The 70,111-nt window shown below is 39.2% G+C and overlaps 6 protein-coding genes, 1 long non-coding RNA gene and 1 pseudogene across 10 annotated transcripts in view; 2 read left to right on the top strand and 6 right to left on the bottom strand.

The window, feature by feature from the left end:
• Window positions 1–824: 824 nt before the first annotated feature.
• LOC128604926 (myotubularin-like) lies at window positions 825–1,333 on the bottom strand. The gene is made up of 2 exons (XM_053620052.1): window positions 1,141–1,333; window positions 825–1,050 (listed from the first exon to the last, which is right to left on the bottom strand). The coding sequence occupies exons 1-2, from the start codon at window positions 1,288–1,290 to the stop codon at window positions 946–948; spliced, it is 255 nt and encodes an 84-aa protein (XP_053476027.1). The 5' UTR covers window positions 1,291–1,333; the 3' UTR covers window positions 825–945.
• A 27,734-nt stretch (window positions 1,334–29,067) lies between these two features.
• LOC128604915 (general transcription factor II-I repeat domain-containing protein 2-like) lies at window positions 29,068–35,256 on the top strand. Of its 3 annotated transcripts, none has more exons than XR_008385353.1 (4): window positions 29,068–29,082; window positions 33,006–33,036; window positions 33,215–33,473; window positions 34,062–34,718. XR_008385353.1 is itself a non-coding variant. In XM_053620034.1 (4 exons), exons 2-4 carry the CDS (start codon window positions 33,431–33,433, stop codon window positions 35,070–35,072), a joined length of 408 nt encoding a protein of 135 aa, XP_053476009.1. In that variant the 5' UTR covers window positions 32,863–33,036; window positions 33,215–33,430; the 3' UTR covers window positions 35,073–35,256. The 3 variants fall into 3 exon arrangements, 2 of the variants coding, with proteins under 2 accessions (XP_053476009.1, XP_053476011.1); XM_053620034.1 differs by lacking the exon at window positions 29,068–29,082 and adding an exon at window positions 35,000–35,256 and having other exon boundaries at window positions 32,863–33,036; window positions 34,062–34,353; XM_053620036.1 differs by lacking the exons at window positions 29,068–29,082; window positions 33,215–33,473 and adding an exon at window positions 35,000–35,256 and having other exon boundaries at window positions 32,863–33,036; window positions 34,062–34,353.
• On the bottom strand, window positions 29,371–30,202 carry LOC128604911 (histone H3). Its single transcript, XM_053620029.1, has one exon. It carries the CDS (start codon window positions 29,796–29,798, stop codon window positions 29,388–29,390), a length of 411 nt encoding a protein of 136 aa, XP_053476004.1. The 5' UTR covers window positions 29,799–30,202; the 3' UTR covers window positions 29,371–29,387.
• LOC128604917 (histone H2A) lies at window positions 30,336–30,999 on the bottom strand. The gene has a single exon (XM_053620040.1). The coding sequence runs from the start codon at window positions 30,839–30,841 to the stop codon at window positions 30,455–30,457; it is 387 nt and encodes a 128-aa protein (XP_053476015.1). The 5' UTR covers window positions 30,842–30,999; the 3' UTR covers window positions 30,336–30,454.
• On the bottom strand, window positions 31,085–32,121 carry LOC128604905 (histone H1-like). The gene has a single exon (XM_053620018.1). It carries the CDS (start codon window positions 32,038–32,040, stop codon window positions 31,435–31,437), a length of 606 nt encoding a protein of 201 aa, XP_053475993.1. The 5' UTR covers window positions 32,041–32,121; the 3' UTR covers window positions 31,085–31,434.
• Window positions 35,244–35,816, bottom strand: LOC128604923 (histone H2B-like). The gene has a single exon (XM_053620047.1). The coding sequence runs from the start codon at window positions 35,653–35,655 to the stop codon at window positions 35,281–35,283; it is 375 nt and encodes a 124-aa protein (XP_053476022.1). The 5' UTR covers window positions 35,656–35,816; the 3' UTR covers window positions 35,244–35,280.
• Window positions 35,817–53,668: 17,852 nt separating this feature from the next.
• On the top strand, window positions 53,669–55,145 carry LOC128604883 (general transcription factor II-I repeat domain-containing protein 2-like; annotated as a pseudogene).
• A 14,080-nt stretch (window positions 55,146–69,225) lies between these two features.
• Window positions 69,226–70,111, bottom strand: part of LOC128604929 (uncharacterized) — a 7,330-nt gene continuing 6,444 nt past the window's right edge. For both annotated transcript variants that reach the window (XR_008385375.1, XR_008385376.1), the window contains one exon: window positions 69,226–70,111. This exon is cut by the window's right edge and continues 1,291 nt beyond it. This is a non-coding gene — a long non-coding RNA (uncharacterized LOC128604929).

Raw genomic sequence — 70,111 nt, 5'->3', positions numbered from 1 at the left:
CCACAGCATAGTCTCTGTAGGTGCGGTTTTGCTTTTCTCGTTGAAAATAGACCAATCTTCCTTTTGCCACAATTAAATATTCATGTCTATTTGCGCTATCTTAAATTTGTGGAAACATGTGCAGTTAGTTGTTTTTCTTGAAAAGGTTTCATGAGGACAAGGTTTCTTTTACAAAAAAGGTTTGTGTGTCTTGACCTTGACTCCCTTCTTAGGCCTCAATGAGCATCTGTCTGTCTCTATCGGTTGTCCCCGCTGATATCTACCTCCTTTCCCGAGGCCCTCTCCTAACTCCCTAATTTGTATCTGCCTCAAAGTTATTTACTCACGCATGCGAATATCTACTGCCAATTTTTATTGCTGTGGAGACAGGAGACAGCTAATACAGAAAAACAGTTGTTGTGCACTGAAACACAGAGTTCATTCAACTCAAATCCACACAGAATATAACCTGATCAAACATTGTTCTATGGATTTAGATTATGCTTCTAACTGTTGATTATACATATAGATTATGTTTTTTAACCAATAACATGGGGCATAGCCAATACAACAATTTGGAATGTCCTGGAAAAGGGAGTTAGTTCTCATTATGATCTCTTATTTTATAACATAAAATAAAACAATAGTTCCCTCACAACCTCTCTTCCCCCCCCCCCCCCCCCAAAACTCTTGAAATTAAGAAGACTTGCAATGTTACTGAGAAACTGGAAAGTGAAATGTCCTTTAAGTAAACATGTTTTAATATGTTTACGATTAAGCTTAGACTATGTATTGCGTACACCATACTAGACCCTGTCAATGAGCTGTTACTATAGAAACACGAACATCACTATAAAGCTGTAATTTCCCTTGCAGCTGGAATCAGAATCTTGCTGTTACAGAAATGTCGCCAACACCTTCTGACCAATTAGATTGGAGAATTCAACAGTGTTGTGGTGTAAAGCATCAGTAGCTGACCTGTCTCATCATCTGCCACACACAGTCGATGAACTGCACAAAGAGAGGGGATCGTTCCGAGTTGGCGTGATTCTCATCTCCAAGGCCGACACGCTGAGAAACACAGAGAGAGAGAAAGATGGGGTAAAATATACATGCGTTCACACGCCCACACACAACCACGCCCTCACTGCTCATACGCACCGAGGCCAGCTTGTGTCCGAAGCTGATCCACTCCTTCTCGATCAGTACCTGGAAGCCCCTGAGTGTGCGGTAGTGCGAGTCCAGCATCAGCATGGCCAGAGAGGTGAGCTGAGCCGTACCGTCCCAGCCGTCACTGCAGCGCACCACCATCGAGCTCTTACTACATTCAACCTTATCTGCTATACCATTATATACGCACTGCACCTGCTAATAACAGCTACACACACACACACACACACACACACACACACACAGTCAGGTCAAACAACCATCACTTCACTGACTGAGTAAAAAACACAACACACAAGGGTTCACAAACAAGGTATCACAAATAGTTGTCTAGAACAACATGTAGACATTAATGAATTAAATAAGTACTTAACAATTAAAATGTAATAATTATTCGCAATGTATGTTCAGGGCATAATATCTAACTACAAAACAAAACAGATGCTCTGCGTTCTTATGTTCTTCTGTTTCCTGTTTTGTGAAATGTCTTCGATTAGGAGAGGAGCTGTTTAAATAAGGCTAGACATTGCTGCTCTCTACATGCATACCTGTTCAAACAATTACTGAGTAATAAGTATATCAATGCTTAGTTATGCAGTTATCCAATCAGCCAATCATGTGACAGCAGCACAATGCATACAATGCTCACATCAAACATCAGAATGGGGGGAAATGTGATCTCTGTGGTTTGGTTTGATGTGTTGTGCATGCTGAGATGCTTTTCTGCTAACCACGCTTATAAAGAGTGATTATATGAGTTACTACAGTATATCCTTCCTGGCAGCTCTGACCAATCTGGTCACTTTCCTCTGATCTCTCTTATCAACAAGATGTTTCCACCCACAGAACTGTCTCTCACTCAGTGTTTTTATGGGTTTTTCCTGACACCATGCTGTGTAAAATTCTAGAGACTACTGTGTGAAATTCCCAGCAGTTTCTGAAATACTTGAACCAGCCCATCTGGCTCCAACAACTATGCTATGGTTAAAGTCACTGACATCACATTCCTTCCCATTCTGATGTTTGATGTGAACTTTAACTGAAACTCTTGACCTGTATTTGCATGATTTTATGCATTGTGCTGCTGCCACATGATTAGCTGATAACTGTATAAATGAGCAGGTGTTCCTATTTAAGTGCACGGTGAGTGGATGTTGTGACTTTTATGTGTTTTGTAACTGATTTTTATATTAAATTATGGTGAATGATCTGTATTTTACACTTTATTACCCCATACAGAAGCAAAACAGATTCTATAAGGCGGCAGAGTGCCAGTGAAGTTCTTCTGTGGTGGGGTAGACCACCTCCTTCAGCTTGCACAGAGACTCCCGCATCACATGGATGTTGGGAATCTCCAGGAAATTCAGTTCCGCATTGGGATAGAAAATTTCGCTCTCATAGCCACCATCTTTAGCCTGGAGGGGAAAAGAGAGGAGAGAAGAGAATGTGATGCTCGAATAAACTCACCACTACAACATGTCACATTACTATACATAAATCCCGTGCTAACTCTATACATGCACAAACCCCAAAACAGCTGATATTTGTTAATCCCTAATTATTTTATTGCTGGGTTTGTTGGGCTACTCGTTGGTGGTATGAGGCTTGAATCAACTGAGATAATGACATCAATGCATCATCACCTCATGTTATCATTGTAGCCCTTCTTACAGATACAGTCACATGTTTTCAGTATGTCTTTCTTACACTGCAGTGGATAAGGTGCCACTTTTTGTTTTTCAGATGGAGGTTCGGACATCTGTGAGTCATTAGAACGTAAATGGCGTCAAACCAAACTGGTGATATTTCAAACAGCATGGAAGGAGAGCCTACTGAAATATAGGAAATCTCTTGGCAATGCTAGAAAAATCTATTTCTCCACCTTAATAGGAGACAACAAAAACAATTCTAGATTCCTTTTCAACACAGTAGCAAAATTAACTAGGAATAAAACCACTACAGAGAGAAACACTCAATCATTACATAGCAGTGAAGATCTCATGAAATTTTTCATCGATAAGGTTGAAAATATTAGACGTGAAATACAGGCCATTAAATTAAAACCGGACAGTACTGTAACAAACCCATTACATGACAATGTAGCAATATCAGATCAATGTTTAGAGTATTTTGCTTCGCTTAGAGAGACCGAACTAGCTACATTAATCTCTTCAGCCAATTCATCAACTTGCATACTAGATCCCGTACCTACATGTTTGTTTAAACAGATTTGTCCAGGAGTAATTGAACCACTTCTAAATATAATCAATTCTTCCCTAAGCACTGGCTATGTACCTAAATCACTTAAATTAGCAGTTATTAAACCCCTGATTAAAAAACCTGACCTTGACCCGTCTCAATTGTCCAGCTATAGACCAATATCAAATCTCCCCTTCATCTCTAAGATTTTAGAAAAGGTTGTAGCAAAGCAGTTATGCTCGTACTTAGATAGGAATAACATTCATGAAATGTATGAGTCAGGGTTTAGATCTCATCATAGCACAGAGACAGCATTAGTTAAAGTAGTAAATGACCTTCTACTGACCTACGATCAGGGTTGTATCTCTCTGCTTGTGTTACTCGACCTTAGTGCAGCTTTTGATACTATAGATCACACTATTCTCCTTGATAGATTAGAAAATGTTGTTGGTATTAAGGGAACAGTCCTCTCCTGGCTCAGGTCTTATCTGACCGATCGTTATCAGTTCGTAGATGTAAATGGTGAATTCTCCATGCGTACTGAGGTTACTTTTGGAGTTCCACAGGGTTCTGTTTTAGGCCCACTGCTCTTTACTTTATATATGCTACCCCTAGGTCAAATTATTCGTAAACATGGAATTATCTTCCACTGTTATGCTGATGATACACAGTTGTATGTTTCAGCGAAGCCAGAGGACAGACAGAAGCTTAGTAAAGCTGAGGATTGTGTAAAGGACATTAGACATTGGATGTTAACTAACTTCCTTCTACTTAATTCTGATAAAACAGAAATACTTTTATTAGCCCCACGTGTAGCTAGAAGTAATCTTTCTGATCACATGGTTACTCTGGATGGTCTTTCTGTTTCATCATGTGCAGCAGTTAAAGACCTTGGAGTGATTATTGACTCCAGCCTATCATTTGATGCTCATGTAGATAATATTACTAGGATAGCCTTCTTTCATCTCAGAAATATTTCTAAAATAAGTAACATATTGTCACTACATGATGCGGAAATACTAGTTCATGCATTCGTCACCTCTAGATTACTGTAATGCCTTACTGTCTGGATGTTCCAGTAGGCATATAAATAAGCTCCAGTTAGTCCAGAATGCAGCTGCTAGAGTCCTAACTAGAACTAGAAGGTACGACCATATCACACCGATATTATCAATACTGCATTGGCTCCCAGTAAAATCTCGCATTAACTATAAAATACTTTTATTAACCTATAAAGCACTAAATGGTCTCGCGCCACAATATCTAAGCGACCTTTTGGTTTTATATAATCCGCCACGCCTACTTAGATCAAAAGATGCAGGCTATTTGACGGTACCTCGAATAGTGAAGGCTACAGCAGGGGGAAGAGCTTTCTCTTATAGAGCCCCATAGTTATGGAACAGTCTTCCTATTAGTGTTCGGGACTCAGACACAGTCTCAGTGTTTAAGTCTAGGCTTAAAACGTATTTGTTTACTCAAGCCTACCCTGACTAGATTCTGTTCTACTACTTCGCAGTCATAATAATCTTTTTTCTCCCTCTCTCCTTTCGCCGAGCCCCACATGAATTTATGGAGATACTAGAGATCCAGATCCTTTCTGCCTCTGGATGGAGCTCAAATCTTCTCTAATTCCAGACTGCTGGGACTACGGCTGCTCCTAAGGCCATACAGACTTCATATAAATCCATAATGAACTTTTTCACACTATCTGTTGTTACCCAGATGAGGATGGGTTCCCTTCTGAGTCGGGTTTCTCTCAAGGTTTCTTCCTCTTAAAACATCTTAGGGAGTTTTTCCTTGCCACCATCGCCACTCAGTGGCTTGCTCAGTTGGGATAAATTCGCACCTTTAATATCTGTATACCATGTTGATATTTCTGTAAAGCTGCTTTGAGACAATGTCTATTGTAAAAAGCGCTATACAAATAAATAAATAAAATTGAATTGAATTCTGTGAGGATGGGAGTTCACATGTAGATGGTGAGTAGTGTTTTTATTTTGTGAGTGCTTTTAATGAAGGCTCATTGCATAGTGGGGTTTTGGTAGTCAGATTTCACTGTTAGCACTTCAGTACACATGCACTACGTTTACATGGACAGCAGTAATCTAATTATTGACCTTATTCTGAATAAGATAACACTGTGATTAAGGTGTTTACATGAGTCGCTTTTAGAATACTCCTCTCATGTACCCGTTTTACATGTTATAGATCATAGATGGATTAACGGCACACGTCATTACGTCACCGCGCCACGCCGTCCGACGTCCCTCCAGAATTTCACGTATCAACATACAGTTGGTCTTCGTTATGGTACCGTATACAGTTTGGGGTGTTTTTATCTTAAATTTTTACGAAAGCTTCAAGTGCAGTTAATTATTTGTCATGCTGTACGTGCAAATAGACGACTGCTTGAAGCCACTAGCTAGATAGCTACTAACCCGTGTAACCTCGCTTGTCATTTCTTTTCCCACATATAGCCCTCTTTTTTTAATCTTCCCATATTAGTGAAAACAAAGTATTTTTATTGGTCTAGCCTAATGAAGTTCCTCAGCTGTAGGTGTTTTAATCAGCGGAAATAGTGACACATCTCTGCTGAAATCCATCACAGAAATTCTAATGGATTCCACTACAAATACCATTACAAACCTTAAAAACCATTACCAAATTTCAAAGGTGTTCTATTGGTCCTTAATGGTACCCCCTAGACATAACATGCCACCAATAAACGGCAGCAAATTACCATTAGAGGTCCTAAGGGACCATTATAGATTCCATTAAAACCAATGCAATTCCCATTAAAACCATTACCAAATTCTATAAGGGTTTCTGTTGTCAAAACAAAGCATTTTTTATCAGTCTAGATTTCCAGACAAAAAGCTGCCACTTGAGTGCATACAATTTCCTTGTGGATGGTGCTCTAGCATTTAACATGGTCTCAGTTGTGAGAATAGAATCTATGAGTTGGGGCCCCTCAGGGGCCAGACCCACAGTTTCCATAGTTCTGGCCAAGGGTAATAAATCAGCCCTCCGGCTTGAGACAGTAGATCCACTCTAAGAGCTCAAATGGGGCACCTGACAGACCTTCCAGGACCACAGAAAGGTCCCAGGAAGGTATGCGCGGCCTGCAGATCGGCCTCAGCCGCCTGACACAACGCATGAACCTCGAAGTTAGAAGATGTTGCCCCACAGAGGCTCCATCAACAGGGGCATGACTGGCCAAAATGGTGGCCACATAAACCCTGATTGTAGAAGGAGCCAACCCGCTGAGAAACGTTATTGTAAGAACTCCAGGACTGTAGCTATTGTGCATTTCACTGGGTCTAGCTGAAGTTCCTCACACCACAAGACAAAAAGCTGCCACTTGAGTGTATGGAAAATATCTATGAAGTGCAAACAATATGTGTAACTGACATTTGGATATATTAATGAAGTGAATTCATTATGTAACCAACATTTAGAATTATTACTCGAGCATTATCGTATAATCAATATTGGTTAAAAAAAAACATCATCTATATGTATAATCAACAGTTAGAAGCATAATCTAAATCCATAGAACAATGTTTGATCAGGTTCTATTCTGAGTGGATTTGAGTTGAATGAACTCTGTGTTTCAGTGCACAACAATTGTTCTTCTGTATTAGCTGGCTCCTGTCTCCACAGCAATAAAAATTGGCAGTAGATATCCGCTTGCGTGAGTAAATAACTTTGAGGCAGATACAAATTAGGGAGTTAGGAGAGGGCCTCGGGAAAGGAGGTAGATATCAGCGGGGACAACCAATAGAGACAGACAGATGCTCATTGAGGCCTAAGAAGGGAGTCAAGGTCAAGACACACAAGCCTGTGTGAAACCTTTTTTGTAAAAAGAAACCTTGTCCTCATGAAACCTTTTCAAGAAAAACAACTAACTGCGCATGCTCCACAAATTTAAGATAACGAATAGACATGAATATTTAATTGTGGCAAAAGAAGATTGGTCTATTTCAACGAGGAAAAGCAAAACCCCACCTACAGAGACTATGCTGTGGAGATAGGTATATAAAGACATGTTTGTGTATGCATAATTCAGACACTCTGCAGACTGTCACACTTTATTGATTTTCAATAAAGTTTATTTACTTTTTGACATCTACTAAACTCTCTGTCTCTGAAGTTTTTGACCTAGGCTAAAAGGTTGATTTTATTCACGACACTCGCAGGCCACAATGGGTTCTCAAATTTGACAGAGGGGCCGGGCCAGGAACAGATGGATGGAGTGTTTGTGTGAACTAATATAAATGACATGTAAAAGCCATTACATGAAAGGATTTGGCCTTTAACAGGTAGCAAAGCATGAATATGCAAGGCTCACTGTACCAATTGTTTTCCAAATGCATTAATTTGATAACACAGTAGAGAAACTTGCGTCCAGTTTCAGTGGGAACAGTGTTGTTGATCTCCCTTTTTTGCCAGTGCATCAAACTCTGGAGTTAGTTTTGTTGTGGCAATTCTCAGGAGAGATCCGAGGTGTTGGTCAGTTAACCTGGATCTGTGAGGGGCTTTGTTGATGTTCATGACGCTGAATGTCTGCTCACATATGTAGGTCGAGCCAAACCATGTCAGCATCTTCTGTGCCGTCCTCCGGAGGTTTGGAAACGTCTCTTCATTAAGTGAAGCATAAAAGTCATTCAGTTTAAGAGAGTTGAACTTCTCCTTTAAGACGGAGTCAGACTGAAGATCGATCAGGTCCAATTGCAGCTCCTGTGGTGCTGTTTCAGGGTCTTGTGACGGCGGACAGGACACCAGCTGAACCGACGGCAGAATTCTCTGTGCAGGTCGCCCAGTGATCTGTATTTCTTCACGTTTTGGGACGCCTCGTTCTGCATGGCCAGTGTGGGGAATGAGAGAGAGATTTGTTTGAAATTTGACTGGAGAATAAAGTCAGTTTGGATTTGAAGGCTCTAACATTTGTGTACATGTCGTGCACAAACTGATCTTTCCCCTGTAGCTTGACGTTCAGCTCATTCATGTGTGAAAATATGTCCACAGCAAACGCAAAGTCACAAAGCCAGTTGTTGTCGCTTAACTCACGAAATTCGTCGGATTTCCCCATTAACTCCAAAAATGCGATAATTTCCTCTTTGAGCTCCCACACTCGTTGAAACACTTTGCCCAAACTTAACCAGCGTATAAAGTTAACAAGTTTTACGACCGGATTCACGACATGATTAAGCTGCAATATAGACTTACACAGAGATTCCTGATGAATGATGCAGTGAAGGAAAATAACATCCTGCTCAGGGTTTTCCTCCTTCACTTTGTCCTGGATTCTTTTCAACAGCCCAGTGTTTTTTCCAGTTAAATTTGGCGATCCATCCGTGGTGACATTGGCAAGTTTACTCCAAGCTATCTTCATTCTCTCGATGACAGCAGACACCTGGTTATACAAGTCCTCTCCCCGAGTTTTTCCTTTCAGGGACTCCATGGTCAAAAACTCCTCCGTTATCTCAAAACTGTCGTTAATCCCTCGGATAAAATTAGGAGCTGAGCAGTGTCTTTTATGTCGTTACTTTCATCCAGTGCTAGTGAATATAACTTAAAGGACTCCGCCTTTTTGTTTAATTCGCTGGCGATATCTTCGTCAATTAGTTCCACACGGCGAGTCACAGTCCTGTGTGATGAACTGATTTTTTCAAAATTGCCTTTGCTCTCTGGACACAGGAGACCTGCTGTCTCTACCATGCATTCTTTCAAAAACTCGCCTTCGGAGAAAGGCTTGCTAGCCTTTGGTAATTTGAATGCCAGCAAAAAACTTGCCTTGGTACTTGACTCTTGAATCGCAGTTTGTCGCTGAAAATTTTTTTGTTGAGTCTGTAAATTAGCCGTCAACCTCTGAGCCGTAGCCGCCCGTTCTTGCGTTGACTGCTTGCTAGCGTAGTTGGCATGCTTCGTGGAAAAGTGACGGCTGATATTGTATTCTTTGAAAACCGCAACAGTTTCTTGGCATATCAGGCATACAACCGTTGATAGGACTTCAGTGGAAAAATATTTTGTTGTCCACTCCTTATTAAACACTCGGCACTCACTGTCCACTTTTCTTTTCTTTGGTCCACTCATTTTTACAGAAGGGCTCAAAGGGCAAAGCGAAAAAGTGAAGTAGAGAGTAAACACCACACTGAGGTTTAATAATATAATTTGGACAAGTTCGGATTAAAGCCGGATTAAAAAGCACAACGGGCCGTATATGGCCCTCAGGCCGTAGTTTGCCCATGCCTGTCTAAACATACATGCATCGACAGCTCCGTGTCAATAACACGATTTCCTACCACAAAAACGTGAGCGACTGCAAGCAAATAAGCAACCTACTTATACTGCAAGCAAATATGACTCATTTGATCTACAGCTACTGTGCGGCTAGAAAGTTTAACGTTTACAGTTTTCTGTATTTCTCCATATATTTGACATGAAACCTGATCAGATCTTCATCCAAGTCCTTAAATTTGGTAAAAGAGAACCCGGTTAACAACAGATGCAAAAAACCAGTAGTTTTTTACAGTTATTTATTAAGCAAAAATGATCCAGCGTTAAATATCTTTGTAGGAAAAGGTATGTGAAGTCTAGGAGTACGAGTTCATTTAAATGGGGCTGATTGAAGTCAGGCGTTTCAATCAAGGGAATGGCAATTAGGCCCGCCCATGTTTCAAGAACATTAACTTGGGTCTTCACCATCAAAGTCTGGTCTTCACCACACAGGTTTATGGAAGTTTGCCCTGCCTCGATCAAAGGACATTCCTGAGGACCTCAGAAAAAGAGAGTTGTCAATGCTCACCGGCTTGGAAAGGGTTACAGAGCCATTTCTAAAGAGTTTGGCTTCCACCAATCCACTGTGAGGTAAATGACATACAGATGGAGGAAATTCAGCACCACTGTTACTCTCCCAAGGAGTGGGCGTCCAGCAAAAAGACCACTCCAAGGGTGTGGTGAATAATATCACAGTAAGTCATAAAGAACCCCAGGGTAACATCTGAGAACCTACAGGCCACTACTTTCCATAAAAGAACACTGCTGCCTGTCTGAAGTTTGCTCAAATCCATGTGGAAATGCCAGGAGCCTATTGGAAGAATGCTCTGTGGACAGATGAGTCCAGAATAGAACTTCTTGCTTTAATTGAAAATCATTGTTTGATGCAAACTGAAAATAGCATCCCAACATAAGAACTTCATCCCAACCGTGAAGCATGGGGGTGGCAGCATTATGGTTTGGGGCTGCTTTGGGTCCGAACCAGCTTGCCATTATTGATGGACCTATGAATCCTAGATTGTACCAGGAGAATGTCAGGGTATCTGTCTGTGAACTCAAGCTTAACTGTAAGTGGGCCTTGCAGCAGAGACAACGACCTTAAGCACACAAGTACATCTACAGAGAAATGGTTAAAGCAGAAGAAATTGAACATTTTGGAATGGCCAAGTCAGACCTTAACCCAATAGAAATGTTGTGAAAGGACCTAAAAAGAGCAGTTCATGCAAAGAAGCCTGCCAGCATCATTGAGTTGAAGCAGGAGAAGTGAGCCAAAATTCCTCAAACCCATTGTGCAGGATTGATTGAGTCATCGGAAATGTTTGCTTCAAGTTATTGCTGCTCGAAGGTCTCACACCGGTTACTGAAATCAAAAGTTTACATACTTTTTTCAGCAAAGGTGTTTAATGTTGGGTAATTGTGCTCAGTGAATAAATGTGAAAACTATAATGCATTTGTTTAATTGGGTTCTCTTTATCTAGTTTTAGGGCTTGGATGGAAGTTCTGTTCACATTTCAGGTCAAATGAATTTAATTGTATACTTGTTTGTATTCTTTTTTGATTTTGGCTATAAAATCGTTATATTTTTATCTGTCATATATTTTCTGGATTGTTCTGGTAAAGTCTTGAAATTGCTGCTCCTGAAATCAAAACTGGTGTTTCGAGATGTTTTTGTATCTGTTATGGCCTCCAATACCATAGTTTTAAAAAAAAAGAATTTAAAAAGTCACTTCTGGGGAAAAATGATACAATTTTAATGCTTCAACATGCACTAGACTTGTGTTCGTCCAATTAAATGCTCTCTAGAATGTGTAGGAATGTGTGGGTCTTGAGGCGGGTCTTGCTCAACAGTAACAGCTCATTAGCATCAATGTTCTTCAGAGCTGGGCGTATCCCAAACACTGTTAGCTGTTGTGTAACACTTCAACATGCCACCTCTTATTTCCTGTTTCAAAAGAATACGTTCGTCATACAGAATCAATCGCAGCTCTCAAAGTTGTTTTGTGGGCTGTAAAGTAAAAAAATGAGCGCATTGTTCATCTTCCTTTAAAGTTGCAATAGTTTTTATTTATTATTTTATTTTCGACAGTTGTAACAAATACTGGGAGATATGTAAACCTGATAAATAATGGATTAAGTTGTGGCCTTAGCAAAAGTGCATCAAGTCACTTAGAAAACCTGTTTAAAAAAAAGACTTCTGGTCTGGAAGTTGTTTGTGTTTGGATGTGCTCCTTCAATCATTTTAGAGACACTCTATGGGCACCATAGGTCTGGGCTGGAGCTTTGTGAACATGAGCGGGAAACATTCAATGTCAAGTTACTATTCCATCAGCTCTGCATGACGTGCATCAATTAAATGTGCTAGAGCTCTGCTTCTCTGCACTTCTCCTTACAGTTTAGTCATTATGATGTGTTCAACGCTACAAAAGGTTTGAGCAAACAGTAATGCCTTTCCTCAAACTGGGTTGCCTTGCAGAATGTTGTCAAGTTGCCTGGTAACTTGTAGATTAGATATCCGTGCAGTTAAAAGGACGTTAAACGGTTTTGTCCCTGTGAGCCTTTACTCTTTCACTTTTGACTCCAGCATGAGCCAGTCTAGTGTTTCTGACAACAGCTGAGTACCAGTAACAAGTAACAATAGTCTTTACAACACTGACACTGCAAATCTGCAGTTTGACCAAGCATGTGGCCTGAACGGCTGCGAGTTCAAATCCTGTTTGTTTCCCGAAGATCCATAATCACTAATATCCCTCCAGCTATGTGCTAAATGTTCATCACCTGTCAGTTACTTTGAAACAAAAAGTTTCTGCTGAATATATGGTTTGTACGGTATGTAAGATGTACCTTTTTATAAGTCTTGGAGTTATTAACCCACAAAAGAAGGAACCGATTCTCAAGAGCTGAAACAAGTCGTTAGTAATTCCAGACTTACTTCCTGTACTAACCTACGTAGGTTTGTAATAAAAATCCCTGGATCTGGTCTTCATCGGCTGCTCGGGAACAGACTGAGCTGAAACTCGTTATGGTAGTGGGCGTTTCCTTTTCGACACGCTGACAGCGGTAGACCAATCACAACAGACTGGGACACCTGACCAATCAGAGCAGCGTATGCTCTCTGAAAGGAGGAGTTTAGAGTGAATCTTTTAGAATGGATCATTTAACGAGTCGTTTTTGACACTGGGTGGAAAAAAGGTAATGTTGCAATTTAAATTATGAGCACATTAAACCCTCACCCTTTTTTTTTATTTTATTTTTTTACCTTGAATGCATATAAATCTATTGTACGAGACCTTTAAAACAAAATTAGCCACGTTTCAAAGCCATAATGGGTGCGCTTTAATTTTCTATAAGATCAACTCATACAGTAATGATGACTTGAAGGGATTGCAGGTTTATATTCACAGGCTCATAAAAAAGTATGATGTATTGTTCTTTAATTATTGTACGGCTGCAACTAACGATTATTTTGATAATTGATTAATCGGACGATTATTTTTTTCTGATTAATCTGACTTTTTTTTAAAAAACTAAACTTTTTTTTCAATTAGATTTTGTTCATTATAATAAAATAAACCCCCAATACCCTCAGGGTATTTGTGCGTGGACTTTTAAAAAAAAAATACAAAAGGCACATACAGTTTTACTAATATAATCTTTCATTTTTACATTTAAACCTTTCAAGACGTTGGTCATTTGTCTACAGTTTGTCCAGTTTTAAGCAGCAAAACTTTAAATAATACCCAAAATATAAATAATCAAAACAAAGCTAAAATTTAGTTTTAGTGCATTGGGGGGATTTCTCCTCCGAACAAATTCACTCATGGAGAGCTGTTTCTTTCTGAAATAATTTAATAAATAAAAAACAGCAATTGAGTATGCAAGAAGCAATTTATAATGTAAATTAATATTTTCATTGTTTATAATGATAATTGCTGATGGCAACCATGATTTAATATTAAGAAATCTAAATAATATATAATTAATACAATTTTTGTTAAATTTCTTTTACACAGACATGCTGTACTTCAGATGTGACAATATAAACCAAAAATATCTCACATATATAATTCATTCTGTTATGTATATAACATAGTAGAGCCGCAGTAGATGGCATTTGAAAAACAGATCAAAGTTAACTGTAGCAGAACACAGAGAAACGCAGCAAGCTAACAGGCTTGTTTAAAGGAACAGGAAAATTATACACTAACACATAAGCATTCGATGAAAACCACTACAGTGACTAAAAATCTTTTACTGCTGCTGTTATCACCTGCTTTAGATTTACTGCTATGACTTTGTTCACACCGTGTTTAATTTAACCTGTTCTGTGGTAGCGCTATTTTAATCCATCAATATGCTGCACCAACCTGATGCCTCGATGACAAATACATCTAGTGTGACTGTCCCGAAGTTATAAACAAAGCTTTTTACACAATAGCATGGAATTAAACTAGACTATACCATTTCACATCTTCATATAATGTGGATATACTCAGGTTTTTGCTTACCGTGCTGATGTTCCACCTTCGTCCGTGACACCAACGTGTTTTCGTTTCATGTGCTCGTGCGTCACTGTGGTACTCCCGTGTCACACAACTCCACTTTTGCAAGAACATGCACGTTACCATCTTCTTTGCTGCATTTAATGTAAATGCTCCCATGCCTTAGATGACTTGGACGCACACTTTTTTTTACCGCCGGGTTATCTGTTTGCACCTGTGTTTTCATGAAAGCGACGTCATACGTAAACGCCACCCGTGACGTCAGCAGACCAACTAATCGATAATGACGATTTTCGTAATTGATTATTATCGATTAGTTGTTGAAGCCGTAAATTATTGTAATCGTAATCACTCAGTACATCGTCTATTTGCACGTATAGCATGACAAATAATTAACCGTGAAGCGTTCATCCATCCATTCCATCTTCTATACTTCTTATCCTCTTCCAGGGTCACAGGGAACCTGGAGCCTATCCCAGGGAGCATCGGGCACAAGGAGGGGTACACCCTGGACAGGGTGCCAGTCCATTACAGGGCACAATCACACACACACTCACACACCCATTTATACACTACGGACACTTTAGACACGCCAATCAGCCTACCATGCATGTGTTTGGACTGGGGGAGGAAACCGGAGTACCCGGAGGAAACCCCCGCAGCACGGGGAGAACATGCAAACTCCACACACACAGAGCCACGGTGGTAATCGTACGCCTGACCCTGGAGGTGTGAGGTGAACGTGCTAACCAACTAAGCCACAGTGCAATCAAAAAATTTTTTGAAGCGTTCGTAAAAATTTTAAATAAAATCACCCAAAACTGTATACGGTACGTCTTCATTATTGAAGATGAACTGTATGTCGATACGTGAAATTCTGGAGGGACGTCGGACGGCGTGGTGCGGGGAATGTAATGACGTGTGCTGTTAATCGAACTATGTTCTATAGCAGGGGTGCACAATACGTCGATCGTGATCTACCGGTCGATCGCAAAGGTAGTGTGGGTAGATCGCATGACGTTAAAAAAAATCACTTCAGCCCATCATCCGTCCTCGGTATAAAATGTGTCACTTGATTGACATACAGGGCAGCCAGTCATCGCCGCACATGCACATACAACGGCGCTAAGTGCTGCAAAACTCTAGCAAGCTTGCGAGTTGCCCAGTTAACCTCCAGTTTATTTCTTTTGAACTTGAGAAAGGGTTTAAAAATGAGTAAAGAAGCTGGACCAAGTAAGAAGCCTAAAACTTACCATTTCCATATGGAGTGGGAGGAGGACTTTTTTTCACTATGTCATTTTCGAAGTGCGTTTGCCTCATCTGCCAGTCTACCATCGCTATACCTAAGAAAGGGAAATACCTCCAAAAAGCGAGCTGAGAAGGAGAAAGGTGAAAGAACTAAAATCCCAGTGGTCCGGACAGCAGTCATTTTTCTCACAGCTAACTACAAAAGCGAAGGCAGCCACCGAAGCGTCATCCCGGGTGAGTCACCTCATCGTTAAGAACAAGAAGTCCTTCCGAGATGGAGAGATGGTGAAAGAGGCGTTTGTTGAAGCAGCTGACTCGCTGTTCCGAGACTTTAAAAACAAATCAGAAATACTGTTTTCGATCAAAGCTCTCCAGCTATCAAGAACCACAATTACGCGGCGCAGGGAGGTCATGGCCGAGGATTTGACCCAGCAACTTTGGAAGGACATCGCAGATTGCGAGTGTTTCTCACTGCAGTTGGACGAGTCTACAGACGTGAGTGACACAGCCCAGATGTGCATTTTTATTCGGATGGTGTTTACCGATATGACTGCGAAAGAGGAGCTGTTAACTGTACTGCCCATGAGAGAACATACACGAGGAGAAGACATATTTCAGTCTTGCAAAAACTTTATCGAGAAAACCCAGCTCCCATTGTGCAAATTGGTGTCCATCACCACAGACGGAGCTCCCGCCATGGTTGGTCGCTTGAATGGATTTATTGCCAAGTGCAGGGAGGACGATGATTTTCCGGACTTCCTCAGTTACCACTGCATAATACACCAACAAGCGTTATGCTCAAAAATGCTAAACATGAAGAGATAATGGATGTGGCAACGAAGATCGCCTGTTCTATTCGCCCCAGATCTCTTCAAAGACGGCTATTCCGCGCGCATCTGGAGAAGGCTGACTGCGACCACTCTGACTTGTTATTACACACTGACGTGAGGTGGCTTAGTCGAGGTAAATTCCTGCAACGATTTCGAGAGCTCTGTCCGGAGATAAAGGAGTTTTTCCGTGTAGCTAAACATGCAGAGTACAACCAACTAAATGACGATCAGTGGCTGCTAGATTTGGCATTTTTAACCGATCTGACCAACATGTTGAATGACCTTAATCTAGAGCTGCAAGGAAAAGAAAATACCGTGATCAATATGATCAGCTCAATTAATGCATCCAAACGAAAAATGCAACATCTCTCCTCAAAGCTGCAGGGCCATAATTTGGCAAACTTCCAGAACCTCGTGTCAGAGCTGGAGACGCAAGGGAAGTCATGTGTGCAGCTTGACAGTGCACGCTACATAGAGCAGATTGACATTTGTCTGTCAGAGTTTGACAAACGCTTTCAAGACTTTGCTTTAATCGAGCCAATCGCTACATTCATGTGCGATCCATTTCGGGAAGATGCTGAAGTTGTTTCACTCGCATCAAAAATTGCAACACTGTTTCACCTGAACTCTTCTGGAGTGGAGGATGAGATTTTGACACCACAAGCCAACATTGAGCTGAAGTCCAGAGCTCATGGACAGTTCTGTAACTTATTCACAGAGGAAAAGTACCCCAACATGAGGAAATGTGCCACCTCCTCGACTGCATTATTCGGCTCCACTTATTTATGTGAGTCAGCTTTTTCACACGTGAAGATCATACCGTTCCACCATGACTGATGATCATTTGGAAGTTTGCTTGAGGCTGGCTATCAGCAACTACTGTCTGGACCATGCATCCCTGACTGATTCCATTCAGTGCAAGTCATCAGAGTAAGGTAGGCTAATGACAAAAATGTACACAGTTGTATTGTGCAATATGGGTTCATGCAGTTATTCAAGGTACACCAGCATACATTGTACACATAAAGAATTGTCAATGTATTTATAAATAAATATATGTCTTGCATTTTTATAGTAGGTAGATCAAATTGACTTAGTCATTAGATAAGTAGCTCGCCTGCTGAAAAAGTGTGTGCACCCCTGTTCTAGTGTGTGGATTTTAGAAAGGTAATATCATCTTAAATGGAACACTAGCGCTTTTTACTAACCGGAAAGTATAAGCCGCTTCTTAGTCGACGGCGCATGATGTCATACGGACATAATGCGACGCCGCTAGCTTTAGCCTAATACCCAGAGTCACCGACACTGACTTTCTTCAGCTTACTGTTTATCAACGTTACCTTTTATTCCCAACATGACCTCAGTCTCCATCAGTCAGAGCCGAAATCGTCACGAGACTGAGGAAGAAAGTCCTCTAAGGCAGGGGGGCATTTTATATTAAACACCGCGGAGATCAAACAGTGCTGCACGAGCACAAACTTATGTTTATATCCAGAATACTCCACTGTGTGTAAGGGGCAGGGGAAACTGGTGCACGCTGCTTAAAAGGTTTAGATTAAATTAAGTTTATTGTCATTATATGTTGTATCAGCGCGCTTACAGTGTAACTTCTGTCATTTATTATAATGGAAGTGACGTGTTAGTAACGAGGCCGCGTTGCTCCATACAGTAAGATCTGTAATGTTTAATTAAAACATTATGAATAAAAGTAAACACAAGTAAAATAATGTCTAAAGGCAGTGAGGAACAGAAACCACAAGGTGCAGTGAAAGTGAGTTTTTATTATTCATTTAGGACTGTGGTTTAATTCAGTGCTTTTTGTGCATCCATAAAAAATAATTCATAAATACTTATATTATTTGTTTATTATGTTTTATTTATTTATTAAATATTTAAATGTATGCATGTGTAATTATTTATATATATATATATATATATATATATATATATATATATATGTATGTATATATATATATATTTATTTACTTTAGTTTATATTATATATGTTATTTATTTTATTAAATATTTAAATTTATTATATATTTTATTTATTTATTTATTTTAGTTTATATTATGTATGTTTTATTTATAATACATATTTATAATGAAATTCTTTTCAGTCTTATATAATTGGACTAACAGTTTAGTTTTAGTCTGAAGTTTATATTTGTAACACTCAGTTTGTGGATATTATTTTAAATAAACTACAAAAGGGGTACTGAAAGTTTGGCTCCGCATCCGATTAATCCGAAAAAATAACTACTAATTGATTATGAAAATAATCGTTAGTTGCAGCCCTACTTTATATGTTTATACAATTCAGATACTAGCCATACAAAGATGACCTTGCTCTGGGGGCCAATGTTTATCTGTTAGTAAGTCCTGTCATAGAAATAAACTCATCACTGGGACCGTTCCCAACAACACTGCGGGTCCGGGGCTAGACCCTTAAGCTGGAAAGATTATTGTGTGGAAGACCTAATGATCAATCACACCAATCACATCATTGCAGCAGAAAGAGTGCATGACGCACACACTTTCACCCAAATTTGGTATTTAGCTGATCGTGGTGACGGGACTAAGTGCCTAAGGCGACGTGATTTCTTTAGATCCCACATGAGCCCATGAAGTTCTCTAGTAGACTATTGCTGCAGATTGGACGACAATTAGTAGTTAAAAGCCCGTATGCCAGGATATTGGCCAAAGACAAAATAGTAAAAAGCACATTTTGACTATTTAATTTATGCAATGGTGAAAAAAATTGCAAAATAAATGGAAAAAAACGTGTTCGGTTTGGCCTTCGGCCAAGTTTTTCATCATATTCGGTTTTGGCTTCGGCCAAGGATTTTCATTTCGGTGCATCCCTACTAATGACCAAACGCTGATGTTGACAAAGACTGATTACGATCCCTATGATGACCAACCTGACTTGTATCTTAAACCTGACTGGGAATCAGATTCTGCCAGTGACACTAACTATGACGACCCATTGACCTCCATTTCACACCTATTGTAAATTTTCCTTTGACCAGGACGATTCTCATTTCACCCTGAAATGAGCTTGCTTGACGACAGGATACTTTATATCAGCAAAAACAGCCTTAGCGCCTTCATTATGTCTGTTTCCTGATGAATTCAGTTGAACCGTGAAAGGAGTCTGAAGTTCTGATGTATTTACAGCATTGTAATTTCTCTGTTAATTTTAGTTATATTTTATAATGATAAAAGGGGGAATGTGAGGGAAATTATTCATTTCTACTTTGTAATAAGTTTGTTCTTGTTCTGTTTCATTCTCATGTGAGGATAACGACTCAGAAGGCCATGTGATGTCACTGAGATCAGTACAGAATGTTTATCTGCTTACAGAGACACAAACATGTTCTTCTGTTCTAGGCTCGTCTAAACATCTTCTAAGATCCTGAAACAAAGCCTGTTTGAACTGCCTCAAACTGCTTCTTATCGGTACACAGAATGATGTCATGCTCTGAGTTTCATATATATAGTAGTGGTTTAGTACAAGCACTTCAGAGCGCTCTCATTAAGAGCGCTCTATTCTATTCTGCTTTATTCTATCCTGTATTAACCATCTTTCTGTAATAAACCTTTTTACCTTCAGAGGACGAGTCTGCGAATGTTGTCTAATTTCCACGATAGGTCAGAGGTCACATCAAGTACTCGGCGCAAACCTGTTAAATCTGTTAAGCGTTTATTTTAGAAACAAGCTTTTATACACATAATCAGAAGCTGTGTAACTATGAAACAGTGTGACTTCCTGTTACACAACCATCACAGATGTGTGTGTGTGTGAGTGTGTGTGCGTGTGTGTGTGTGCGTGTGCGTGTGTCTGTGTGTGTGTGTGTAAAATCTCAGTGTGTCTCATCGGTGAGGAGGTCGGACCTCTTTCTCCTGGCTCCTCCCTCTGATCCGTCCTTCTCTGGGCTTCTGGGTCCGGGACTCGAACACACACACATTCCGAGTTTTAAATGAAAGTTTTTAAGTTTAATTGAAATCACAACGCATTCGTATTGTCTGCATTTTACACTCACTCAGGAACGTCAGCACAATTCCACATCATTTCACAAAATACACTGACAAATCTAAAGAAATTATTTTTATTTTATTTATTTTTTTAAATACACTCCGACTTCTTCCCCCTTACATCTTGTCCAAAGTCGAATGCCTCTCAGTTGACATTTTATGCAATATATGCACTTGTCACAGGTGTAATCAGTGTTTTTACTATAAATAATTCAGTGAAACAATGCTGTGATCAGTTTTTGGGTCAAAAAAACCCAAAAAGCACCGAATTAAACTATAGTCCTAAATTAATAATATATATTCTGGTGTGTGTGTGTGTGTGTGTGTGTGTGTGTGTGTGTGTTGGGTTCTTTTCTGTTTTGTACAAACAGTTGTGTAATGTTTTACTGTGAAGTTTATATTTGTTACACTCAGTCTGTGGACTTTATTTTAAATAAACAAAAACAAATGGTACTGAAAGTTCGCTCCACCCCATCCGATTAATCAAAAAAATTATTGGCCAACTAATTGATTATGAAAATAATCGTTAGTTGCATCCCTAATAATAATAATAATAATAATAATAATAATAATAATACTGTTAAACAGTTCAGAAGCTCCGTGTATTGTCCTTGATACGTGAAAACTAGACAATGCACAGTAATAACACTGATGAGCTTATTATTATTATTATTATTATTATTCTACGAGAAATAAGCTCATAGCAACACTGATGAAATACACATACAGTACAAAAAAACCACACACACAAATAGAGAATGTGTTTAGCATTTTTTACATCTGCACATAATTTAGTCTGCACATAGTTTAGCAGCTGTTTTAGAATTAAAAATGTCATGTATAAATCTTTATTGGTCACATATTCAATAGAGCACAGTGAAATTGTTTTCTTCACATACCCCAACATGTCAGGAAGCTGGGGTCAGAGCACAGGGTCATGATATGGTGACCTGACCTTCTGATCAGTAAACCAGAGCCTTAACCACTAAGCCACCTCTGCCCCAGTGGTGAAAGAGACATGAATTTTCATAGCATCTAATACTTCTTACCCCACTATTTGCTAAGTACTACAAATATAGACTTCTAAACACCGCCCTTAAAAGCTTAATAACAGAATACTGCAATTTTTGGGAAATTGCCGTTCCCGAGTTTGGCCACACGAGGGCAGTCATGTTCCATCCAGCACGACACACGACGCCGCCTAAAACAGAAGGTAGGTTGTAGGTATTTTACTATTACTACTACTACTTCTAATAATGACCTCAATCGAAGTAATTAAATACGTAATGAAAATTGTCTATATAGCTGACCTCATTTTTCTACACAGTGAGTTAAAGGTGCACAACTATCAGAATCCCAGTTCATAATTGTATTTGATTGGCCAAGTAGATTAAAGTGTGCGAGGAATCCGACTCTTTTTGAGCTTATTGGACATTACACAATGCTGTAACTATCCCATTGGCACTACTTAATTGCTCATAGTTTATTTGACGAATGCAACTGCTGCGACATATTTTGCCAATCTTAAGCTCAGCTGTCATTCTGGAGGCACAGTTTTGGTTGATGCATGACATTTAGGTTCAAACACAGTGCGTACATTGACTGTAACACAGATAGTGAAAATGGAAATGGGAAAAGAGAAGGCCAGTGATTAGACAGTGCGAAGGCTGACTTTGTTTTCCTACTTGTGTGTGATGTGTGTTATGTTAGTTTCTCTTGCACAACTGTCGAAGTGCATATGCTTTCCTTGTGAGTGACACTTTTTAAGAATGAGATGAGGGTTTGAGACAATGTAGCTAATTTCGACCTTCGAGAGTCCATTATATCGTGCATTTGCGAGAGCTGATAAAGCAAGGCCTGAGCGCTGCTCTCCCACGAATGTTCAGGCTTTTGGGTAATTCTAGCAGTCTGCTAAATGCAGAGATGAGTAAATCTCAACAGGGTTGTAGCACGGTTTCTCGGGGTTGTATAATCTGAGCAATGCAAAATGGGGCTTTAGCAGCACAAAGTTATTCGTATTAAGATTGTAGCAACAGGAAGTAACTGAAAATGGTATTCTAGTAGCATGTAGAAATTCGAACTAAGGTTCTAGAAGCACATAAAAATTCTAAATACTTTTGTAGTAGCATGTAGTCATTCAAAACAGTGTTCCAGCAGCACAAAGTCATTCAAAAGAATGTTCTAGCAGCATGGAATACAACACACACACACACACACAAGGCAATAACGGAGCTGGGATAAAGGGCATTAGGGTGACTGTGCTCATTAGGGTCAGGGAGGAATCGGACCGAGCTAAAGAGGAGGATGGGCTGGCTGGTGCTAACTAGGCGCACCTGTTTGGCCCGGGACTACAAGAGCAGAGCGCCGCGCCGCGTACGAGGAGCGCCAGCCCGAGTGGCGAAGCCCGGACGCTGGCAAAGACAGAGGGAGTCTTCTGACCTACACCTATAATCACATTTTCTTGTTGGACATGCTTTCTCCCCTACAACTAACAATGTCTTACTCTTGTCTTTGCTGCTCTGTTCAGCTCTTCCTACTTTCCTACTGACTGTTTCCCACCCACCTAGTCAACTTTTATTCAGCATTTGTTCTTTTTATCTAGACTTTAAATTTATTTACTCTTCACCATCTATTCATATACTTTCAGTTTGAATGAAAGTGAGCACATGTGATTTCTAGCATGCTAGCCGTGTTAATGAATGATAGCTACCATGCAAAGTTTGCTCCAGTCGAAGAATAGCTTGTTTCTCTATGAATGTGACTGTTGTGTAAACTTCTCCTTTGAAACTGCTTTATCCTCTTTACTCTGAAGCTAAAATTTAGTCTATATGATTAATGTGTGGGATTTTAGCTTGTTCTTATGAAATGGGGGTTTGACTCCTGCACTTATGTTGCTTTTTTCTAAAGCCTACAAACATTTGCAGTATCTGCCACAAGCTCTCCCATTTTCTCCAAACTACTGAATTTGTGATGCAACAAACTTTTTTTGGACAAACAGTTTTGAGCCTTTGCTTTTATTTCTTTTAACTATATGCTTTGAGAACTAATAATTTTCCCCCAATATCTGATTTTAACTATTGTGCTGATAGGTCATTAAGGCTTGAACCTTATGAAAACTTCATTAAGACTGATTTGCTAGCCTAAGCTCAATCGGTTTTGTCCGATCTAATCCACAAACTGAGCAGGAGTCACACCCGACTCCACCTGTTTAATCGGTCGATCTTGACTTTCAATAGACTCGGGTGTGGCTTCTGCTTGGTCAGAATGAAAACCTGCACCTGAGTTCTGAGTCCTGAGTTCCTGAATACTAGATGTTCATACTAAATTACTACAGTCTTTCACTTATCCCAGTATTTTTAGATAGTTTATTAGGGGACAGTGCATTTTCCCAGATGTTTTTTCCCCAGCAAGTTCTTTAGTGTCATGTTTTGCATTCCAATTCACATCTCTAGCTCAGTTCTCTCCTCCTGATATCTTTTGCAGTCTAACAGAATGTGTTTTACCGTCTCTTGTGTATTGCAGTGTGTGCAGAGTCCAGTGGGGTGTTTTCCTATTCTGTGTAACGTTAGATTTAAGCCAGCATGAACTATTCTAAGACACATAATTATCATCTCTTCCTTTGGGTTCCTGCTTTGCCTCATACATATGTCCCGGTATTCCTGCCGTATTTTATGTGTCCCTTTATAATGGTTTTAACATCTGCTCTACTTAATGGTACTTGTATATCAACTGTTTCATGCTTTATCAATCTTTTTGCCAGTACATCCACAGTTTCATTTTCTTCCACCCCTACATGTGCAGGAACCCAAAAGAAGGAAACATTCAGCTCCCTACCATGGAGTATGAGGAGCAGATAAAATATTTGTTAACCAATGTCTTGTCTACATGATGTTTTCCCAGACTGTATATTTGATAGTGCAGATAGACTGTCAGAAGCTATAGCGACATCTTAGTTCTGATTATTTTTTTCCGACCGCTGCAGTGACAATAGGACTCCTGATAGTTCTACGGTGTACTGATAAATGATCGGTCGCTCATTTTTTGACTGCTACTTCACGAGGAATGAACAAAGCCACACCGGTGTGGCCAGTCTTGAGCCATCTGTATATGCAAGTCATTTATCCTGATAATGGTCCATATATTTTTGAAGTATTATCCACTGTGGTGCTATTTTAGATTCCTCTTTTAATATTTGTTGTAATCTTGTATCTACAGATGGTTTTATGAATTTCCAGGGTGGTACAGTTCACCTCAATGGGGCTTTCTTGTAGCTGGCTGAGGCCTGCATTTTGTGCCTTTACATTTCTTACCCATCCCAAACTCTTAAAGAAGTTAGTCCTATAAAACTCTGAGCATTCTTGGGGTACACCCTGCTATGCCCTCATAGATTTATCCAATATAAATCACAGCATCTCTCCTGTCTCGACCTGTAACGCAGTCACTGGTGATGATTTAAATGCTCTAGTACAGATCCAGAGTTCTTGCGCCTGTTCCACGTCAAGCTTTTTAAGATTTTTAAGATACATTAGGCGACCGTAATCAAAGACAACTCTTGTAAGAGCCTGATAGATATTTATGAGCGATGCCCTACTTGCTCCCCGGTCTCAGAACATTATTCATCTTTTTACATTTGTTCTGAATTTTATCAATATGCTGACACCAGGTAAACTTCTCATCAAAAAGCTCTCCTAAAAATCTCACAGCCTTGACCTGTTCAAGATCTTGCCTGTACAGTTTCAGTGGTGCTGTTTTATGACGTTTAGAAAAACATATACCTTGTGATTTTGAAATTGATAGTTTAAAACCCTATTCATTTGCCCACTGTTCTACTTTCCCTATTGCTTGTTGCATTTTCTTTCTTACATATTCTATATCCCGACCCCTAACCTCGTCAGCTGCATAAAGCGACTTACCTATATTTTCTCCGACCTGATCAAATGTCTTTAATCATAATATTAAACAGTATTGGGCTACATACACTGCCTTGTGGGGTAAAATTTTCCACTGCATACCTATTTGAGTACTCTGCACCTACTCTAACTTCTATTGGCCTTCTGTTCAGGAAGTCTAATACCCAATTATATATATATCTTTCCGTTTATTCCTAATTCGTCAATTTTAATAAGAAGTCCATCCTTCCCAAGGGTATCGTACATCTTTTCGACATTGAAAAATACAGAGATGACACTTTCTTTGTTAGTTCGAGCTTTCCTAACTTCTGGCTCTAGGCATAAAATGGATTCTACCATTCTCCCCCTCCCTTTACGAAATCCTGACTGATACGGTGAGAGAAGAACTTTACTTTCTATATAGTGATCTAATCTATCTGTTATCATCCTCTCTGTAGTTTTCCCTGTGACGTTAACACTGTGGGTCTGTAACTTGACGGATCTGACTGTATTTGCCGGGTTTGAGTATTGGAACCGTTTCCGTGTTAGTGGCATTTTTCCTGTATTCCATACCATATTGAACAGTCTTAATAATACATCAAGCGTGATGTCTCTCATGTGGCCTAACATGCTATAGCATGTACTGTACTTCCCTGATGTCGTTTGCCGTGCATTTGATATAACTCTTTTGAACTCAAATAGAGTAAATGGCAAGTCCTTCTTTCTACTATCCCTGGATTTTGGGCAAGTGTCTGATCTCTACACTGCTTGGCTGTTGAGGATAGGTTTTCAGTACTGTGGAGCTTCACAAAGGTTTTTACCAAAAGTTCTGTTTTTTTCTGCATTGCTGATTGCATTTTTATTGTTGCTATTTAACACTGGTATTTACACACTGTTTCTTATTCCACTCATTTTCCTAATTGTTCTCCATATGTCCGATAGCTGGGTTTCTCTTCCAATTTTACTACAGAATTGTCTCCAATATACACGTTTGGCTGATCTGATTGTTTTCTTACCTACTGCTTGCGCCATTTTATAGTTAATCAAAGTTTCCAGTGTACGGTGAGCTTCGAGTTTCCTAAAAGCTTTATTTCTCTTTTTAATTGCTACAGTACAGCTCTCATCCCACCGTGGCACGCTCTTTCTTCGTTTACTTCCTATCTTTTTTGGCATTGTTTCTTCATCTGGTCGTATAATGGCCGTGGTCACTTTTCCGTTCGTTTCTTCGACATCTGTTATATCCTTATTCGCTAATCCCACACGTTTCATTTCGCTCTACGTTTGGAACATCTGCTGGTCGGCTTTCTCTAACTTCCACCTTGGCGTTCTCGCTACCTACTGTCGAATGGTCTAAACCCTCCCGGGTGTTGATTCCTGCAATTTCAGTTGACGTTATTGTCAGATCGATAGCGCTTTCTGCATTATGTGAACTACAATACCACGTGTCCTTCCCGTCATTAACACATACCAAATTTTTATCGTGTATAAATTCCTCGATCACTGATTCATTTATATCTGTATTCTTACTCCCCTGTATTGTGCTGTGTGTGTGTGTGTGTGTTAAAATCCCCACACCGTACTAATTTCCCTCACGTCAACCCACATACTGCATTTGGTGTATCGGTGCTCTGTCTATTACGGGGATTGTAAAAGTTGAATATCGTTATACTGTCTTTTCCTGTCCGTATTTTGACTACCACAGATTCGTGTTCTTTCCCTTTATTGATTAGATTATATCTCACATCATTTCTTACAAAAGTTGCTACCCCTCCACCTTTACCCTTTTCCCAATCATTTCTGATTGTACACAGCAAATTTTAAAGTGTTATTTTTACACTCACAGTGTTAAAATTAACACTTATCAAGAGTTTATATAGGTCCACACTAAATAGAGTTCAATTTACACTTTCAGTATTGTTTTTTTTTCTACACTCTCATAGTGTTGAACAAGCACTGTAAGTGTTCACTGTTAGCACCATTGGTGTAGTTTTTTTACTCCTCACAGGCTCCATTTACACTAAGAAAGTGTTGAATCTACAGTAAATGTGTCAATAGCTCAACCTAATGGAGTTATTTTCAACACTAGTGTAATTAAATGTGATCTACACCCTGTCTGCCTAAAAATGCAGACCTTTAAAATGTGTGTACTCGTCAATAAAAGAACAGCTAACACATCAGTTGCTGTATAAGGTTGAACTTTTATTTTCAACACAGTATCTTAGATGTAACAAACCAGCATGAATTGAGGTGCAATATATTCACCTCATAGTGAATATATTCATCTGACCCATTTGGACCCTGTAGATCAAAAGGCATGTAGAACTTCAAACTCCGGGCTTTTACAAGTTCACCCAAGTCACATACTGTCGGCTACAGCCACGCTGAGCACATAATAACTTAACTTAACTTAAATAACTTCAAGTTCACCCAAGTCACATATATGTACTTTAAATGCATGGTGATGCTCTGAGAAATGTTCTGTGAAAAGTTTGTCCACAAAACTGTCGGCTACAGCCACGCTGCGCACATAATAACTTAAACTTTAACGAAGGATAGAAACTGTGCGTGACTCTCGTGGCTTTGCATGCAGACTTTGACAACAGAAACACTAACATTTAACCTAGTTCAAAAGCTTTGCACGCAATTCCTTTACTCTGGGAGACTCACTGGTAATACCAACATCAATGTTGTAGATCGTAGTCTGCAGGAAGGTAAAGATGTTGACAAGGGCTTCCTCATATGACAGGTTGAACACATAGTGGACTTTGAAGAGTTCATCTATCGCACTCAAGGAGCTGGTTCCTGTGCAAGGGATGAGGTGCTTATCCACTACCACGTAGAATTTGTCAGTCCTGCCCTTGATCCTTCCTAATGCCAGTAGAGACGGCTGGAGGCCCTCCCTGGCACTGAGATGGCCTTCAATACTGGTGGATGACTAGAAAAAAAACCCAGCAACGATAAAAACTAGATTAAAAATACAAAATACACCAATTACGATGTGCAATGACGAAATCCCTGAAATGTGGTCCTTGACACATTCAGACATTGTGATGAAAAATGTGCTATAATCATAACTAGGAAACACAACAAACCTTAATTCAATATGTGCAAAATAACGCCAGTTCGTATCATTCTTTATGTATTACTGCAACAGGACAACTTCATCAAAGGAATATTTCAACCAAAAAAGAAAGTTCTTATGTGACTTTCTTTCTTCATCTGAACACAAAGAATTTTCAAAGGAAATTCGAGTTCTGTAAGTCAATAGAATGCACATGAATGGGTGCCATCTTTTTGAGAGTCCAAAATGTACATTTAGACAGTGTCACAGTAATAAAAGAACAGTTATTCAAAGAGCTCACAAGCTGTACACTCACTACTTTACACTGTAGCAAAGTGTCATTTCTTCAGTGTTGTCACATGAAAAGGTATAATCAAATATTTCCAAAAATGCGAGGGGTGTACTCACTTTTGTGAGATACTGTATATATATATATATATATATATATATATATATATATATATATATATATATATATATATATATATATATAATGTGTGTGTATGAGAGAGAGAAATATAGAAGTATGTTTCTACTAAAACCGTCTTCTAACTCGTTTTAAACAAACACATTAAATAATATTTAGTACAGTGCACATACATTATATATATATATATATATATATATATATATATATATATATATAGACACAGAGAGAGAGAGAGAATATCCAAAAATAGGGAAGAAGATTTCAAAGATAAGGTCATGTCTACAATTATTAAATTACAAAAACAATTATCATGGACGGGACAAAAGGGATGATGGATGAAATGTATGTATGATGTAATAGCTCTTGCCCAGAAATCCGCTTCTAGAAAACTGCCGTTCCCGAGTTTGGACACACGGGGGCAGTCAAGCTCCATCCAGCACAACGCCGCCCGAAACAGAAGGTAGGTTTGGGCTATTTTACAGACACAGTTCATTACTGTGCATTGTATTGTTCGGACATAACCACAATTAACGGCTCATCTATAAAAACAAACATTATGTAATACTCATAGGACTATATTTATCATGAAAATGCAAAATAAATAACCAACCTTTTTCTAATGTCGATAGTATTATTATTATTGTTCCTTCTCCCTCTGTACCACGTTCTAATACTTAAACTGCCCAAGAAAGAAAGTTTGCTGTTTTCTGAGACGATGAAGTGGCTCTTAAAAGAGCCTTTGTGGGTGTTAGACGGAGATGTGGTTTAAGCGCGTTCTCCGCGAATACGGCGGGCCAGCTGAATATCCTTGGGCATGATAGTCACTCTCTTGGCGTGGATAGCGCACAGGTTGGTGTCCTCGAACAGACCGACCAGGTATGCCTCGCTCGCCTCCTGCAGGGCCATGACGGCCGAGCTCTGGAAACGCAAGTCGGTCTTGAAGTCCTGAGCGATTTCTCTCACCAGGCGCTGGAAGGGCAGCTTGCGGATGAGCAGCTCAGTAGACTTCTGATAACGGCGGATCTCCCTCAGAGCCACGGTGCCAGGCCTGTAACGGTGAGGCTTCTTCACGCCGCCGGTAGCCGGCGCGCTCTTGCGGGCAGCCTTAGTGGCGAGCTGCTTCCTTGGCGCCTTGCCACCGGTGGATTTACGGGCGGTCTGCTTGGTTCTTGCCATAGTGTCGAGCTCTGTACTACACGGATAGAAAAACAGAATAAACGGCGCGCTCGAACGCGGCCTTTTTAAGCCATAACGCCGCCCTGCGCTGATTGGGCGTCTCGAACGCGCTCGTCTGCTATTCGATAGAATGTTTTACGTCACCTTTGACTATTGGACCGTCTTCTCTACCACCGTTCGAAACACAAGACGCCCGCCACAATTCTATTCTATTGGCGCTCTCTCTAACACAAATGCTTTGTTCATTAGGAATACACACAACGCCGTCACAAACCATTTTCACTCCTCAGACTTCATTTAACCAGCACGCTAACTGCTATTGTTCTTGTAGTCATTATTTAAATATGGTATCAAATCATGACTACAAAATTACCAAGTCCTTTTTTATTTATAAATATGCTGTCTTAGAAGTGCACTTTCACCCCTTAGATTTCATTTACGCAACAGGCTAACTACCACTATTATTATTATTATTATTACTTAACGTTAATTACATAATTATTAGTAAAGTATAACGCTTCTGTTTTCATTTCGAACGTGCTGACTTTCTAGTGCACACTTTCAGTAGAAAAACGGGTGTAAAATTGCACTTTTGAAGCAGAGATGGTGGCTCTTAAAAGAGCCTTTGGGTACTGACAAAGCAGCGGTGGACGAGTTTACTTGGTCTTAACGGCCTTCTCAGTCTTTTTGGGCAGAAGCACAGCCTGAATGTTTGGCAGCACACCACCCTGAGCGATGGTCACTCCGCCGAGCAGTTTGTTCAGCTCCTCGTCGTTACGCACGGCGAGCTGCAAGTGGCGGGGAATGATACGGGTCTTCTTGTTGTCACGGGCGGCGTTACCGGCCAACTCCAGGATCTCAGCGGTCAGATACTCCAACACTGCGGCCAGGTAGACCGGAGCGCCGGCACCGACGCGCTCGGCATAGTTGCCTTTACGCAGAAGCCTGTGCACACGTCCCACGGGGAACTGAAGTCCAGCCCTGGATGAACGAGTCTTGGCCTTAGCTCTAGCCTTTCCGCCGGTTTTTCCTCTGCCACTCATCTTGATGCTCAGATCTGTTCTAACAACAACTCCTAAATGAACGTTACACCCCGAGCTCTCCGTGATATAGACAAAACGGCCACTCTCTTATTCGCTAAGAACGCAGTGGCACATTAGCCAATCACAAACAGGCCGTCGAATTCCAGCGTCACCCCTCCCACCCCTGTTTGTGTGTGTGTGTGAATGTGAGAGAGAGAGAGCGAGCGCGCGAATGAAAACAGACAGAAGGGAATATTCATACAAAAGCACGAAGTAACAACTACATACTGAATTTATTTATTCTTATCATTAACATTGATTTATTATGTATCAATATGTTATCCTACATATTCTGTGATCGTTTTGGAGATCAGGAATGACGTTAAGGAATCACGATCAGGATTCTATTCTACTGTACTAAAATCAGTATCAGCTTGTGGTTATGTATACATATGTAGCAGATATGTGTATCCATACTATTGTATGTTTCTAACGTGTACTGCTTTGATTCCATAAAGCTTGACTGAACATGAATTGTCGCTCTTTAAAGGAAAATATGGGTGGCTCTTAAAAGAGCCGTTTAAGGAACAAAAGCATGAAAGACACAAACGTCTTTACTTCTTTTTGGGTGCTGCCTTCTTCTTCGCCTTTGTCGCTTTAGGCTTTGCGGTCTTGGGCTTGAAAGCTTTCGCTTTCTTGGGGCTCTTGGCTGCCTTTTTAGGGGTCGCGGGCTTTTTCGCCTTCTTCGGGCTCTTGGTGGCTTTCTTTGCGGCGGCTGTAGGCTTCTTCGCCTTCTTAGGAGACTTCTTGGCCGCGGCGGCGGGTTTCTTGGCTGCTACCTTCTTGGGCTTCTTAGTAGCGGCGGGCTTTTTCGCTTTGGGCGCGGCTTTCTTCACGGGCTTCTTGGCTTCGGTCTGCTTCTTGTTCAGCTTGAAAGAGCCAGACGCGCCGGTCCCTTTGGTCTGCACCAGAGTGCCTTTAGTCACGAGACCCTTAACGGCGATCTTGACGCGAGAGTTGTTCTTCTCCACATCATATCCGCCGGCAGCCAGCGCTTTCTTCAGAGCAGCGAGAGACACGCCACTCCTCTCCTTAGACGAGGAAACGGCTTTGACGATCAGCTCGCCGATGCTAGGGCCGGCTTTTTTTGTTCTCGAAGCTGCTTTCTTCTTGGGCGCTTTGGCCGGCGCGGCGGCGGGAGCGGGTGCGATTTCTGCCATCTCTCTTGAAACTACGTAGAATACACGAGTCGTACGCTGTACGTTAGTGTGTAACACAGGATCCTCCCTCCCCGCGGCGGCCGGGGGGCTGGTCTTAAAAACAGATATGAGAGCGTTGTAGACTCAACTCGGGCGCCGCTGAATGAATGCACGGACGCGGCGCGCGCTCAGATGTGTTTTCTCATGGCATTTCTCGGTGAAAATCCCACTCGCAAGACGAGATTCAACACGTTGAAGCACACGCTGAGCGAGGACGGGCTTTCTCGTTTCTCCCGTGGCCCGGCCCGGCCGGCTAGAGAGCAACAGTCTCGCGCAGCGCACATGAAAAGGCGCGGCGCGCGTTGTACTCAAGCCGGCGGGCTGCGCACTTGGTGCGATGTGGTGTGTAAAAACGGGCGAAAAGCAGGCACGGCCGTCGTATGCGTTCTGGGCCGAGTTAAAGAGGAGCCTTGTGAACGAGCCTGATGTCTTTGCAGCTGTCGAGTGGTGTGTGTAGTATCGGAAGCAGAGCGCGTTGGGGGCCGTGTAAAGCACAGCGCGCGTGACTATAGGCTCCGCTATAGCCTTGTGTGTGTGTGTGTGTTGTATTCCATGCTGCTAGAACATTCTTTTCAATGTCTATGTGCTACTAGAACATTCTTTTGAATGACTTTGTACTAATGTCACATTAGTTCGAATGACTAGGTGCTACTGTGACATTAGTTCAAATGACTACGTGCTACTGCAACAGTTAGAACAGAGATGCCCAAACTACGGCCTGTGGGCCAAAGTTGGCCCGTGGTGACTTGATTTGGCCCGCCATGCCATATGTGAGAACTGGGGAAGGGGGAAATTTAATTGATGCTGATCTTCATTTCTAATTTAACATTTTTTTTTATTTATTTTTGAGCTACAAAAATGTAAATTGAAATTAAATGTAGAGAATAAGAATTAGAATTTTATTTAATGTACATGCATACTTCAAGGCCAGCATGCATTGCGACAGTCAACAAACAGGTAATAATGGAGAGATCCAGGCACTGGCACACAGACAAGAGGAAATTTAAAAAGATTTGGCAAGTTGACGACTTATTTACTGAAATCAATTCAAAGGCAGTGTGTCTAGTTTGCAAGCAGTCAGTTGCTGTTTTGAAAGAGTACAAAATCCGTCATTATGAAACAAAACGTTCTTCAGCTTTCTCAAAGGACAGCGGCGAGGCATGAAAACAGAAGGCTAACGAGCTGCTTGCTAAACTTCGATCTGAGCAGAGCGCGCTGCTACATCCTTCATCAGCTCAAGAAAGTGCCACACGGGCCAGCTATCAGATTTCCTGTATTTTACATCAAGAACAGCTATGTGCCCAATCCATCGGGCTTGTGGATGTGATGCGTGACGTCGTCAAAATTGTGAATGATATACGCTCCAAGGCGCTCTCTCTCACCTGCAGTTCAAGGTACTGTTGGATGAGATGGATGTGCTATATGGTGATGTGTTGTACCACCAGGAGGTTAGATGGCTGAACAGAAGAAAAGTTCTCAGGAGATTTTTTGATCTGCGTGATGAGATCAGAGCTTTTCAGGAAAGCAAGATTGGTAGTATTCAAGTGCCCATGGATAAGAAATGGTTTTCTGACCTGGCTTTCCTGGTGGACGTCACAGAGCTGCTCAATGTTTTAAATGTTCAGCTCCAGGGAAAAGACCAGATTATCACCCAGCATTTTTATCACGTCAGAGCCTTCAAACAAAAACTACTGCTGCTCAGAAGACATCTCTCAGCAGCTAACATTCACAATTATAATATTCACCATAGTTTTATGTGCAGTTATTGTTATTATTAATACTTATATTTAGTTAGCATTTATATCCAGTGGTGTCAGCTTTGGGTTTTTTTGTTAATCAAGCTGATAAATTTTGTGTCAAAGTTCTCTTAAATGATCATGATTTAATTTCCTTGTTTTGTCAGTTATTTATTCTATTTTCCTCCCTCTCTCTTCTTTCACTCCCCATCTCACACTGTTCCTCTCTCTCATCTCCACATCCAGGAAATGTAGCCCATTTTCCCTGTTTTAGAGAGGCAGGCATGATGAAAGAGAAGGTACCTGAGTATGATGCTGTTCTCAGCAACCTTTTCCAGGAGTTTGACAGTCGCTTTGAGGACTTCAGACACAATGCTTCTGACTTTGAGTGGTTTGTTCAACCCTTCACCATCAGTGTGGACACAGTCAGTGATGATCTACAGATGGAACCAATTGAGCTTCAGTGTGATTCAGAACTCAAACACAAGTTCAGGTCCCTTCCCTTGACAGATTTCTACAAACGTGTCCCCACAAACAGGTACAAGTGATGCTGTCTCTGTTTGGCAGTACCTACCACTGTGAACAGACTTTCAGTCTGATGAACTTAAACAAGTGTAAACTGAGATGCAAACTAACTGACTCTCACCACCATAATATCCTGACTTTGACAGTAAGTCCACTGCATCCCAATTTGGAAAAATGTTTGAAAAATAAGGACCAGCTTCATGTGTCTCATTAGAGGTCACTGATATTGCAGGCATGTGGCTGTATTGCTTATACCTTGAATAGTTGTATTAGGTATTGAACATGTATTATAAATGGGATTGGTTCTATGTTTTAATTATACTATAAGTTTCATTGAACTATAGAACTCTGAAAATAAAACTGCATTAGTGAAGCAGATACAGACTAACATTTTCTATTAATTTATTTATTTCTAAATATTACGAAATGATAAATGAGAACCATGGCAACTTTAATTTTAATATAATACAGTTTGGTATAATGCAACATTTAGTTTTGGCCCACAGCCCTCAATCAAGTTTGATTTTTGGCCCTTCACAGGAAAAAGTTTGGGCACCCCTGATTTAGAATTTAGAAAAACCATTTTCAACTACTTCCTGTTGCTACAATCTTAATACGAATAACTTTGTGCTGCTAAAGTCCCATTTTGCATTGCTCAGATTATACAACCCCGAGAAACCGTGCTACAACCCTGTTGAGATTTACTCATCTCTGCATTTAGCAGACTGCTAGAATTACCCAAAAGCCTGAACATCCGCGGGAGTGCAGCGCTTCAGAAGTCCCCCTCCCCCTCACACACACACACACACACACACACACACACACACACACACACACACAGCGTGAGAGGAAAAGCGAAAAAGAGGAGCTTGCTCTTTGTATGAAAAGTGGGTGGCTCTTAAAAGAGCCGTTGGGTTGATGAAGACGGCGGTAACGCGCTTTACTTGGAGCTGGTATACTTGGTGACGGCCTTTGTACCCTCGGACACGGCGTGCTTGGCCAGCTCGCCGGGAAGCAACAGGCGCACGGCGGTCTGGATCTCCCTGGAGGTGATGGTGGAGCGCTTGTTGTAGTGAGCCAGACGAGAAGACTCACCCGCGATGCGCTCAAAAATATCATTCACGAAGGAGTTCATGATGCCCATGGCCTTGGATGAGATGCCGGTGTCAGGGTGCACCTGCTTCAGGACCTTGTATACGTAGATGGCGTAGCTCTCCTTCCTGGACTTTCTGCGCTTCTTGCCTCCTTTGCCGGCCGTCTTGGTCACGGCTTTCTTTGATCCCTTCTTGGGCGCGGTCTTAGATGGATCTGGCATAACGCTGCTTCTCGAATAAACGAACAGAGAATGACTGGCGCCCGCCTCGCGCCCGCTCTATTTACAGACCCACATGCTAATGACGTCCAGACAAGACACCTTTTTTTGATTGGACAAAATTCGATATCTCCTCCTGCATGGCACTTCCTACTGCTCCTCCCTCCTCCGCTACGCATTGTTTCCCTTCCCGCCGTTGTACTTTCGGTGCAACGTGCACTATGAAAAAACAATTGGCTTGAAAAAATTTATATATATATATATATATATATATATATATATATATATATATATATATAGAGAGAGAGAGAGAGAGAGAGAGAGAGAAAGAGAAAGAAATGCGGAAGTAAGTTTCTACTAAAACCGTCTTGTAACTCATTTTAAACACGTTATAATATTTAATACTGTGCATATAAATGTATAAAAAAAATAAAGTGTGCAAAAAAACAAAAATAAGTTGTCTCTTTTTATGTACACAGATAGAAGTTCTTATCTATCACTTTTACTACTTGTGTAGAGCGTTTGATACCTTATGCTCGACAAAAGAAAAAAAAAACTTTGACCCCCCCCCCTTCGCTCTCTCTCTCTTATATTATATATGCATGTATGCGTGTGTATGAGAGAGAAATATAGAAGTAAGTTTCTACTAAAATCATCTAAATTGTTTTAATCAAACAAGTTACAATATTTAATACTACACATATATATATACATATATATATACATATACATATATATACATATACATATATATATATACATATACATATATATATATACATATATATATACATATACATATATATATACACATATATATATATATATATATATATATATATATAGAGAGAGAGAGAGAGAGAGAGAGAGTGAGGTTATTACAAAAAAAATACAAATAGATCTACCACTTATGCTACTTCTGTACAGCGTTTGATGCCTTATGCCTCACGAAAGAAAAAGCCTTTTTTTCCACACGGAACAGCTCTTTTTCTAGACCTGTGGGTGGCTCTTAAAAGAGCCGTTGTATTCGCGTCGTTCGGTGTTAGAGCGTTTAACCACCGAAGCCGTACAGAGTGCGTCCCTGGCGTTTCAGAGCGTACACCACATCCATGGCGGTCACAGTCTTTCTCTTGGCATGCTCGGTGTAGGTGACGGCGTCGCGGATCACGTTCTCCAAGAACACCTTCAGTACACCACGAGTCTCTTCATAGATCAGACCAGAAATACGCTTTACACCACCACGGCGAGCCAGACGGCGAATAGCCGGCTTGGTGATCCCCTGGATATTATCGCGAAGCACCTTGCGGTGACGCTTAGCGCCTCCTTTGCCGAGTCCCTTACCACCCTTGCTTTTTTTTTTTTTTTTTTTTAATGAGTTTTATTGAAATTATGCAAAATTCACAATCTTACACAAGTCATATTCAGAAAGAAAGGGAGAAAAAAAACAAAAAACAAAAAACAAAACAAACTTACATAGTCAAAGTACAATTACACGCAAATATTGTCCCACACTGAAGAGTCTTTAAACCAAGATGTGCTGCTTTTTAGTCTTCTTAGCTCTTTTTGAATGTCCTTGAATACAACATCACTGGATATAAACGTTTGATTTATAGTCATTCTACACCTTGTTTTCCAGAGTTTAGATTTAGTCAAACATATTATGAACCAAATGAAGTCATGCTTGGTCTTGCTACAATTTTCTTTAAAAATGCCATAGAAAATTGAGTTCATATTTATTTCTATATTGAGACCAATGATTTTTAATTTAGCCCATGTTTCTTTAGAGCGATAACACTCTAACAGGAAATGTTCGAGTGTTTCCTCTTCATTACAATTAGGCATCGGGCATTTACTGGTTTTTACAAAACAGCTCCATTTTACAACCGCTCTTACTGGGAGCCTTCTTACAGCGACTAACCAAGTTGTATCTCTCAGGTGTTCCGATAGGATTTTATTCTGTAAATTTTGGAGACATTCTTTGTTTTGGTCTTCCTCCAAATTTCTGAAAGCCACAGGGTTACTATAAACTCGATCAACAATTAAAAGATATATTTCTTTGCTTGAGTCTTTCACCCAATCGATGTTTAGATCTTTAAATTTGTTAGTGAAGTCGGAAAACATCAGTTTATAATACGGAATTCCTTTCCTTGATGGACCTTTTTTAGATTTCCAGTTAGAGATGTTCCCTATCCATTCGGTTTGCCTGGCAATACCACTCGCGATGATTTTGCACACTGCTATTTTAGTTTTTAGGGATATATCGACAGCCCCAAGGCCTCCCAGTTCCCTTCTCTTAAAAAGGAGCTCACGTTTTGTAACCTCACGAGTCGTATCCCATATGAAATTACAGCATATTTTATGAAGTCTTTTTATCCAAACTTCTGTCGGAGGTAAGATGCATGATAAAAACAGTATTTTTGATAATAGAAAAGTTTTAATAATATTTATTCTAGTTTTATAACTTAGATTACACGATTTCCATTTATCAATTTCATCTTGTATTATTTCTTCTTTTTTTGACCAGTTATGGTCGACACAGCCATTATTATCTATATATATACCTAAAACCTTTAATTGCTGAACTTCTGGGACATCTATGGGAAATTTGTTTTTTTCATTTCCAATCCAGACACATTCCGTTTTAGCTTTATTTAAGGAGGCTCCAGAGACTTGCTCATACTCGCTAAAATATTCAAAGATGATGTCTAGTTCTTGTTTAGATTTCACAAATACAGTTATGTCATCAGCATAAGCAGAGATCACGACTCTGTTCTTTCCTATTTGAAGACCCTTAAGTCTATGATCATCTTGGATTTTTTGTACAAGTGGGTTTATAGATAAAATATATAGGCTGCACTCAGAGGGCACCCTTGCTTTACACCCCGCATAACTTCAAATGGTTCAGTCAAAGAACCGTTAACATTTACTTCAACCGTCGATTTAACATAAAGGCATTTAATCATGTTTATGAAATTTTCAGGGAATTGATACAGTTTTAAAATCTCCCACAAATAGTCTCTTGAGATATAGTCAAATGCTTTTCTTTGGTCCAAAGCCACAATGTAAAAACTGTCACCATTTTTATCAAAAACTAGTTCTCTTAATGTGTTCAAGTTGTCCCACATAAATCTTCCCTTTATTGCACATGTTTGTTGTTTAGCTATTATTACGTCCAAATAGTCACTCATCCTGTTCATAATGATCTTTGCAAAAATCTTATAATCGACATTCATTAGGGTGAGATGTCTCCAGTTGTTGATATCACACATTTCACCCTTTTTATACAACAAGGATAAAACGCCTTCATAGAACGAGTCATGCATGTAACCTCTAGCGATCCCATCATTGAAGGCTTGCGTTAATAATTTAGCCAAATCTATGGCGCATGCATGATAAAAATCAGACGGGAGACCATCTTTCCCTGGAGACTTTTTTAAATTTAATTGTTTAATGGCATCAACAACCTCAGCCTCTTTTATTTCCTCACCTAAGCTCTTGGAAGGCGGGTCAACACTATTTTTTACATTCAAAAAGGTTTTTAGAAGTTTAGCATCTATTTCAATTGAGTTATACATGTTTGAACAAAGGATCCGAACAGCATCTCTGACATCTTTAGGATTTTTCGCTATAGTTCCATTATCTGTTTTAATGGCTTCGATATATTGGGCTTCTTTCCTTTTATTAAATAGTGAAATTGCTTTTGTTTGATTTAGAAGTTCATCGGAAATTATTCCTGCTCGGACTTGAATGTTCAGTAAAAACTCATTATTTAAAGTTTCTATCTCTTTTTTTCAAATCCTTTAAGTTGTTTTCCTCACTTTCATCTCTTGTATTTTTTAGTTTTAGGTTTATATATTGTGTCATAATTGTATTGTACTTCTCATTTTTTTCTTTATTAAAACATAGACATTTGTATTTAAGAAATGTTTTAATCTGGATCTTAAAAACTTCCCACAAATCACAATAATTGGTAGTGAGGATATCTAAAGTTTTAATCCTATTAATTTCTTCTTTTAATTGTATAATCAATAAAGGACTTTTCAAAATTTGTGTTTTAATTTCCAATAGTTTCTTCTTTCTTCATTTTTAAATCTGATGCCACATATAACTGTCAAGTGGTCCGACTCAACCAAGAGTTTTGTTGTATAAAATTTTGCCTCAAAATTATTATTAATATATATCCTGTCAATTCTAGTTTTACATGTTTTATCAAACCTCGTGAAGTCCACTTTCTCTGGATATAATGTCCTAAATATGTCGGTGAAATGCTGTTCATTCATTATAGATCTAAGGACACCACCTTCTCTCCTAATTTTACATATTTTGGAAGAAATTTTATCATTATCATCTGTGATTGTATTAAAATCACCGCATACAATGGTATAGAAACCGACACACAGGAGCATTTTAAGCTTTTAAAAAGCCGGATTTTACCAACAGTATCCTGTGCTGTGTATACATTTATTACTCTAATTTTTTTTGTGCAATAAAACACATCTATAAACATTAATCGACCAGGAATTATTTCACGGCTCTTAATTATTTTAAATTTATTGTTATAAAATAAGGTCGCAATACCATCAGCTTTACTTTCACCTATTGAAAAGATTGAAGGACCTTTGATCCATAAACTTTGGGCGTTCTGTACGTCTGCAAAACTACTTAATCTGGTCTCTTGTATACATAAAATATCAACATGTTCTCCACTCAATATATTTAACTTTTTCACTTGATTAATTTTTGCCTGAATCCCTCTAACATTACATGTGGCAACAGTTAAATTTGAAAAAACCATAAAAATTAAGATAAGGATCTTCTCCGATAGATATTATTGTATGTCCATTAGTCCACATTTTCTCAACATTATCCACATCATTTAACCTCAATTCCTGCAGACATATATCACATTTCTTTTTAAGTAATATAGGAATTGAAGTTAAAATCAAAGACATTGTGTCAAAAAAAAAGAAAAAAAAAAGGGAAGAAAAGTAGGCAATATACGTCATTCCTTAACCTTTTTTGCATTGTCAACATTTCCAGGAGAATTCCTCTTTCGCCTTTGGCGTTTATATGGATAGTCTAAAGTGTTTTTACCTTTCGCCAGCGTGGGAGTGTCCGCAGTGTCACCTGTGTTGTCGGCGATTGTCTGGGTTGTTCCACTTTCACCAGCTGGATGCGATGACTCCTCTCGGCCCTGTAGACTTCCTGCAGGTGTAGAAATGATCTGGGTCGCTCCGGTCTCTCCCTCTGAGCACGTAGGCTCCTCTGGGGCTTGTAGACCTCCTTCAGGGGTTGAGCCGATCCGAGTCTCGCCGACTTCTACAGCTGATAGCGCAGGAAACTCCGATGCTTGCCGTTTCTCCACAGACGAAAGACTGGGCGGAGATGCTCCGCTGCTTCCAGCAGGTACTTCCGGTGTCTTCCGTCTCCCTTCCGGGGTCAGAGATTCGGCGCTGCTCTCAGAGTCCTCGCCGTCTTCGCTGTCGCTGGTATCGGTGCTGCTTGAGTCACTCCCAGATGTCGAGTCATCCTCACTTGTGTGTAGTTTATTTTCTTCCAGTTGTTATCCGCTTTATCGTTTGTTTTGGTTTCTGTGTTATGTGCGCTTTGTGTTACATTCTGGTCAATGTCTTTTGATTTTTCGGCATTCTTAGTTTATAGCTGTAAGAATTTGGGCATTGAAAATATATATGCCCGGTTTCATTACATAAATTACATACTTGTGTATTTCTACAACTCTTTCCTTTGTGGCCAAAGCTTCCGCATTTCCAGCACTTTGTTTTCTCACAGTCCTTTGCCTGATGGTCGGAATCGTTACATATAAAACATCACTTTGTTTGGCCGGGATATGTAATCGTTCCATTGTATGGTCCCATGGAAATGGAATTTGGTATCTGGAATATACTTCCGTCGGGGTTTTTCTTAAGTTTTATTTTATATCTCCTGACTCCATACCATATCCCGAACTGGTCCAGCGGCTTGTCAACAGGGTTCAGTATCTCACCAAACCTTAAGAGGTATTGTTCTACATCCGAGTCAGCGATTCTCCCAGTCCAAAACTTTACTACAATGCTCTTTATGTCTTGGGGAGCTGATGTAGTCATCTCCCAGTTTTTCCAGAATTCACTTCCTGTATTATTATTAAAAATTTGAGAAAATGTTTGAAGTGCCTGTTCTTTGGTAAAACATATTTCATACTCTTTTCTGTTAGGCATTGCAATAAAAGAGTATACATCTGTAGTCGATATCCATTGACTACTTAAAAGGTTTACTCCGACTTCAGACCTGTCTGGCGCTTCTCCTTCTCCACTGTAACGTAGTCTGACCCAGTGCCTCCCCGCCGACGGCGAGGAGGCCACACGGGGTGACATACCGAACCCCGGGTGGCGATAATTATCACCTCGTTAAAGGTGTTTTTGTTGTTGATGTTGTTGTCGTTAAAGTCTTTAGTTTCAAATTACTAACGAGGGATACCACTTGCAAAAAGAGAGTATTAATTACCACCCTTGCCTCTGCCAGACATGATGCTGCTCTCGAAGTCAAGCTGCTCAATGAAAGTTCTCGCGCAGCGCCCACCTATTTATCCACACTCGACAGGACCTAGTTGAGAACAGGCGAGGAGGCGGGCCTAACGCCAACGGTCACACAGTAGCTCTCTTTTCTAAAACAAACACTAGGCACTGCTTTTCACCTGCTAACGTCTTCTTCTTCCCCATTCTCTCTCTCTCTCTCTCTCTAAAAACACACACAGATACAAAACATTATTAGTATTATCAGTACTAATGTTTTGGTTCCATTAGTAGTAGTAGTAGTTGTACAACACAATAGTCAGGAACTTTGGGTAAAACATACATAGTAAAGCATACAGCCAAAACACTCATCAGCGTAAGGAGGTTAGAAAAAGCCGTCTGTGTTTGTACAACATTGACATTACTGTTTCAAACACAAGACGTTCCTTTTGAGCACGTCCTTGGACTCAAGGCCCGTATATACTACAGTCCTACGTCCACTGCAACTACATGTCGCACCATAGCAGCACAAGCCTTTATTAGTAGGCCCCAGCATTCAGAGGATCAGCACCAGTGTCTGTTCACTTTGAAGCAGCCCACATTCTACCACACAAGTATTTCACTAACTTACAAGCACCACAGAAAGGAATGCAAACACAACTCTCAGGCCTTGCTTTATCAGCTCTCGCAAATGCACGATATAATGGACTCTCGAAGGTCGAAATTAGCTACATTGTCTCAAACCCTCATCTCATTCTTAAAAAGTGTCACTCACAAGGAAAGCATATGCACTTCGACAGTTGTGCAAGAGAAACTAACATAACACACATCACACACAAGTAGGAATACAAAGTCAGCCTTCGCACTGTCTAATCACTGGCCTTCTCTTTTCCCATTTCCATTTTCACTATCTGTGTTACAGTCAATGTACGCACTGTGTTTGAACCTAAATGTCATGCATCAACCAAAACTGCACCTCCAGAATGATAGCTGAGTTTAAGATTGGCAAAATATGTCGCAGCAGTTGCATTCATCAAATAAACTATGAGTAGTTAAGTAGTTCCAATGAGATAATTACAGCAATGTGTAATGTCCAATAAGCTCAAAAAGAGTTGGATTCCTCGCACACTTTAATCTACTTGGCCAATCAAACACAATTATGAACTGGGATTCTGATAGTTGTGCACCTTTAACTCACTGTGTAGAAAAATGAGGTCAGCTATATATACAACAATTTTCATTACGTATTTAATTACTTCGATTTAGGTCATTATTAGAAGTAGTAGTAGTAGTAGTAAAATACCTACAACCTACCTTCTGTTTTAGGCGGCGTCGTGTGTTGTGCTGGATGGAACATGACTGCCCTCGTGTGGCCAAACTCGGGAACGGCAATTTCCCAAAAATTGCAGTATTCTGTTATTAAGCTTTTAATGGCGGTGTTTAGAAGTCTATATTTGTAGTACTTAGCAAATAGTGGGGTAAGAAGTATTAGATGCTATGAAAATTCATGTCTCTCTCACCACTGGGGCAGAGGTGGCTTAGTGGTTAAGGCTCTGGTTTACTGATCAGAAGGTCAGGTCACCATATCATGACCCTGTGCTCTGACCCCAGCTTCCTGACATGTTGGGGTATGTGAAGAAAACAATTTCACTGTGCTCTACTGCATATGTGACCAATAAAGACTCATTATGTAGACTTATACATAACATTTTTAATTCTAAAACAGCTGCTAAACTAAATTATGTACAGATGTAAAAAATGCTAAACACATTCTCTATTTGTGTGTGTTTTTTTTGTACGGTATGTATATTTCATCAGTGTTGCTATGAGCTTATTTCTTGTAGAATAATAATAATAATAACGCAGCTCATCAGTGTTATTACTGTGCATTGTCTAGTTTTCACGTATCAAGGACAATACACAGAGCTTCTGAACTGTTTAACAGCATTATTATTATTATTATTATTATTATTATTATTATTATTATTAGGGCTGCAACTAACGATTATTTTCATAATCGATTAGTTGGCCAATTATTTTTTTGATTAATCGGATGGGGTGGAGCGAACTATCAGTACCATTTGTTTTTGTTTATTTAAAATAAAGTCCACAAACTGAGTGTAACAAATATAAACTTCACAGTAAACATTACACAACTGTTTGTACAAAACAGAAAAGAACCCAACACACACACACACACACACACACACACACACACACACCAGAATATATATTATTAACTTAGGACTATAGTTTAATTCGGGCTTTTTGTTTTTTTTTGACCCAAAAACTGATCACAGCATTGTTGCACTGAATTATTTATAGTAAAAACACTGATTACACCTGTGACAAGTGCATATATTGCATAAAATGTCAACTGAGAGGCATTCGATTTTGGACAAGATGTAAGGGGGAAGAAGTCGGAGTGTATTTAAAAAAATAAATAAAATAAAAATAATTTCTTTAGATTTGTCAGTGTATTTTGTGAAATGATGTGGAAATGTGCTGACGTTCCTGAGTGAGTGTAAAATGCAGACAATACGAATGCGGTGTGATTTCATTTAAACTTAAAAACTTTCATTTAAAACTCGGAATGTGTGTGTGTTCGAGTCCCAGACCCAGAAGCCCAGAGAAGGACGGGTCAGAGGGAGGAGCCAGGAGAAAGAGGTCCGACCTCCTCACCGATGAGACACACTGAGATTTTACACACACACACACACACACACACACACACACACACACACACATCTGTGATGGTTGTGTAACAGGAAGTCACACTGTTTCATAGTTACACAGCTTCTGATTATGTGTATAAAAGCTTGTTTCTAAAATAAACGCTTAACAGATTTAACAGGTTTGCGCCGAGTACTTGATGTGACCTCTGACCTGCCGTGGAAATTAGACAACATTCGCAGACTCGTCCTCTGAAGGTAAAAAGGTTTATTACAGAAAGATGGTTAATACAGGATAGAATAAAGCAGAATAGAATAGAGCGCTCTTAATGAGAGCGCTCTGAAGCGCTTGTACTAAACCACTACTATATATATGAAACTCAGAGCATGACATCATTCTGTGTACCGATAAGAAGCAGTTTGAGGCAGTTCAAACAGGCTTTGTTTCAGGATCTTAGAAGATGTTTAGACGAGCCTAGAACAGAAGAACATGTTTGTGTCTCTGTAAGCAGATAAACATTCTGTACTGATCTCAGTGACATCACATGGCCTTCTGAGTCGTTATCCTCACATGAGAATGAAACAGAACAAGAACAAACTTATTACAAAGTAGAAATGAATAATTTCCCTCACATTCCCCCTTTTATCATTACAAAATATGATAACTAAAATTAACAGAGAAATTACAATGCTGTAAATACATCAGAACTCCAGAATCCTTTCACGGTTCAACTGAATTCATCATGAAACAGACATAATGAAGGCGCTAAGGCTGTTTTTGCTGATATAAAGTATCCTGTCGTCAAGCAAGCTCATTTCAGGGTGAAATGAGAATCGTCCTGGTCAAAGGAAAATTTATAATAGGTGTGAAATGGAGGTCAATGGGTCGTCATAGTTAGTGTCACTGGCAGAATCTGATTCCCAGTCAGGTTTAAGATACAAGTCAGGTTGTTCATCATAGGGATCGTAATCAGTCTTTGTCAACATCAGCGTTTGGTCATTAGTAGGGATGCACCGAAATGAAAATTCTTGGCCGAAGCCAAAACCGAATATGATGAAAAACTTGGCCGAAGGCCAAACCGAACAGGTTTTTTCCATTTATTTTGCCATTTTTTTCACCATTGCATAAATTAAATAGTCAAAATGTGCTTTTTACTATTTTGTCTTTGGCCAATATCCTGGCATACGGGCTTTTAACTACTAATTGTCATCCAATCTGCAGCAATAGTCTACTAGAGAACTTCATGGGCTCATGTGGGATCTAAAGAAATCACGTCGCCTTAGGCACTTAGTCCCGTCACCACAATCAGCTAAATACCAAATTTGGGTGAAAGTGTGTGCGTCATGCACTCTTTCTGCTGCAACGATGTGATTGGCGTAATTCATCATTAGGTCTTCCACACAATAATCTTTCCAGCTTAAGGGTCTACCCCCGGACCCGCAGTGTTGTTGGGAACGGTCCCAGTGATGAGTTTATTTCTATGACAGGACTTAACAGGACTTAACAGATAAACAATGGCCCCCAGAGCAAGGTCATCTTTGTATGGCTAGTATCTGAATTGTATAAACATATAAAGTAGAGCTGCAACTAATGATTATTTTTCATAATCAATTAGTTGGCCGATTATTTTTTCGGATTAATCGGATGCAGGGCCAAACTTTCAGTACACCTTTTGTTGTTTATTTAAAATAATATCCACAAACTGAGTGTTACAAATATAAACTTCAGACTAAAACTAAACTGTTAGTCCAATTATATAAGACTGAAAAGAATTTCATTATAAATATGTATTATAAATAAAACATACATAATATAAACTAAAATAAATAAATAAAATATATAATAAATTTAAATATTTAATAAAATAAATAACATTTATAATATAAACTAAAGTAAATAAATAATTATATATATATATAAATAAATAATTACACATACATACATTTAAATATTTAATAAAATAAATAAAACATAATAAACAAATAATTTAAGTATTTATGAATTATGTTTTATGGATGCACAAAAAGCACTGAATTAAACCACAGTCCTAAATGAATAATAAAAACTCACTTTCACTGCACCTTGTGGTTTCTGTTCCTCACTGCCTTTAGACATTATTTTACTTGTGTTTACTTTTATTCATAATGTTTTAATTAAACATTACAGATCTTACTGTATGGAGCAACGCGGCCTCGTTACTAACACGTCACTTCCATTATAATAAATGACAGAAGTTACACTGTAAGCGCGCAGATACAACATATAATGACAATAAACTTAATTTAATCTAAACCTTTTAAGCAGCTCGCACCAGTTTCCCCTGCCCCTTACACACAGTGGAGTATTCTGGATATAAACATAAGTTTGTGCTCGTGCAGCACTGTTTGATCTCCGCGGTGTTTAATATAAAATGCCCCCCTGCCTTAGAGAACTTTCTTCCTCAGTCTCGTGACGATTTCGGCTCTGTCTGATGGAGACTGAGGTCATGTTGGGAATAAAAGGTAACGTTGATAAACAGTAAGCTGAAGAAAGTCAGTGTCGGTGACTCTGGGTATTAGGCTAAAGCTAGCGGCGTCACATTATGTCTGTATGACATCATGCGCCGTCGACTAAGAAGCGGCTTATACTTTCCGGTTAGTAAAAACCGCTAGTGTTCCATTTGAGATGATATTACCTTTCTAAAATCCACACACTAGAACAGGGGTGCACACACTTTTTCAGCAGGCGAGCTACTTATCTAATGACTAAGTCAATTTGATCTACCTACTATAAAAATGCAAGACATATATTTATTTATAAATACATTGACAATTCTTTATGTGTATAATGTATGCTGGTGTACCTTGAATAACTGCATGAACCCATATTGCACAATACAACTGTGTACATTTTTTGTCATTAGCCTACCTTACTCTGATGACTTGCACTGAATGGAATCAGTCAGGGATGCATAGTCCAGACAGTAGTTGCTGATAGCCAGCCTCAAGCAAACTTCCAAATGATCATCAGTCATGGTGGAACGGTATTCAGACTTAATGATCTTCACGTGTGAAAAAGCTGACTCACATAAATAAGTGGAGCCGAATAATGCAGTCAAGTTGCACATTTCCTCATGTTGGGGTACTTTTCCTCTGTGAGTAAGTTCCAGAACTGTCCATGAGCTCTGGACTTCAGCTCAATGTCGGCTTGTGGTGTCAAAATCTCATCCTCCACTCCAGAAGAGTTCAGGTGAAACGGTGTTGCAATTTTTGATGCGAGTGAAACAACTTCAGCATCTTCCCGAAATGGATCGCACATGAATGTAGCGATTGGCTCGATTAAAGCAAAGTCTTGAAAGCGTTTGTCAAACTCTGACAGACAAATGTCAATCTGCTCTATGTAGCGTGCACTGTCAAGCTGCACACATGACTTCCCTTGCGTCTCCAGCTCTGACACGAGGTTCTGGAAGTTTGCCAATTATGGCCCTGCAGCTTTGAGGAGAGATGTTGCATTTTTCGTTTGGATGCATTAATTGAGCTGATCATATTGATCACGGTATTTTCTTTTCCTTGCAGCTCTAGATTAAGGTCATTCAACATGTTGGTCAGATCGGTTAAAAATGCCAAATCTAGCAGCCACTGATCGTCATTTAGTTGGTTGTACTCTGCATGTTTAGCTACACGGAAAAACTCCTTTATCTCCGGACAGAGCACTCGAAATCGTTGCAGGAATTTACCTCAACTAAGCCACCTCACGTCAGTGTGTAATCACAAGTCAGAGTGGTCGCAGTCAGCCTTCTCCAGATGCGCGCGGAATAGCCGTCTTTGAAGAGATCTGGCGCGAATAGAACAGGCGATCTTCATTGCCACATCCATTATCTCTTTCATGTTTAGCATTTTTGAGCATAACGCTTGTTGGTGTATTATAGAACATAGTTTGATTAACAGCACACGTCATTACATTCCACACCGTCCGACGTCCCTCCAGAATTTCACGTATCGACATACAGTTCGTCTTCATTATGGTACCGTATACAGTTTTGTGTGTTTTTATTTAAAATTTTTATGAACGCTTCAAAAAATTTTTTGGATTGCACGGTGGCTTAGTGGTTATCACGTTCGCCTCACACCTCCAGGGTCGGGGTACGATTCCCACCGTGGCCCTGTGTGTGCAGAGTTTGCATGTTCTCCCCGTGCTGCGGGGGTTTCCTCCGGGTACTCCGGTTTCCTCCCCCAGTCCAAAGACATGCATGGTAGGCTGATTGGCATGTCCAAAGTATCCGTAGTGTATGAATGGGTGTGAGAGTGTGTGTGTGATTGTGCCCTGTAATGGACTGGCACCCTGTCCAGGGTGTACCCCGCCTTGTGCCCGATGCTCCCTGGGATAGGCTCCAGGTTCCCCGTGACCCTGAAGAGGATAAGCAGTATAGAAGATGGATGGATGGACGAACGCTTCAAGGTTAATTATTTGTCATGCTATACGTGCAAATAGACGATGTACTGAGTGATTACAATAATTTATGGCTGCAACAACTAATCGATAATAATCAATTATGAAAATCGTCATTATCGATTAGTTGGTCTGCTGACGTCACGGGTGGCGTTTACGTATGATGTCGCTTTCATGAAAACACAGGTGCAAAACAGATAACCCGTCGGCAAAAAAAAAGTGTGCGTCCCAAGTCATCTAAGGCATGGGAGCATTTTACATTAAATGCAGCAAGAAGATGGTAACGTGCATGTTCTTCAAAGTGGAGTTTGTGTGACACGGGACTACCACAGTGATGCACGAGCACATGAAATGAAAACACGTTGGTGTCACGGACGAAGGTGGAACATCAGCACGGTGAGCAAAAACCTGAGTATATCCACATTATATGAAGATGTGAAATGGTATAGTCTAGTTTAATTCCATGCTATTGTGTAAAAAGCTTTGTTTACTAATTTCGGGACAGCCACACTAGATGTATTTTGTCTCGAGCATCAGGTTGTGCAGCATATTGATGGATTAAAATAGCGTTACCACGGAAACAGGTTAAATTAAACACGGGTGTGAACAAAGTCAAGCAGTAAATCTAAAGGCAGGTGATAACAGCAGCAGTAAAAGATTTTTTAGTCACTGTAGTGGTTTTCATCGAATGCTTATGCGTTAGTGTATAATTGTTCCTGTCCTTTTAAACAAGCCTGTTAGCTTGCTGCGTTTCTCTGTGTGTCTGCTACAGTTAACTTTGATCTGTTTTTCAAATGCCATCTACTGCGGCTCTACTATGTTATATACATCAACAGAATGAATTATATATTTGAGATATTTTTGGTTTATATTGTCACATCTGAAGTACAGCATGTCTGTGTAAAAGAAATTTAACAAAAATGGTTAAAACATGTATTAATTATATATTATTTAGATTTCTTATATTAATCATGGTTGCCATCAGCAATAATCATTATAAGCAATGAAAATATTAATTTACATATAAATTGCTTCTTGCATACTCAATTGCTGTTTTGTTTTATTTATTTATTTCAGAAAGAAACAGCTCTCCATGAGTGAATTTGTTCGGAGGAGAAATCCCCCATGCACTAAAACTAAATTTTTAGCTTTGTTTTTGATTATTTATATTTTGGGTATTATTTAAAGTTTTGCTGCTTAAAACTGGACAAACTGTAGACAAATGACCAACGTTTGAAAGGTTTAAATGTAAAAATTAAAGATTATATTAGTAAAACTATATGTGCCTTTTGCATTTTTTTTTTTAAAGTCCACACACAAATACCCTGAGGATTTTGGGGGTTTATTTTATTATAATAAACAAAATCTAATTGAAAAAAAGTTTAGTTTAAAAAAAAAAAATCAGATTAATCAGAAAAAAATAATCGTCCGATTAATCAATTATCAAAATAATCGTTAGTTGCAGCCCTACAATAATTAAAGAACAATACATCATACTTTTTATGAGCCTGTGAATATAAACCTGCAATTCCCTTCAAGTCATCATTACTGTATGAGTTGATCTTATAGAAAATTAAAGCGCACCCATTATGGCTTTGAAACGTGCCTAATTTTGTTTTAAAGCTCTCGTACAATAGATTTATATGCATCCAAGGTAAAAAAAAAAAAGTAAAAAAAAAAAAAAAAAAAAATTGGGTGAGGGTTTAATGTGCTCATAATTTAAATTGCAACATTACCTTTTTTCCACCCAGTGTCAAAAACGACTCGTTAAATGATCCATTCTAAAAGATTCACTCTAAACTCCTCCTTTCAGAGAGCATACGCTGCTCTGATTGGTCTGATGTCCCAGTCTGTTGTGATTGGTCTACCGCTGTCAGCGTGTCGAAAAGGAAACGCCCACTACCATAATGAGTTTCAGCTCAGTCTGTTCCCGAGCAGCCGATGAAGACCAGATCCAGGGATTTTTATTACAAACCTACATAGGTTAGTACAGGAAGTAAGTCTGGAATTACTAACGACTCGTTTCAGCTCTTGAGAATCGGTTCCTTCTTTTGTGGGTTAATAACTCCGTTTGTCGTTCGCTTTGATTTTTTAAACTTTTAAACATAATAGGTGCACTTTAAAATAAAAAAAAGAATCAAGACTTATAAAAAGGTACATCTTACATACTGTACAAACCATATATTCAGCAGAACCTTTTTGTTTCAAAGTAACTGACAGGTGATGAACATTTAGCACATAGCTGGAGGGATATTAGTGATTATGGATCTTCAGGAAACAAACAGGATTTGAACTCGCAGCCGTTCAGGCCACATGCTTGGTCAAACTGCAGATTTGCAGTGTCAGTGTTGTGAAGACTATTGTTACTTGTTACTGGTACTCAGCTGTTGTCAGAAACACTAGACTGGCTCATGCTGGAGTCAAAATTGAAAGAGTAAAGGCTCACAGGGACAAAACCGTTTAACGTCCTTTTAACTGCATGGATATTTAATCTACAAGTTACCAGGCAACTTGACAACATTCTGCAAGGCAACCCAGTTTGAGGAAGGGCATTACTGTTTGCTCAAACCTTTTGTAGCGTTGAACTACATCATAATGACTAAACTGTAAGAAGTGCAGAGAAGCAGAGCTCTAGCACATTTAATTGATGTCACGTCATGCAGAGCTGATGGAATAGTAACTTTGACATTTGAATGTTTCCTGCTCATGTTCACAAAGCTCCAGCCCAGGATCTATGGTTGCCCATAGAGTGTCTCTAAAATGATTGACAGGAGGCACATCCAAACACAAACAAGCTTTACAGACCAGAAGTCCGTTTTTTTAAGCAGGTTTTCTAAGTGACTTGATGCACTTTTGCTAAGGCCACAACTTAATCCATTATTTTTATCATGTTTTACATATCTCCCAGGTTATTTGTACAAGTGAAAAATAAAAAACTAGATAAAGAGAACCCAATTAAACAAATGCATTATAGTTTTCACATTTATTCACTGAGCACAATTACCCAACATTAAACACCTTTGCTGAAAAAAGTATGTAAACTTTTGATTTCAGTAACGGAGTGAGACCTTCGAGCAGCAATAACTTGAAGCAAACATTTCCGATGACTCAATCAATCCTGCACAATGGGTTTGAGGAATTTTGGCTCACTCCTCCTGCTTCAACTCAATGATGCTGGCAGGCTTCTTTGCATGAACTGCTCTTTTTAGGTCCTTCCACAACATTTCTATTGGGTTAAGGTCTGACTTGGCCATTCCAAAATGTTCCATTTCTTCTGCTTTAACCATTTCTCTGTAGACGTACTTGTGTGCTTAAGGTCGTTGTCTCTGCTGCAAGGCCCACTTACAGTTAAGCTTGAGTTCACAGACAGATACCCTGACATTCTCCTGGTACAATCTAGGATTCATAGGTCCATCAATAATGGCAAGCTGGTTCGGACCCAAAGCAGCCCCAAACCATAATGCTGCCACCCCCATGCTTCACGGTTGGGATGAAGTTCTTATGTTGGGTTGCTATTTTCGGTTTGCATCGAACAATGATTTTCAATTAAAGCAAAAAGTTCTATTCTGGACTCATCTGTCCACAGAACATTCTTCCAATAGGCTCCTGGCATATCCACATGGATTTGAGCAAACTTCAGACAGGCAGCAGTGTTCTTTTATGGAAAGTAGTGGCCTGTAGGTTCTCAGATGTTACCCTGGGGCTCTTTATGACTTACTGTGATATTATTCACCACACCCTTGGAGTGATCTTTTTTGCTGGATGCCCACTGCTTGGGAGAGTAACAGTGGTGCTTAATTTCCTCCATCTGTACGTCATTTACCTCACAGTGGATTGGTGGAAGCCAAACTCTTTAGAAATGGCTCTGTAACCCTTTCCAAGCCGGTGAGCATTGACAACTCTCTTTTTCTGAGGTCCTCAGGAATGTCCTTTGATCGAGGCAGGGCACACTTCCATAAACCTGTGTGGTGAAGACCAGACTTTGATGGTGAAGACCCAAGTTAATGTTCTTGAAACATGGGCGGGCCTAATTGCCATTCCCTTGATTGAAACGTCTGACTTCAATCAGCCCCATTTAAATGAACTCGTACTCCTAGACTTCACATACCTTTTCCTACAAAGATATTTAACGCTGGATCATTTTTGCTTAATAAATAACTGTAAAAACGAATGTTTTTTTTTGCATCTGCTGTTAACCGGGTTCTCTTTTACCTAGTTTAAGGACTTGGATGAAGATCTGATCAGGTTTCAAGTCAAATGTATGGAGAAATACAGAAAACTGTAAACGTTAAACTTTCTAGCTGCACAGTAGCTGTAGATCAAATGAGTCATATTTGCTTGCAGTATAAGTAGGTTGCTTATTTGCTTGCAGTCGCTCACGTTTTTGTGGTAGGAAATTGTGTTATTGACACGGGGCTGTCGATGCATGTATGTTTAGACAGGCATGGGCAAACTACGGCCTGAGGGCCATATACGGCCCGTTGGGCTTTTTAATCCGGCTTTAATCCGAACTTGTCCAAATTATATTATTAAACTTCAGTGTGGTGTATTACTCTCTACTTCACTTTTTCGCTTTGCCCTTTGAGCGCTTCTGTAAAAATGAGTGGACCAAAGAAAAGAAAAGTGGACAGTGAGTGCCGAGTGTTTAATAAGGAGTGGACAACAAAATATTTTTTCACTGAAGTCCGATCAACGGTTGTATGCCTGATATGCCAAGAAACTGTTGCGGTTTTCAAAGAATACAATATCAGCCGTCACTTTTCCACAAAGCATGCCAACTACGCTAGCAAGCAGTCAATGCAAGAACGGGCGGCTACGGCTCAGAGGTTGACGGATAATTTACAGACTCAGCAAAAAAAATTTTCAGCGACAAACTGCGATTCAAGAGTCAAGTACCAAGGCAAGTTTTTTGCTGGCATTCAAATTAGCAAAGGCTAGCAAGCCTTTCTCCGAAGGCGAGTTTTTGAAAGAATGCATGGTAGAGACAGCAGGTCTCCTGTGTCCGGAGAGAGCAAAGGCAATTTTGAAAAAATCAGTTCATCACACAGGACTGTGACTCGCCGTGTGGAACTAATTGACGAAGATATCGCCAGCGAATTAAACAAAAAGACGGAGTCCTTTAAGTTATATTCACTAGCACTGGATGAAAGTAACGACATAAAAGACACTGCTCAGCTCCTAATTTTATCCGAGGGATTAACGACAGTTTTGAGATAACGGAGGAGTTTTTGACCATGGAGTCCCTGAAAGGAAAAAGGCGGGGAGAGGACTTGTATAACCAGGTGTCTGCTGTCATCGAGAGAATGAAGATACCTTGGAGTAAACTTGCCAATGTCACCACGGATGGATCGCCAAATTTAACTGGAAAAAACATTGGACTGTTGAAAAGAATCCAGGACAAAGTGAAGGAGGAAAACCCTGAGCAGGATGTTATTTTCCTTCACTGCATCATTCATCAGGAATCTCTGTGTAAGTCTATACTGCAGCTTAATCATGGCGTGAATCCAGTCGTAAAACTTGTTAACTTATACGAACAAAGGGACTTCAGCATCGTCAGTTTCTTACGTTCCTGGAGGAAACTGATGCGGATCACCAGGACTCCTCTACCACTCTCGGGTCCGCTGGTTAAGTTTGGGCAAAGTGTTTCAACGAGTGTGGGAGCTCAAAGAGGAAATTATCGCATTTTTGGAGTTAATGGGGAAATCCTACGAATTTTCTGAGCTAAGCGACAACAACTGGCTTTGTGACTTTGCGTTTGCTGTGGACATATTTTCACACATGAACGAGCTGAACATCAAGCTACAGGGGAAAGATCAGTTTGTGCAGGACATGTACACAAATGTTAGAGCCTTCAAATCCAAGCTGACTTTGTTCTCCAGTTAAATTTCAAACAAATCTCTCTCTCATTTCCCCACACTAGCCATGCAGAAAGAGACGTCCCGAAACGTGAAGAAATACAGCAAATCACTGGGCGACCTGCAGAGAGAATTCTGCCGTCGGTTCAGCTGGTGTCCTGTCCCCTGTCACGAGACCCTGAAACAGCACCACAGGAGCTACAATTGGAACTGATCGATCTTCAGTCTGACTCCGTCTTAAAGGAGAAGTTCAACTCTCTTAAACTGAATGACTATTATGCTTCACTTAATGAAGAGACGTTTCCAAACCTCCGGAGGATGGCACAGAAAATGCTGACGTGGTTTGGCTCGACCTACGTATGTGAGCAGACATTCAGCGTCATGAACATCAACAAAGCCCATCACAGATCCAGGTTAACTGACCAACACCTCGGATCTATCCTGAGAATTGCCACAACAAAACTAACTACAGAGTTTGATGCACTGGCAAAAAAGGGAGATCAACAACACTGTTCCCACTGAAACTGGACGTGAGTTTCTCTACTGTGTTATCAAATTAATGCATTTGGAAAACAATTGGTACAATGAGCCTTGCATATTCATGCTTTGCTACCTGTTAAAGGCCAAATCCTTTCATGTAATGGCTTTTACATGTCATTTATATTAGTTCACACAAACACTCCAGCCGTCTGTTCCTGGCCCGGCCCCTCTGTCAAATTTTAGAACCCATTGTAGCCTGCGAGTGTCGTGAATAAAATTAGCCTTTTAGCCTAGGTCAAAAACTTCAGAGACAGAGAGTTTAGTAGATGTCAGAAAGTGAATAAACTTTATTGAAAATCAATAAAGTGTGACAGTCTGCAGAGTGTCTGAATTATGCATACACAAACATGTCTTTATATACCTATCTCCACAGCATAGTCTCTGTAGGTGGGGTTTTGCTTTTCCTCGTTGAAAATAGACCAATCTTCTTTTGCCACAATTAAATATTCATGTCTGTGCGTTATCTTAAATTTGTGGAACATGCGCAGTTAGTTGTTTTTATTGAAAAGGTTTCATGAGGACAAGGTTTCTTTTACAAAAAAAAGGTTTCTTTTACACACAGGCTTGTGTGTCTTGACCTTGACTCCCTTCTTAGGCCTCAATGAGCATCTGTCTGTCTCTATTGGTTGTCTGTATTCCTGAAATTAGCAGCTGATATTATTTCATCTCCTTTAACTTATCTTTTTAATCTTTCATTAGACACTGGTGTTATACCAGAAATTTGTGAATTGGCTTTTGTTGTTCCTTTATTAAAAGAGGGAAATCCCACTATATTAGACAATTACAGTCCAATTCCAAAGCTTTGTGTCCTATCAAAATTTTTAGAAATCCTTATCAGTGAACCATTGACATGTTATCAGATTGCAAAAAAATCTTTTCTAGTAACTAAAGTTTCATAAGAAACATCACCACAACAGTGGTTTTGAAAGTCTTAAACAATATTGCGTAATCTCTAGATAAAGGTGATTACTGCACTTCCCTTTTTATCGATTTATTAAAGGTTGACACAGTGGATCATGAAATATTGCTGCAGAGATTAAATAATGTTGGTCTATCAAATCATTTAAAAATTATTGAAGTAATCTCTAATTCTCTAATCAAAGGAATAATTCCTCTCATAAAGGGGTCTTCTACTCTCATGTTTAGTTAATCTGTCAAAGAGTTCTAGTCTGTTGTCTGCAAAAATACAACCCCAAATGGCAAAGATTCATTCTTCTCCCTTCCTGAATTCCTTTCTTAATATCCTTCTGGTGAATGAAAAAACAAAATCCTTTAGTCTAGGACTATTTGTGATGTACACTAATCTAACATGTTAATATCCCATCTGTGCTAACGAGTGATAATCCCAATAATACAGAACTAAAATAGAGTAAATGAGGTTGAGATCTAGACATGTATTTACAGTTCTCTAGTCTCTTTTATCCCACTAATTTTAATTCAAAACAACCTATTGAATTTGTTTTTACTGTGTACAACAATAGTGTTTAGTTTAAAGGGTAGACGTGCATGCACCCCTTTGTCCCTTATTAACTTACAACTGTTCCACACTCAAAATATCACTCAGACCCTTCATACATGACATTTAAACTTTGTTCACTATCTGTAAATATCTCTAATCAGGAGTAATGCGTATGTGTATTTAACTAGTCTAACAAAAATTTATCATCTATGAGCTTAGTTTCAATTTAATACAAATTGTTTCCTTCGCTGAGCGCCATTTGTGAAAGGCGTAAAAAAGTTCCATTATAAATGTATCCATTTCATTTAAACTGTATTTGATCATATTAAGTTGGTGTTAAGTCTATTCATGTCACGAACTACATTTCCCATCCTGCACTGTGGGCCACAAACATCTCTGCCATGTACTGCAAATCCCAGATCACACACCTGCATTAAATTCACAACACAATCACAGCTACAGTATAAAGACTTTCAATTCACTCACAGATTGTGCAGTATACGCTCCATTCCTCGTGTTTGTGACCATTGCACTGTATTATTTAAATATTGAGACTTGTGTTTCGTATACATTGTATTACATATCCATAGCACACCGTATATAATATATATTTGTATATTCACACATTACTTTATTCTATTCAACAGTCTACGGTTCAGTAAAGAAACAAGTCACTCAAACTACACTGCTGCAAAGAGACTGTAACTGAACTAAACTAACAAACATGTCACTGCAGTGAGACCCACATCAGTACAACAGGTCACATCAACAGCAAAAGAAACCACCACGAAACATGCAACACTGTCTGATCCAGACACATGTAATCCATGCAAATCCTAATTCAACATTAACTATTCATCTTATTCTAATGTGAAGGACTCAACACATCTGTAATAGACAGAAAATATGTTACAAAAAGTTTGAAAATAAGTGTAGACTAATATTACCATCAAATCTTACTAATTATTCATCACTGGACATAGGCAATGTTTAAAGAGAAATATACAGCAAATTATTCATCATTGTGCAACACAAATACCTCACGCCAAAAGAACTTACACTTAGACTGCTCGACTTAGTAAAACAGCAGTTACATTATTATTATTATTATTATTATTATTATTATTATTATTATTATTATTATTATGCATTTATTTATTTATTTTTTGCTTTGAGTTCATTACAATCATGACGCGAGTGACCAGTTGGCATGGCAACATCAGGGCACGTAAAGATTTATAGACACATACAGGAATCAAAGATACACAAATTAGTGATGGTTATTCCAGCTCTTTTCAGTGAGTCAGTTCATTTGGCTCAGCAATAAACTCCCAAACGACTCTTCATTCAGTACGACTAATGGCTTTTATAATTCAGCCAAATTTAGCAATATTTGGTGGATGATTAGTATGTGTGCACATATATCACTTAACTTGTTCAGTGTAGGCTAATTATACTAACCTTTAATTGTACATCATTTTGGATTATGTTTCGCATAAAACCTTAAATAATATAAAAACAGACATTATTACCCATGTGTATTAAGTGTTTTATTTAGCTTGATCTATCCAAAACTCAAACCATTCCAAACAAACCACACTCACTACACTGCTGGACTACAGGTAACAGCAGCGCACCCCTCACTCACGTACTCCAGTTTTAATTGAAGGTTCACATTTCAAATTCCTGTTGGAATCTTTCTGACCATGTTCATGTACAGTTTGTATAAGATTTAGTTCCACTTATTCCTACTGATTATTGTGAAATGTTTAACAGAGGTACAGTATATTTTGAGATGTTTACATAACCTTTGAAAATAAATTATTGGTTTTAACTTTGCTTTCTGTTTCTGTTGTAGATTTTTAGCTTATTTACTAAATGATCTGGCAGACAGAAAATGGGAGTGAGAAATTTTTGGTAGGTTTAGTATTGAGCCATAAGTTTAAAAAAAAATAATGTTGCAGTGGCACGAAGCTCAGTAGAATTTTCTGCCATAAGTTTAATTTCCCCAAAGTTCTATGATTTTGCTGTAGCAGTGACATTGATTTGGGACATCCATCCATCCAGCCATCCATTTTCTGTACCGCGTATCCTACACAGGGTCGTGGGGGAGCGTGGAGCCTATCCCAGGGGACTTTGGGCACAAGACAGGGGACAGCCCTGGATAGGGTGCCAACCTGTTGCAGGGCACAATTGCACACACACTCACACACATTCACACACTACGGATCATTTGGAAATGCCAATCATCCTACAACACGTCTTTGAATTGGGGAGGAAACCAGATTACCTGAAGGAAACCCCCGAAGCATGGGGAGAGCATGCAAACTCCATGCATATGATAGTTGTTGTTATTGTTGTCATTGTTGTTGTTATTATTATTATTATTATTATTATTATTATTATTATGAGGATCCCGTTGTGTGCTGGAGAGGCTTTTCCAGCCTGTCTCTATACCACACCTTAAAGTATCTTAACAACACATGACAACAAATGAAAAGAACTATCAGGAACACCACAGAGGCTGCTGAGAGAGCTTCAAGAAGGCTCTGGAGGGTGATCAGCAATTTGGACACAGGCCAGGTCCAGGGAGTCTTAGGATTAAAGACCCAAAACACCCAGTGACTCCAGGTCCCATCACTAATGTGTCCAAAAGCACATTGCAAGATGTATGAAAAAAACATGATAATATTAATAATAAAAATTCATTCATTAATTCCATAAAAATCAGAAAAGTTGGCTGGACTAGAAAAAACATGCACAATGACCATCCAAGCTGTTTTTTATTTTATTTTTATTTTATTAATTACATTATTTTTGCAGACCCAGCAGATACAGTCAGGTTCATAAATATTTGGACATTGGCAAAGTTATTATTTTTAAAAATATATATTTTTACCACAGTATATTGGAGTGGAAATAAAATAATATCAATATTCATTCTTTCATTCCAACTCCAATATACTGTGTTCGACAGCTAAAATAATAACTTTGTCAAGTAACGTAGAGGAAACATTAGCATTGTCTGTACACCAAAAAAAAGAGAGAACCTCTATGTTATGTTAGTATCAGGGTACAGGTATTGCACCTCCCCATAGTCCACCTCCTCTGTATTAAAGGTTTTTTTAGATAGCAACTATAGAAAATATAGTAGTTTAAAAAAAAACAACACCCTACTACACACTCGTCTCCTCATGCTGCAAGTGCACACTGGTTTTGGCCTAGTAGGGTGAGTAAGGGAAATTGAACACAGGTTATTGGGAAAAAATAAAATGTAAAGCAAGGCAATGCTCCTAAGCATACCTCCAAAGTTGTAACAAAATGGCTTAAAGACAACAAAGTAAATCTACTCGAGTGGCCATCAAAAACACCCTGACCTGACTCCCAAAGAAAATTTGTGGACTGAAGTGAAAAAGCATGTCTGAGCAATGAGGCCTTCAAAACACTTCTATCCGGAGGAATGAGCACAAATTAAAGCAAATCATGAGAAGCTTGTGGAAGGCTACCACAAGTTCAATCACTAAACAGGCAATACCACTACACACTAACAAAGTGTATGTAATTACTGTAAACATTAAGCATAAGGGTTAATAATCTGTCATCTACATATGTTTATAGTTGAATCATTTTCAGACATGGTTTGGTAATTCTAGACAACATGGTTCAGGTTAATTGGGAAAGACTGGAAATACAGTAAGTGAAGAAAGGAAAAGTGAAGGGATTTACAGGAAGAGATGCATGAAACACCTCACACCTATGGTTAAATGATGGGTTGGTGGTTAAATTATGGACTGATGGATTTTATCTGTATTAAATGGTGTTTTTATGAAACATCATAATAAGCAGGGAAATGAGGTAGACTGGGAAATATAGAAGTTGCCTACTACTTATTTGTGGAGGCGGGGTTTGGTTGAACACCAGTTTGTGAATGGAGGGCGGAGCCGGGGAAAAGTGAGTGGTAAGGATCTACACCTGTACAGGATTTTGTAACAGGTGTTCTGTGTTTCAATGAGCAGGATAAAAGGGGGAGAGAGAGGACAGACACAGGACAGCCATGTGTCTAGATATGTGCATAGTGAAATAAAATTCCTGAAAAGAGACATAAATAGTGAAGGAAAATAAAGAACTGATTTTTGAGCCTGCCCCCATCTCCTCATTTTCAGTCCACCCGTATGCAGAGATTTTTACTTAGTGTACTGTGTTCACGTAACCATAGAGATTAAAGCTGTTTATTTTTAAATCCACATTCATACACAATCTTTTATAGAATTCACTGTAAACAGATTATGTTAAAACACACACACACAATTAGAAAACATCATTAAAAGGTAAGTAGCATTTACAATTTATTTCTTGCCATACCAGCATACCATAGAATAAAAAAAGTAAAATAAATGAGAACAAAACCAGCATGAATTCATAAAATGTATGTACACTAAATAAAACTCTCTGTATATTCAGTATTAGGCCTATTAAGTAATGTTCTATAAACATAACATAACATTTATTAGAAACATAACATTTCTCAGTCCACCTTATTCCACTGCTTCTTACAATGTTTCATAAAAACACACACTGTAATGCACAGAAAATCCATCAGTGCATCATTTAACCATGCAGCCATTATATCCTTTTACTTTTCCTCTCTCCACTTATTGTATTTTATGACTGACAATTAACCTGAGCCATGCTGTCTAGAATAATCAAACCTTCTGGTAATTTCCAAACCAAACTAATGTTCTGCCTCTTTTGTTACAGTAGCACACCTTATACAGTAGCTTGTACTGATATTATAGCTAGAACACCACCATGAGAGAATTACTATTAACTTTATCACCTTAGCAACAATACAGTTCAAAAGTTTGGAGTCACTCAGAAATTGCCTTGCTTTTGAATGAAAATCAGAATTTTTAAAATAACATTGATCAGAAATACAGTCATTATTATAGCTGGATTTTTAAGGGAATATCTACGCAGGCATGGAAAGGCCCATTTTCACCAACCAGCAACTCCTGTGTTCCTGTGGCACATTGTGTTAGCTAATCTGACATTATCATGTTAAAAAGTTCATTCATCATTAGAAAACCCTTGGTGCAATGATGTTAGCACAGCTGAAAACCGTTGTGCTGTTTAAGAAAGCCATACAACTGGTCTTCTTTGGGCTACTTGAGAACCTGGAGCATCAGCATTTGTGGGTTTGATTACAGTCACAAAATGGCCAGAAAGAAAGAGCTTTCTTCAGAAACTCATCAGTCTATTGTTGTTTTGAGAAATGAAGGCTGTTCCATGTCAGAAATAGACAAGAAACTGAATATATCTTACAAAGGTGTGTAGTAATCCCTTCACAGAACATGACATGAATGAAGTTGTTACTTCTATCATGCAGTTCCACTGCAGTGGCTTAGTAGGTGGCTTTGTACTCAACCTATTTGCATTAAAGGAATTAGATATCATTTTATATTAACAATATTTTTTCCCCTTCATATATTGAAGCCATGGATTTCTAATAATTTGACAATTATATGAGTGTACGATATTGACCCATAGAGTAGATACAAGTAAAAAGCAGATGCAGTTTGTCAACTTTGCTCATTTATTTATCATCAGTAACCACTTCATCCTGCTCAGGGTCGAGGAGGATCCAGAGTTTATCCAGGATTAATGGGCAAGAGGCAAGAATATATCTTACATCAGTCCATCACAGGAGACCACGGACACACACACAGACACAGAATCACAGACTCATTCACACCCTGGGGCAAGATAGCATAGGAGATCCACCAACCAGTAGGTCTATGTGTGGTGGGAGAAAACCTGGAGGAATCCTGCACAGACGCAGGGAGAAACTGCAGTTCCACATAAACAGTATCCTGAGCTCAGGATCGAATCAGGGAACATGGAGCTGTGAGGTAAACTGGTCTACATGAACCATACTCATACACAATATATGGTAAATCCACTTGGAGGAAGGAGTGGGGAGGATTCATTCATTAATAATTATTAGGGCTGCAACTAACCATTATTTTCATAATCGATTAGTTGGCCGATTATTTTTTCGATTAATCGGATGGGGCGGGGCAAACTTTCAGTACCATTTCTTCTTATTTGAAATAAAATCCACAAACTGAGTTTTACTTCAGACTAAAAGTTTACACAAGTGTTTGTCCAAAACAGAAAAGAACCCAATACACACACACACACACACACACACACACACACACAACTTAAACACCAGAATATATATTATTAATTAGGACTGTAGTTTAATTCAGTGCTTTTTGTGCAGCCATGAAAATAATGCATAAATACTATAAAATAAATTATATAAAATTTTGTGTTTGAATTAGACATTACAGATCTTACTCACGCTACACTCTGTATCAGCGCGTCTACACCGCGCGTGATCGCAACGCGGCCTCGTTACTAACACATCACTTCCGTTATAATAAACGACAGAATTTACACTGCAAGCGCGCAGATACAGCATATAATGACAATAAACTTAAATTAAACTAAACCTTTTAAGCAGCGTGCACCAGTTTCCTCTGCCCCTTACACACAGTGGATATAAACATAACTTTGTGCTCCGCGGTGTTTAATATAAAATGCTCCCTGCATTTCTGATTTTCTTCCTCAGTCACGTGATGATTTCTCCTCCATCTGATGGAGACTGACGTCATGTTGGGAATAATAGGTAACGCTGACAGAGAGTAAACTGGAGAAAGTCAGTGTCGGTGACTCTGAGTGTCTGCTAATGCTAGCGTGCGTATGACGTCATGCGTCATCGTGACTTATACTACCGGTTAGTAAAAAAATCGCTAGTGATACATTTGAGATGATATCACCTTTCTAAAATCCACACAGTAGAGTATACAGACAGTAGAGTATACAGTGCATAGTGTAAATGTACAGTACTTCATTTGGGACAGAACTTTAGTATTTACTCCCCGAAGCGTGTTTTCTGAACAGAAGTAACGTAATGCACACCGTCTAGTCCATAATGACTTTTTGACTTTTTTTTGACCCAGTGTAAAATGTTAAAGAGCTATCTCTATATCTCTAGATATAACCATGCAGTATGTTAGATGGTGGTATGCTGTGTTCAATAGGACTATGTGAGCACAAACAAACACTGAAATCTAAGAATGTTTTTTTTTTAACAGATAATTAGTAAAAATGTGTCCGCACAGGTCTGTTAGATCTTTAACATATAACAGGTAGTGCAATAATGGAAAAATGGTATAAATGTAAACATAACACACTATGACTGAGTATTCAGCAAATTAGCTTATACCAAATATGATCATAGCAGTTATAGTGATAGCAGCCAGGTAAAGTGTATATAAAGTGAATATAGTGACAATAAATTAGATCCTATGTTTTTTTTATAATACAGTACAGTATAATTCAGTTGTTCTATTAGTGCAATTTCAACCAAATACAGTGAAGTGTAAAAGTTTGTACCCCCTTTTGGTTTCTTTTGGACAGAAGGGTGTTAAATGTCCTAAACACTACAAAATTTGACTGTAAGTAGAAGTTAATTTTATTATCAGACTCAGATATCCATGTTAATATTTTTAATACTGCTCATTACTGTTAAATGACTTGAAAGAGTCAACACATCGGATGGTCATGGCAGGACCTTGATTTTGTGGTCAGTAAACCAATTGTGTGTTGATTTTGATGTATGTTTTGGATCACTGTCCTGCTGGAAGATCCAACCACGGCACATTTTAATCTTTCTGGCAGAGGCAGTCAGGTTTTTATTTAATATCTGTTGATATTTGATAGTCCATGATGCCATGTATCCTAACAATATGTCCAGGTCCTCTGGCAGAAAAACAGCCCCAAAACATTAAAGATCCACCACCATAGTTAACTGTGTACATGAGGTACTTTTCCATATGGTTAGGGTGAAGTCAGCTAACATGGGCCACTTTTTGGTAAATGATTTATAATGCCATCAAATAAGCTATCATGTCTCATCATCTCATCAAATCATGATATCTAATGATATTTTTATAAATTAGCATGGGCCTCTTCAATATAAATGTCTTTTAAAAATATGAAAAAGTATAATTGTTTTAAAATTATGAGGGTTAGAGTATTGGCAGGAACCCTCTTGAGCCACAACACAATGTTCAGGCAAATTGGGCCGGCTGTTCAGTTAAAATGGGCCAATATAAAAAGATAACGGGTAATTTCGACTGAAATCATTTTAATTTTAACAGTAAATTGATACTATTGTGTTCAGTGTGCCATAGCAGCAACACCGTAAATATATTTCATTTAATAGAAAGCACATCTTCTCCACAGCTCTCGTGGTACAATGAGTTGCACTGACAACAGCACACCCTAAATGTTCCCGCTGCATTGAATGCTGAAGGACTGTCGTGGTCTCTCCTTTCTCCCCAGCAGTAACCTCTACACAGGGTTTACCCACCTCCCCAACCACACGAGTAGAGTAAAACTGATCTTGTAGGCCAAATACATCACAATTCCACAGATGTGATGGAACATCTCTGATTGCAAGTTCCTCCAGCAGGTCTTCATACTGTGGAAACCACTTTCCTAACACACTACATTGCTGTATGGTTCAAGCTGCTTGGTTTGTTTCCTGCTCTCCAGGTCCTCCCTCAGTAGAGTAGAGGTTGATGGTAAACTAACTGGTTTCTATTCCATTATTATTTGTAGTTCCTTAGTTAAATCTGTGACCATAGGCACTTCTACTGTTTGTTCTGCATGTTGTTTTAAGTTCCTTTCTCCCCTTTTTCCTTTAGGGCCAGCCTGTGTTGGGGTTAATGAAAGTCTGGCTTTCCCCTCTCTACCGAACGCCCTATTTTCCCTTACGGTCCCCACATAGGAACCCATAACAGGTTGCGTACTCGGTTTAAGAGGTGGAAATGATTCAGGGTCATTGAAGGATTCAGCCAATGGGGTGAGTGACTTTTTTGGCATTTCTGTTAACATTGATTTCAGGGTCTGTGCTGAACTCGCTGTGAATTTCTTTCTATATCTTGTTTTGCTCCAGGTTACTGCGTGTTGAAAACCTGAATGTCCAATTCCCTTATTTCAGACAAAATGGTTGCTATTACTTCATCGTAGTGTTCTTTTAAGATCTCTATATTATTGTCCATCCACTGTGCTGTGTTTTGTTTGACCTTTTCCAGTGTTGACTGGTTTGGAGAAGGTTTAATGAAAGATGTGAATTTTGTGACCTGTCTGAACACACTTGGTGGATAAGGATTAGCCGGTGTTGTGGCCGCCAGAATTTCTGAACGATGTAGAGCCTGTAACAATTTGAAATATTTTGTCAATGTTAAATCTACAGCAGTTTTTGATTTGAGACACCTTGAATTTGGTTTTCACTTACATTTGCAGGTTCCCTTATCAGTCCAGAGTCAGCCAAGACTTCAAATCTGTTGTGCAATACTACAGACATATTGTTAAAGTAAGTTCACTTTAAAAAGGAAGAAAGATGGAACAGCCTGTGCAAAGGGGAAGAATGAATAGGGGCAGAAAATCCTTTAAGATGAAATAGAATTCAGAAAGGAGAAACAGTCAAGGAAATTATTCAATCAACACAACACCAAATCAGAAACAAAACACATTCCTGTGTATGTATAGGGAAAAATGTAGAAGTGATGCCATCTGGTGGATGAATTAAGGAATCATTCCTTTGATGGACATCTTGGAACATGTGCATAAAATACGCCTTGTCTTTCTTCACAGGACTGCAATTTTGAGGTCTGGGTGAGCTACTGGCATAAAATGGAGGAAGAACATCCCAACAGGAGAACAGGAAAACTTTCTTTGCAAAGTTGTATATATCCTTTTCTCTTCTTTGTTTTCAGTGTGCACACTCTTTGTAGACTTTACGTAGAAAAGGATTGTACTTACTCCTTTCAGGGTTTGGTCATCGTTGTTGTTTGAGGTTTAGTAGAGCTCCTTTCCTCTCTGGATCCCATTAAAAAAATTCATTTATTTATTTTATTAAACATATTCCAGGGCTCCAGGCAAAAAACAAAATCTTGGAGCCATTGGTTCCTAAACCCAAAATATTTATGTGCCAAATCAAATTTTCAGGAGCCAAAATAGTGATGTCATATGACATATGATGATATCATTGTTAAATGGCTACCTCACACTGCCTTTTCTTTCCCTTCTGTACTGTCTGCCTTTGTTTACTCTGCCTCCCATAGTTTACACAATGTATTCTTTACATACACAATATGTGCAATGTTCAGTACGTCATATAATAATAATAATAATAATGAGTCTTTATTGATCACATATACATTACAACACAGTGAAATTCTTTTCTTTGCATATCCCAGGTTGTTAGGAAGTTGGGGTCAGAGCACAGGGTCAGCCATGATACAGCGCCCCTGGAGTAGAGAGGGTTAAGGGCCTTGCTCAAGGGCCCAACAGTGGCAGTGATGCCCCCATCTTGAGTCATATTACCGTAAATACTTAAATGTGCAGTCATTTGTTTCTTTTTTTTTAACTTTTTTATTCATTTCCTGCTTATTCAGGCTCAGAGTCATGTAGGCTGCATTGAATTTTATTTTCAATTCCCTCATCTCTTTTTCAGCGACTTTATCACTAGCACGTTGCACTGCTTTCACGATTGGGGTGGCACGAGGGGCAGACCTAGCAATGACACAATCCCTGGCGTTCTTATGTTTTTTTACTGTCTCCATGCTTCTTTACCGTTTCTTTTTTAAAATGACTCGAACTGGTAATGAACTCTGTTTTACCAGCAATATCTTGTCCCGCTTTAGCACAAAAGGTGCAGTACATTTTCCCTTTGTGATAACGTAACCAGGCGAACTCTTGTAGCCAAGCTGATTTAAACTGTCTTGTCGGGATGAGAGCTGCAGAGACGGGAGAAGACTCAACTCGCTGCGCTTGGCTGTCATCATCTGTAAAAGATTGCACACCGATTGAAACGGGCTGGAATGACTCAAATGTCACTTGAGAACTTTCACTGGTCGAGTTGGTCTCAACATCGTCGGCATCTGATGTAGAGGAGGCAGGGTTTGGACAGGCAGGGAATGAGGAAAAAGTCTGATATTTTTCTTGTCAGCTGACTAACGTTAGTTAACTACGCAGTTAGCTAGCCTACATATAACGCATAAATTCACATTCTAACAAACTAAACCACATCAAACTAAATTAAACACCTTTAATAAAAAGGCTCAGGCAGGGTTAGGTTAGGGGATGACTCAACCCAACACTCATTGGTGTGGGAGGTGGCACAGGCACAAAACCTTGTCCTTCATTCTGTATATATTTCTCTATATGTATTTAACATTCTATGAGAAAATATCAGTTGTATAAAAAAAATGGAAAAGAAATTATATAATTTTTTTAATCTATATATTGTGTTAAAAACGAATTCTGCCACTTTAAAAAAAAAAGAATTTTCATGAATCTCATGAAAATGAATCACATGTAAATGAATCAACGTAAATGAATCACATGAAAATGTGTCACTTGAATATGAATCTCATGAAAATGAATCATACGTAAATGAATCACATGTAAATGAACCATATGAAAATGAATAAATAAATTAAAGACTTTAAAGAAAATCTGTCTAAATGTAAGACGTTTTAGGTGAGGTTAACTATTGGGGGTTGGAGGATCAGTTTAGAGAACATATTATTTGTTTCTGATGGTTAAGTTCAGGGTTAGGGTTGGCCCCTAAGTTTCAACATTGGAAAAAGGAGTTTTTATTGGTTAAAAATTAGGTGATTAGAGTTTATTGTTTGGGTAAGCCCCTAGATTTCAAGATAAAAAATAGTTTTAATGGTTGGAATAGAAGTTCTAATTGGGTTTAAGGGTACTGGGTCTATGTTCCCAATCCCTATTGTCCAACTTGTACAGATGAAATTTAATCTGGCCCAAATTTAGGGCCGAACCAGGAAAAAGTTCCATTAATTTTGTCCATGTTCCCTCTCAGATCCTTCTTCCTATTGATTACTCCTCTCCCCCCTGAGAAGAAATGCCTTTCTCTCTATTAATATATACCCCCACACACATTTTATATATAATATTATATTATATTTATATTTTTGTGTCACGATATGGAGGTTGAGACGGATGCAAGTGCAGATTTTTCAAGTTTAATAAAGAACTAAACAAAATACAAAAGACACTGACATTGGGGCAAATCACTGTGGCAAAGACTAAACATAAACCAAAGAAAAAAACACAGCACCAGGGACAAAGGTAAAGAAAGACAAACGTGAGACAAAGAGTGCAGTGAAAACTGGCTAAATACACAAGTGCTTACCAGGAATGTGATCCAGGTGCAGGTGGTCATGTGACTGTGATGCAGTGGCTGCTGGGAACTGTAGTTCAGATTTCCTTCTCTGATTACATGACATAATGGTGTATGATGTAATATGTAATATTACTCTGTGCGTGTGTGTGTGTTTATACAGAGGCTGAATGTGTTGGCCACTCTTGGGTAACTTACCCAAAATACATCAGAGCATCATCACAGCTCTCATTACTGTGGATGTCCACGCCAGAGACATTGTCACGGAGCTCGTCAATGAAAGGGTACAGACAGCTACACACCTTCTCTTCAGAGCGAAGGGAATCATGGGTGTGGTCAGATCTGATTGGTCAGAAGCTGTTAATAAATCTTTTAAAAATAACGGCAGCTCTGACAGCAGTGCATATGCAAATCAGTTCCCAGGTTTATACAGTATGAACGCACTCATTATAAACTATCCATGCTATATCGTCAGCGAGAATGCCCAATTCGTATACAATGAGATCGTATATATATCACATGTCTTTGTGTATGTGTTCACGTAGGTGGACTCGAGCAGTAACTTTGAGTGGCAGAGGCAGCTGTGCTAATACTGGGACGTGGATCTGGATAACTGCGTGGCCAGAATGGCTCTGTATCAGTACGTCTACGGATATGAGTACCTGGGAGCCTGCCTCCGTCTGGTCATCATCCCGCTCACAGTAAA

This window comes from Ictalurus furcatus, unplaced genomic scaffold (assembly GCF_023375685.1).
Source record: "Ictalurus furcatus strain D&B unplaced genomic scaffold, Billie_1.0 scf5, whole genome shotgun sequence".
Taxonomy (NCBI): Eukaryota; Metazoa; Chordata; class Actinopteri; order Siluriformes; family Ictaluridae; genus Ictalurus; species Ictalurus furcatus.
The sequence above is the reverse complement of the archived record's forward strand: the minus strand, read 5'-3'. Positions and strand labels throughout refer to the sequence as shown.

Excerpts from the sequence above, each read along its gene's own strand:
- LOC128604926 (XM_053620052.1), bottom strand. The coding sequence starts at position 1,290 with ATGGTGGTGCGCTGCAGTGACGGCTGGGACGGTACGGCTCAGCTCACC. Across the intron at positions 1,051-1,140 it reads TCGGACACAAGCTGGCCTCG|CGTGTCGGCCTTGGAGATGA; the intron begins GTGCGTATGAGC and ends TGTGTTTCTCAG.
- LOC128604911 (XM_053620029.1), bottom strand. The coding sequence starts at position 29,798 with ATGGCAAGAACCAAGCAGACCGCCCGTAAATCCACCGGTGGCAAGGCG.
- LOC128604917 (XM_053620040.1), bottom strand. The coding sequence starts at position 30,841 with ATGAGTGGCAGAGGAAAAACCGGCGGAAAGGCTAGAGCTAAGGCCAAG.
- LOC128604905 (XM_053620018.1), bottom strand. The coding sequence starts at position 32,040 with ATGGCAGAAATCGCACCCGCTCCCGCCGCCGCGCCGGCCAAAGCGCCC.
- LOC128604915 (XM_053620034.1), top strand. The coding sequence starts at position 33,431 with ATGATATACGCTCCAAGGCGCTCTCTCTCACCTGCAGTTCAAG. Across the intron at positions 33,474-34,061 it reads TCTCTCACCTGCAGTTCAAG|GAAATGTAGCCCATTTTCCC; the intron begins GTACTGTTGGAT and ends CTCCACATCCAG. Across the intron at positions 34,354-34,999 it reads AAACGTGTCCCCACAAACAG|ATTATACAACCCCGAGAAAC; the intron begins GTACAAGTGATG and ends TGCATTGCTCAG.
- LOC128604923 (XM_053620047.1), bottom strand. The coding sequence starts at position 35,655 with ATGCCAGATCCATCTAAGACCGCGCCCAAGAAGGGATCAAAGAAAGCC.